The 72,089-nt window shown below is 47.0% G+C and overlaps 2 protein-coding genes across 7 annotated transcripts; one reads left to right on the forward strand and one right to left on the reverse strand.

Annotated features, from left to right (window-relative positions):
* Positions 1 to 7,012: 7,012 nt before the first annotated feature.
* LOC109752943 (probable F-box protein At2g36090) lies at positions 7,013 to 8,429 on the reverse strand. Its single transcript, XM_020311870.4, has one exon. The coding sequence runs from the start codon at positions 8,315 to 8,317 to the stop codon at positions 7,400 to 7,402; it is 918 nt and encodes a 305-aa protein (XP_020167459.1). The 5' UTR covers positions 8,318 to 8,429; the 3' UTR covers positions 7,013 to 7,399.
* Positions 8,430 to 16,290: 7,861 nt separating this feature from the next.
* LOC109752914 (probable beta-1,3-galactosyltransferase 8) lies at positions 16,291 to 28,279 on the forward strand. Of its 6 annotated transcripts, XM_073510917.1 has the most exons (25): positions 16,291 to 16,720; positions 17,013 to 17,112; positions 17,451 to 17,611; positions 17,755 to 17,952; positions 18,031 to 18,123; positions 18,284 to 18,406; positions 20,381 to 20,616; positions 20,857 to 21,028; positions 21,614 to 21,709; positions 21,797 to 22,000; positions 22,406 to 22,568; positions 22,922 to 23,009; positions 23,067 to 23,162; positions 23,774 to 23,885; positions 24,250 to 24,378; positions 24,450 to 24,488; positions 24,848 to 24,926; positions 25,222 to 25,328; positions 26,112 to 26,380; positions 26,455 to 26,645; positions 26,758 to 27,021; positions 27,116 to 27,203; positions 27,302 to 27,427; positions 27,522 to 27,631; positions 27,717 to 27,915. In XM_073510917.1, exons 1-25 carry the CDS (start codon positions 16,505 to 16,507, stop codon positions 27,863 to 27,865), a joined length of 3,609 nt encoding a protein of 1,202 aa, XP_073367018.1. In that variant the 5' UTR covers positions 16,291 to 16,504; the 3' UTR covers positions 27,866 to 27,915. The 6 variants fall into 6 exon arrangements, with proteins under 6 accessions (XP_073367018.1, XP_020167415.1, XP_020167416.1 ...); XM_020311826.4 differs by lacking the exons at positions 23,774 to 23,885; positions 26,112 to 26,380; positions 26,455 to 26,645; ... (3 more) ...; positions 27,522 to 27,631; positions 27,717 to 27,915 and having other exon boundaries at positions 23,093 to 23,162; positions 24,848 to 24,982; positions 25,094 to 25,383; XM_020311827.4 differs by lacking the exons at positions 23,774 to 23,885; positions 26,112 to 26,380; positions 26,455 to 26,645; ... (3 more) ...; positions 27,522 to 27,631; positions 27,717 to 27,915 and having other exon boundaries at positions 23,093 to 23,162; positions 24,848 to 24,982; positions 25,155 to 25,383.
* The last annotated feature ends 43,810 nt before the right edge of the window (positions 28,280 to 72,089 follow it).

Raw genomic sequence — 72,089 nt, forward strand, 5'->3', positions numbered from 1 at the left:
ATTTTGTTCAATTGCACCTTGTTCATTTGAGTCCATCTTGATACCCTAATCATCATTGCAAGAGTGCTAGTTGATGTTATTCTCTGGTTCTTAACAGAACTTGGTGATTTGTCATTTTTGTATCATTTATTCTGTGCATCTTTTGAGCATGAGCTCTACATGTGTTTTGAAGTATGCCATGCCATCTTTCCAGTGGTGTAGTCCATGTATTTTTGTGATCTCTGTGGTGACTAGCACAAGCATGCAAACTAGGCCCCGTAATATTTCTGATTTCAGAGACGGTGATTTCTCCAAGTCCTTGTCTGCTGTAATTTTGTTGCCATGTAAACTTGATTCTACAGAGAGATCCATGCATATTTTGGTGATGTTCAGTAAGGATGTTTTGTAGATATAGTTGTAATTGATCCATTCCTGTAATTTTTTGCAATTTTAGAGCGCCATAGCATGACTCAATCTTGCTCTACTTTTGCTATAAAATATTTCTGGCAGGTTCTAAACATGATATGCAATTTTGCCAAGCTTATTGTAGTTGATCCATACATTATATGCTATTGTTCTTGCCATGGTTAGCTTCATAAATATGCCATCTTGCTGTAGGTATGCTTGTTTTGTCATGCATTGCTTTGTGGTGAGTGCATCAAGCTCACCAACATGCCTACATATTAATATTTCTGCCATGCTCTGTTTTCTGCTAAGTCTGAAACCTGATAACGAAACTTGCTATGGTTACATGCTTGCCATCATATCTTCTGGTCCTTTTTGACTTATGGTCAGTAAGGGACTTTTGTCATATGCTTTGAGTAGATTCATGCCATGCCTTTCTTTGCTATGTTAAGTCCCTGTAGCATGTGGATATCGTGCTCTGAACATTGCAACCTGATGTTATTTCTGCCATGTCCAGTAATTTCTCTAAGTCTGTGAACTGTTATTATTTGCAATCTTGCCATGTCCTTTTGAGCATGTTCTAGTGATTTCTGGAGATAGCTCAGTGTTCATGATTTGTTGTGCCTTACCTGTACATCATGCCCATGCCTTTTGTTTTCATGTTGAGTTGCTGTAGCATATTGTTTTGATGCTTGCCATATGCCTAGTTGCTGTTTTCGTCAGATTGTTGCTATGTATTGTTTGGAGTGTATGTGTTGCACCGTTGCTCCGTTTTGAGCGTGCTCTATATGAAACTTGCTTAGTTTTGCATGTAGCCTCATATTATCATATTGCATCCTTGTTTTGAGGTGTTTGCTTAATGTTTGTATGCATTTTGCATCAATGCCATGTTTAACTTGTTTTGCTCATATCTTCTAGGCCGTAGCTCCGAATCTAATGAACTTTATATGTAACTTGACTAGAATGTCGTGTAGATCTTCATGGTGCTCTTTAACTTGCTGTTTAACAACTTCAACTTAATGCTTGCTCAGTTCTGGAATAATTTCGAAATTTGCATATGAGGACTTACCGGATTTGTTATATGTTGATTCCGGCCTCATTTAAACTTGCCTTGATGTGTTGTTCTTGTATGCATCATCTCTTGCCACGAGTAGCTTCATATAGACTCGTCATGCATCATTCTTGGTTGAGCGTCTTGCCTTGTTCATGCGTGGTGTGTTTACCTTGTTGTGTGCTTCTTCTCGATAGTTCCCGTGTCGTTGCGATCGTGAGGATTCGTTCGTCTTCGTGGCTTCATCTTCTTCATGGATTCGTTCTTCTTCCTAGCGGGATTTCAGGCAAGATGACCGTCACCTTGGATCTCATTACTATCATTGCTATGCTAGTTGCTTCGTTCTATCGCTATGTTGCGCTACCTATTCTCTTGCTCTTCAAGCCTCCCAAATTGCCATGAACCTCTAACCTTTGTCACCATTCCTAGCAAACCGTTGTTTGGCTATGTTACCGCTTTGCTCAGCCCCTCTTATAGCGTTGCTAGTTGCAGGTGAAGATGAAGATTGCTCCATGTTGGATTATGTTTATGTTGGGATATCACAATATCTCTTTTATATTATTAATGCATCTATATATTTGGTAAAGGGTGGAAGGCTCGGCCTTATGCCTGGTGTTTTGTTCCACTCTTGCCGCCCTAGTTTCCGTCATACCGGTGTTATGTTCCCGGATTTTGCGTTCCTTACACGGTCGGGTGATTTATGGGACCCCCTTGACAGTTCGCCTTGAATAAAACTCTTCCAGCAAGGCCCAACCTTGGTTTTACCATTTGCTCAGCCTATTTCTTTTCCCTAGGGAGTCGCTCTCTCGAGGGTCATCTTATTTTACCCCCCCGGGCCAGTGCTTCTCTAAGTGTTGGTCCGAACCGAGCAGCCTGCGGGGCCACCTCAGGGAAACTCGAGGTCTGGTTTTACTCGTAGCTTGACTTATCCGGTGTTGCCCTGAGAACGAGATATGTGCAGCTCCCATCAGGATGTCGGCGCATCGGGCGGCTTTGCTGGTTTTGTTTTACCATTGTCGAAATGTCTTGTAACCGGGATTCCGAGACTGATCGGGTCTTCCCGGGAGAAGGAATATCCTTCGTTGACCGTGAGAGCTTATCATGGGCTAAGTTGGGACACCCCTGCAGGGTATAAACTTTCGAGAGCCGTGCCCGTGGTTATGTGGCAGATGGGAATTTGTTAATATCCGGTTGTAGAGAACTTGACACTTGACCTTAATTAAAATACATCAACCGCGTGTGTAGCCGTGATGGTCTCTTCTCGGCGGAGTCCGGGAAGTGAACACGGTTTATGGGTTATGTTTGACGTAAGTAGGAGTTCAGGATCACTTCTTGATCATTGCTAGTTTCACGACCGTTCCTTTGCTTCTCTTCTCGCTCTCATTTGCGTAAGTTAGCCACCATACTTGCTTAGTCGCTGCTGCAACCTCACCACTTTACCCTCCTTTCCTTTCCCTTTAAGCTTTGCTAGTCTTGATACCCATGGTAATGGGATTGCTGAGTCCTCGTGGCTCACAGTTTACTACACCACCAGTTGCAGGTACAGGTTGTGCGATGATCATGACGCGAGAGCGATGTTTACTTGTTTGGAGTTCTTCTTCTGCTTCTTCTTCGTTCAGGGGATAGGTTCCAGGCCGGCAACCTGGGCTAGCAGGGTGGATGTCGTTTGAGTTTTAGTTTATGTTTCATCCGTAGTCGGATGTTGATCTTATGTATGTGGTAATGATGTATTCTTGCGGCATTTGTATGCCTTGTATGTATCCCCAAATATTATGTAATGTTGATGTAATGATATCCACCTTGCAAAAGCGTTTCAATATGCGGTTCTATCCTTGGTGGGGCCTTCGAGTCTCTTTAGGATAGTATCGCATATTGGGCGTGACACTGGGCCCATCACCCATTGCACACCTGCACGTTGCGTACGCGGCCGGAAGCAGACCTAGCCCCCTTAATACAAGTGTGAGCTTACGGTCCAATGCGGCGCGCGCCACTCAGTCGCTGACGTCACGAAGGCTTCGGCTGATACCACGACGTCGAGTGCCCATAACTGTTCCCGCGTAGTTGGTTAGTGCGTATAGGCCAGTGGCCAGACTCAGATCAAATACCAAGATCTCGTTAAGCGTGTTAATTGAAGTATCCGCGAACGCCGACCAGGGCCAGGCCCACCTCTCTCCTAGGTGGTCTCAACCTGCCCTGTCGCTCCGCCATAAAGTAACAGTCGGGGGCCGTCGGGAACCCAGGCCCACCTCTACCGGGATGGAGCCACCTGCCCCTTCAGCCCCCATCTCCGAACAGTATCATAAGTAATGTAACAGTATAAAGTATATAGCATATGCCCGAGATCACCTCCCGAAGTGATCACGGCCCAGTAGTATAGCATGGCAAACGGGCAAGAGTGTAGGGCCACTGATGGAACACTAGCATCCTATACTAAGTAGTAGGATAGCAGGTAAGGGTAACAACTGTAGCAACAATGACAGGCTATGCAGCAGAATAGGATTAACTGAAAGCAGTAACATGCTACACTACTCTAATGCAAGCAGTATAGAGAAGAATAGGCGATATCTGGTGATCATGGGGGGGGGCTTGCTTGGAAGCTCAGCCGAGAAGGAGGGGTCGTCAACACCGTAGTCGTACTGGGTAGCAGCGGCGTTGGTCTTGGGGTCTACCGGAGAAGAAGAGGGGGAAGAACAGTAAATACGGAGCAAACAAAGCATCACACAAAATATAACAAGGCAATACGCGGTGCCAGGGGTAATCTAACGCGGGGATAGGTGATACCAACGAAGGGGGAAAACATCTGGGAAAGTATCCCCGGTGTTTTGCGTTTTCGGACAGATGAACTGAGGGAGAAAGTTGCGTGTTCGCTATGCTAGGGATGTGTGGCAGACGAACGGGCTGCGTATCCGGATCCGCCTCGTCGTTCTGAGCAACTTTCATGTACAAAGTTTTTCCATCAGAGCTACGGTTTATTTTATATTGATTTTAAAAAGGATTTAATCAATTTTCGGAATTATCAGAATTTAATTAGAAAAGGCAATTATGATGTCAGCGTGACATCAGCATGATGTCAGCAGGACCAAAGGTTGACTTGGTCAACCCTGTAGGTGGGTCCCGTTCGTCATGGTCACAGGTTAATTAATTGAACCTGGTTAATTAATTTAACCAAAATAGTAGGTTAATTAAACAGCATTAATTAAGTTAATTAATTAATTAACTAATTATTTTAATTATTATTTTTTAGACGTTTTGGGCCGTGGGGCCCTATGGTCAGTGGCACAGGGCCAGTGGGCGTGCGATTACGGGCGAACGGGCAGTGGGGTTCGGGCGCTGGGCGTCGGATGCCGGAGCGCTCGATGCGCGCGGTCGGGGCGCTTGAGGCGATGGCGCGGTGGCACAAGGGCAAGCCAGAGCGGGGAGGGATGCGGGAGGCCGGGGCGAGGCCAGGGGTCGAGCGGAGCAGGGGGAAAAGGGGCGGTCGGCGCGCTGAGCGCGGCGCTGCAGCGGCAGCGGGCGAGGTCGCAGGGAGCGAGGCGTGCGGGCTGCGGGGCTGGCGGCGGCCGAGCGCGACCATGGCGGCTAGGACGCAGAGGAGGCATCGGCCACGAGCAGAGAAGGGCAGGGGGCGCGGACGCGACCAAGGCGCGGGCGGCACGAGCGGGGCTCAGGGGGGCGTGGCCAGAGCGCGACGCGGACGGCGACGGGCGCGAGCGTGCGTGGAAGGCAGCAAAGAGGGGGGTGCGCTCACTTTCGTTGCAGGGGAACAGGGGGCGGCGAGGGTCGTTGTAGCCGTTGGGGAGGAAGGACGGGGACGGCTGGCGCAAGGGAGGAGGCGGCGATGTAGAGGACGGCGGGGAGGCAGTCCAGCGATGGGGGGGAGTGGGCCTCCGCGCGGCGACGTCGGCCTCGGGGCGCCGCGGGTGTCGGGGGCGAGGCGGGGAGACGACGGCGATGAGGCCCGGCGTGTCGAGGCCGTGAGCCGCAGCGGCGGCGGGGCAGCGCCGGGAACGGGCGCCGGCATCGTGGGGGAGCGCGGGGCGCGGTCGTCGGGGTGGATCCCCGATCCAGATCGGGGGGGAGTAGGAGGAGTGAGGGGGGTCGTGGGAGGGGGCGAGTGGGGGCGGTGAGGGGTTAGGGTTTCGGTCGGTCGGAACGGGGGGTTAGTAGGCTAGGGCGCGGGGTGGGCCGGCCCATTCGGGCGGCTGAGGCCAGCTGGGCCACTTGGCCTAGCTGGGGGGGGGGGGGGCTTTCTATTTTTTTTCTATTTTGTATTTTCCTTCTCTTTGATTTATTTTTCTTTTCTGTTTTGGTTAATTGTTTGGGCACCAAATGAGTTTTGTAAAATATGAAAGCTGGCCCATAAATCATAGCACAATATATCCTACCACCAAAAACTAGTTTGGGGTAAATATCATTTCATATTTATTTTGTATTAATAAAAAGGTTATTAAATAATGTTTAAGTCACTTATCAAATTTCAATAATGTTGCTTACAATTTTATCATAGCCTCTGACTTATCTACTATTTATTGAACATTTTAGTTTTAATATTTGAAAACTTTTATTGTTTGCTTGATTTTGAATTTGAATTTGATTCGGTTTCGAACTAACGCGAGATTAGCAACAATAACCGAGGTGACGTGGCATCGTTAACGTAGGATTACTGTAGCTTAATTATCCGGGCGTCACAAAACCTCTGTTGCCACGAATGAGACCAAACATGTAATGTGGAGGGAGATTGCGTCTGACTGCAATAAGATTATGTCTGCCGGCATTGGTGCTTTGCATGACACCATCGTCCGAAAAAACAAAGTTCGGTGTTGTCTTTTTAAATTGTTCCGTGATATAGGAGAGATTGTAATTTTGAGGAACATAGTTTCGCTAAATACACTCCGGGTCTTTCTATTGGACGTCATTTTTGGCTCCTTGAGCCTCCTGATATCAATTATATTCCGATGAACATTGTGATTGATTAATAAAGTGAAGTGTGTTTAGCTAAAAAATGAATGAGACCTCTTTCAGATCATAATTTAAAGTGTTGACTAGAAGTTCGCCGTTCTTGGAATATTTGAAGCAATCTAGTAGAATCATTTTGGATGACCAACTTGAGGGATCATTGTTATTCAGGAAAAAAAACATGAAAATATTCCAACAAAATAGAAACGTGAATAGTTCAATTATGATTGACTATCAATTTGGACACCTATAGTTTGGGGTCTTCTGACCATCATTCTCACAATAGTAGTATTCTTATAACTAAAAAAGGGTGTGGATTCTGGACATAAGCGACTGAGGTTGAGGTCCTATGAAATTCACTACAAGCAAGAGTAAAATGTAAAATTAGTGTTTTTTAGTGATAGACATGATGAAGTCATCATATGCACCTAATCATCGACAAAAACATCATCTATTGAAGAATATATTTCGTCTTTATGAGAAGCGCAGGTATCAAACTTGAAGTTTGATCTCTGATGGACATTGGATACAACCACCGTTTTTTTTCGTGTACAACCACTCTTCTAGTCATTCAACTACATGTCGGCTCTCAAAAGTGAATTAAGTGCTAGTAGACAATTCTTCGTTTTTTTATCCCACACTTCCTTCGTCCCATAATATGAATATGAGAGGTTATTACAGCCGATAAGCAGTGGAAAAACGATTGTACATGTTTCACGAGGTATAAATATCCAGCCCCTGATTGAATAGAAGAATAAACAAAAAAATGCATGGTAAGAATAAACAATCTATCAACTTGTGTATCTCTATCGATACAGTGGTATATACTGGAAAACCCGCTCTCCGGCCCACGGGTTTGTACGAAGAGCAAAAACGTTTGTCCGTCCATGCAAAAAAAAAAGTTCGTCCATATACCCTAAAAAAAATCATCGGCGAAAAAGAATAAAGAATGTGTGTTGATGTTTTTTTTCTCTGCACTGAGGGATGAGATCGCCCGTACGGTAGATTCTACCGTAGCACAACGGAGGCGAGGAAGCTGAGCACGGCGACGGCGCCGACGGCGGAGCAGCACAAGTCGACGAGCACCTCCCGCCTTGCCTTGGACTCCTTCCTCCCCCTCTTGCTCCTTACGAACTCCTCGTACCTCCTCTTGGCCTCTTCTCTTTCCTTCTCCCCTCCTTTCCTCGGTCCTTCCATTGCGGCTGCAAGAAGCCGCAGGCTGCCTTCGCCGCTCACCGCCGCGTTTTCGGCGTCCTCGACGGTGAGGCTGACCTCCCTAAGGTACCCGGCCTCCTCCGAGCAGGTGACTGTGCCCTCGAACTTGCTCCCGCCGAGCACCACCGCGAACCGCACCAACGTCTCGCCGGTGTACCAGTGTCTATCCACGGCCACCGCCCGCCGGCTCGACACGTTCACCGCCCGGCCGCTTCGGGGGTCCACGACGATCCAGCTGAGCTCCAAATCCGACGGAGAGAACGAGGCCGCCGGCACCGGGTCCTTGCACTCGACGGCGTCCACGCGGAACGGCGAGGTCAGGAACCACGAGGACGACGTGGAGGTCTCCACGACCCGGGAGAAGAGGGGCGCTCCCTTGTGGTACACGTCCACGGCGGAGATGAGCTCGACGGGGAGACATTGATCGGCCGCGGTGACGGAAGCAGCATCCGTGGAACTGGACGGGAAGGGGAAGGCGTCGGCGAAGAGGCGCTGCGGAGAGACGGCCGCGGAGCCGAGGATGTCGCGCCGCTGGGTCTGCAGCAGCGACGGCCACCGTGCGACGCAGAGCGCGCGCCACGTCTCCGGCTCCGCGGCGAGGGCGCGGAGGCCTGCCGTGGCGCAGCTCGCGGCGGCCAGGGACGGGCCGTCGAGGCGGCGCAGCGCGCAGGCCAGCACGTCGGCGGGCAGGTCCTCCACGGTGGTCTGCATTTTCCTGGCCTCTCGGTCGACAGCCGGAGTAGCTAGCGTAACCACAACTCCACAAGCGGCCGGAGGTCGAACAATCTCCTCCCCAGACTCCAGACGCCGAGCGGGAATGCGATGGCTAGCAATGCGACCAAGAGTTGTTTGTTTTATAGGCCTGCCGCGTGCACAACGCGCTGATGCCTTGTCGTGTCCTCCCTGTTTGGCCATGGCGAAAGTGACGCCGTGACAGCCCGACGGGCCGGGCCGGGCGCGTTCGGCCAACGGGAGAGACGACGTGCCTTGCGCGCGGGCGGCCGGTGTCGCGGGGCCGCGGACGTGCGCGCGGCGTGCCCGGAAGTTGGGGTTCCGAACAGAGAGTTTTGTCGGTGCCAGCTTCCACAGGTTAGCCCGTAGCGGCAGGCGCCGGCGACGGACGCACGCACGCACGCACGCGATCGGTGTGTTTGCATGCGCGCGCGTGCCGTCCGAGCACCGGTTCCACGATCCCGCGCCGAGCATTGCTGCGGATTCTGGCCTTTCCAAATCCAAATGGAAAGAGCCGGTTGAAGCAGTTGTGTTCCTGCTGTGATTCCGACTAAAATATTGCATGCTGTAGGAACGTCTGCCAGATTGACGTGGGCACGAGACACCTGCAAGCTCCATCCGTGTCAACGTCGGATGAGCTATACAGCACAGCTAGAGCAGCAGGCTGTGCGATCAGATTGGCCTTGCGGCAAAGTATATCCTCGTTAGGTTAAGTTTTGTGGTGTGGATGAGATGGATGGCGCCTATCTCCTCCGCACTTTGTGTGTGTGGTCTGTGAAGCGTTGGCCGGCTAGTTCTTGTCGCATGTGCTATGCTCTTCTTACGTTAGCATACGTACCTCGTTTCCCCGTGACAATTCTTCTATTTTAAGCCCGAAAGCACGTCGGTTTTGTCCTATGTTCCACATTTCTTCATCCGTCATTCTCCGTTATGCTCTTAGCTGTTGTCTCCCGTACCATTCAGCGAAAACTCCAGCATCTACAGGCGGCCCTCTCAAACGCCCGGACAGACCGGCTGGTCAACCGGTCAAAGAAAAAAAGACCCAACCGAACCTCTCAAACCACGGACAAATGCCCGGGCTGACCGGTAGGCCCCGTGGCTGTTCCACAAAAATCTCGATCCGGACTCTTCGCTCCGAACCCTAGCTCACTCTCTCTAGCTCCGTCCTCTCATCCCCTCTGCGATTCCGATCCCATCCACCCTAATTCCAGCTCCAGAGCGACTCCGGCTTCGACCTCGACTACGAGGAGGAGATGACCCTCCGCATTGCGTTGGAGCGGTCCAAGGTGGACACCGGCGGCAGCTCCGGATTTGGAGCGTCGCCGCGGCTCCCGTGCCGGCGCATCGCGGGCGTCGGAGCTAGACCCTCCCGGCCCGTAGTCCACACCGCCCCCACGCCGTCTCCTTCCCCCGTCGGCCCCTCCTCCACACGGGCAGCGGTGGGTGCTAGTGCCGGCGCCGTCGCCCCCCCCTCCCCCGCGCGCTTTGAAATCGGAGGCGTGCGCCGAGCGTCGTGATAGGCAGCGGGCACGGGAGAGGGACGCGGCGCAGCAGTTCGCGCGCCGCCACCGCGGGATGCAGGCGGATCAGGCCGACGAGAAGGAGTGGCTCCTCATATGGGTGTATCGTCGGGCGCTCACGACGACGAAGACGAACGCTCGCCACCTCCGATGGAAGGACGCCAAGGCGCCCCGGCTTGCTATTGAGCAGTTGGAGCGGGAGGCGAAGGAGGCAGCAGCGGAGGCGGTCGGGGTCGCCAAGTTGAAGCGAGAGCAGGACAGGGCGGTCCGTCGGATGAAGGGGCTCATCATCTTCTCCGACTCCGACGACGATGGCTACACCTCCTCCTCGGACGATCAAGACCCTTCACCAGCCGTGGGCGCCTGCAGCTGCGCCGACAACCAGAAGGGCAAAGGCCCAGCAAGGAATTGGTGATCCTGCCCCCTCCTCATATGTTTATATCGTTTTTAGTTGTAGAAGTTTAAGAACTTGTCTGCTGACAAACTAAGATGATCTTTTGGATGTTGCAAAGTTTGTTAATGTCCATTTACAGCCGATCTTGTGTCCGTCGTCCAAATCCGACGCCTCATCGCTAGCCAGAAGTGAAGCTTGCACTTGGCCGGAGCCCAAGACAACCAAAGGGCTCGACCGCACGGGAACCTCTCGAGGCAAGCAAAGAACGCCTGGTAAGCCGAGGTCGCAGAATATACCTCAGTCGGCGTCCACTTTCAGATTATGCGATCTGACAAAGAACACCTGGTAAGCTAATGGTCTTTGAATTCAAGTGAGGTTCAAGTGTTATGTTTGACAAACTTTGATCCAAATTCGGCCAAATGCAAACAGTGAATTGAGCTCTTTAAATGGAATTCAAAATGACCTTCAGCGATCATTCCCCCACGACCTACAACTTCACCCGCGACAAGCATGCCGTATAGGTCAAGGTTGTGGGAGCGTTCCATTAAATGTCACATTTGGGCAGCCTATATTGGAGCGGAGTTGAATGTTTGGAATGAGTTAATTCAACATATTTTGAGAAAGATGCATTTTCGTGGAACATGCGTTCGAACATCATGATGCTTTTGTGTGGTTGTTCTTATTTAACCCTTTTTTTGCGAATACTTCTTTAACCGTTCAACATCATTGGCGAATGCGATCATTGCATTGGCCAAGATGGTGACTAGTCCCGCATCAAAAGGCTGATGGGATCCTCACGAGGGGACCGGTGGCAAGGCACGCCGGCAGGCTGCATGGCATCCCCAGAAAGAGTTTTTCTACATGTGCCTTCTGCCTTACACAGATTAGGTCACATTCTTTGGAAGGGTGGTGTTATTTTTCATTTTATTTACCCTTCTATGCATCCGGTGGATGCTAATCTCGGCGGGCATGTTTGGTCCTACTCAGTGTTAATGGAAACAAGACAATCCAAGATGCGCGCAACTTTTCATCCCGCATTACCTTCGGTTCCGACCAACTTCGACCACCAGACCACCCCGGTCTGTCACTGGACACCACCGCGGACTCGTTCCCGCTTTCCACGCACCTCACCGCCGCCTGTAGCACGCACATCGTCATCTTGCATGACACCCTTCATTGTTGCGTCAAGGGAGTTCACCGTCGACTTGCCTCCAACTCCGTTCACTGTCTCCTTTTTCTCGCCGGTGAGGCCAGAGGTATTTATGTTTTTGGCTCAATTACATTCCTACTTTCGAAATATGTATGTGGCACACCGAATCGTTTTTGCAAAACTGCCAACCGCAATGGATACCTTCGATTTCGCATCTAGCGGTCACTGTCTCATCGTGCGCGTGTGAGCGAAGCGGAGATTGTGGACGCAGGTACTGGACAGAGAGAAGAGTTGAGAGAGATTGAGACGTGGGAGGAAGAAGCGGAGGAGAGGGAGAGGCGACCGGGCGGGGCGCTGACTTGGCGGCGGACCGTCATCGGAGCTGGCAGCTCCATGGAAGCGCGCCAGAAGAGCTCCTCGGCCATCATGGAGTGGCCCTCGGGCGACCCCGGCTGCTCTAGCTCGTGGCTGATCTGCTACTCCACCATGGCCAGGGTGGTGATCGTCGACGGCGGCGTGGGGCTGTTCGTTGAGATGAGCAATGGTGCCGCCGACGTGGTGTAGCAGTAGTAGTAGAGGGAGATGATGGCGCTGGCGGCGAAGCCGAGGAGGACGACAGTGAGTAAGACAAGGAGCAGGGTGAAGGCCTTGAGCAGGCACCACGACAATAAGCAGCAGTCCTTGCGTGGCGTCAGGGGCACCACCACTCCTGCCGCCGCTTCCTCGTCCAGGACACTGCCTCGCCGAGATTTGAGCTACTTGATCGATTAGATTTCCGCGCCCCTTCCTGCAAGTTGATACGATCGAGCAGCGACAGCCACCACTGCCTTCAATTCAGTTCCTCCTCACTCCTCCCACACGTACTACTGGTCTCCTGATCCATCAATTGACGATCAACTTGCTTAACGCGCGTATGTAACAGACAATTAATTCGGATCGACGATCGATCTCTCTCTGTAGCAAGGCAGAGGCGGGACATGTCGGCTTTTCTTCATATAAGAATGTAAACTTTTTCTTTCTTTATCCGCTCTCCCCTCATTGTGATTTGTGACTGAACCTTCTTTTTGCAAAACGTTGGTGCATCTTGTGTCCTTTGGAATATCTGAACTTTACTCAATTCTTTGGTTTTCAGGGTATGTACTGTGTGAGCGTGAAAGTCATACTCGGAGTGGCACTATGGGAGGGACTCTACTGGAAAGCCAATCATTATACTGAAGAAGTCTTGATCTTCTTGGTTTCAATGTTATCGAAGCCATGGTGTGTGCATTTTGATAACAAGAATATAGTGTTATATCCTTTTTAATTCTATTAGTCATACTGTACATTTTCAGTATAGAGTTCTTCAGATAGTTCTTATTTGAGTTTGTGGAGCTGGTAACTGACAAACCTAGTGTGATGTTATAGAAAATCATGATACATAACAGAATTTATATACTAATCAGGATAGGATAAACCTGCAGTAACACACCATAGGACTGAGGCTTTGTTAGGATAATTTTGACGGGGTGATAATAAGCTGTTGAAAAACACAAACCTCCGTAAACTTTTGTAAAAATAACATTGTTAATATACACATCACAAACCAGATAACTTAATACAAACACCGCGATAGCTTTGAGTCAGAGGAAAAAATGTTGCAAACACGCCTCCGATAACTTCTATATAAATAACACGATAATATATGCACCACAGACCTAATAACTTAGGTGCAAACATCATGATATTTTTGGACCCAAGGAAAATTTTGTTAAAAATATGCCCACGGTAAATTCTTTGTAAGTAGCATGGTAGTATGTTCATCACAAACCAGATAATTTAGGTGAAAACACCATGGTAACTTTGACCCTCGGGAATAAAATTGTTGACACGATTCCAATTTCTGTGTAAACAGGATGGTAACATACACATCACAGACCTGATAATTTAAGTACAAATATCATGATAACTTTGAGCATGTGAAAGAAAATTGTTGAAAATATACCCCTGATAATTTATGTGTAAATAGCATGGCAATACATGCACCGCATACCTGATAACGTAAATCAAAACACCATGGTAATTGTGATCCTCAATAAAATCTCTGTAAATAGCATGATAATATATGTACCACAAATTTGATAACTTACGTCCAAAATATCACGATAACTTTTTGACCCGTGGGAAATAAGTTGTTGAAACATACCCACCCCAGTAACTTTTTGACCTCGACCCGGAAAAAATTATTCAAACATCCTCTGATAATTTTTGTATAAATAACATGGTAATATAAGCACCACCTAACCGATAACTTACATGCAAACACCATGATAACTTTTGCTCAGGGGAAAAAGTTATTGAAAACATACTCTGGCTAACTTATGTGTATATCATTGGTAATATACACCCTGCAGATCTGATAACTTACATACAAACACCGCGGTAATTTGACGAAAGAGAAAAAAAGTTGTTGAAAAACATACCCCCATAATTTGTGTAAAAATAGCATGGTAATATACGAACCGCATACCTGATAATTTACATACAAATACTGTGGTGACTTTTTAACCCGAAGAAAAAAGTTGTTGAAAAACATACTCAGATAACTTATGTGAATATAGGACGGTAATATATGCACCGCATACCCGATAACTTACATACAAACACTGCGGCGACTTTGACAAACTCGAATTTTTTGGGTGAAAAACATACTTCTAGTAACTCATGTGAAAATTGCATAGTAATATACGAACCCCATACCCTATAACTATACATACATACACCCCATCGGTAACTTACGTGAAAATAGCACGGCAATACACAAACCACATACCTAATAATTTACACACAAGCACCGCGGTAACTTTTACCAAGTCAAAAAAAATGTTGAAAAACAGACACCTTCGTTAACTTATGTGAAATAGTACGATAATACACAAACCACATACCCGACAATATACGTACAAACACCATAGTAACATTGTTCAAGGCACGGGAGAGGGGGGGAAGGGGGATTATTGAGAAACATCTTCCAATAACTTATGTGAAAATAACACGCTTATATAGAAACCGCATACCTGATAACTTAGGTACAACCACCGCGGTATTTTTACCCAATGATAAATGTTGTTGGAAAACATAACCTGGTCACTTACGTCAAAATAACACGGTAATATACTAAAGACACCCCCATAATTCACGTGCAAACACCGCGATAAATTTTGACCAGGGAGAAAAAAGTTGTTGAAAAATATAACACTGGTAACTTATGTGAAAATACCATGGTAACTTGCACACCACATGCCCAAAAAAGTCATCGGAATATACCAATATGAGATCTAGTTTTGAAGATCTCGCCACAGGAATATTTATGTGAAAACTATTTTTGCATTGAACCGGCGGTTTGAGCTACAAAACATTTTGAATTTTCATAATAGGGAGAATTTAGGATGACATCAGCCCTTTTATCCTCTAATACATACATGCATGTGCATGTGGAGAAGGGTGGGAGAACCAGTTTTATGCCCCGGTAACTTATATGGAAATAACACGGTAACTTTCACATCACAGGATTGATAACTTATGTAGCCTAGGCATGATAACTTTTGGCCTAAAAAAATGTCGGCGAAACAGAACAACATAGCGAAAATTGCATATGGTACTATTATCCCAGCGGTTGGTCCTTCTCGAGATGCTCACTCATGCAGGTATAGGCCCATGTATTCGGTTTGCCCAGACTTTTTTAAACAGTACGTGTGTGGGTTGTCTGTAGTCATTGATGAGGCCCAGGGGGCAAGGTCCAGTACGGTCCTATCGTTATTGTGTTTACTAGGGCCGTCCACCACGGAGATGGGCCATTTAGCCGGGACAGCTAGCATGTGGCCCACTTTGTCAGTTCATGGGCGAACAGCTGGTTCTAGAATAAGACATATGTCGTCTGGTAAATCTAGATCCCCATTCTCGCCTCAACATGTTTGCTTCTTCTTGCCCCGAGCCTGACACGGAGTTGCTCCCGCTGATTCCATGCCCTAGATGTCTCCGGGAAGTAGTCAGCGACATCACCGCCGGCGGCAAAAGGCCTGGCAATCGATACTACCGCTGCATCCTCTGGACCGTGAGTGACTTAATCCTAATCTCAGATCTGAATCAACAACTTTTTTTAGCCAAGGTCTTGAGTTCTTGATCTGGTCTTCCTCTTTTCATTTTTTTCAGTCTAGGCAGTGCGGTTTCTTTGAGTGGCAAGAAAATTATCGTGCCCTGCTACGGTCTGGGAGATCCCGCTCACTGGTGCCGCCCTGCCACCGAGGTTTTGATTGTCGTGAGGTGAAAGGAAAAATCTGTACCATGGTACACGAAAGTAGTGCGCACCTGTACCGCTAGCACAACTCCGTCCATTGTTGGTAACCGGGCCGTCCCGCCCCCCTAGTATTCCTACAGTACATACGCCACACAAGCGGGCCTCCCACATTTCCGCCAATTTCTGCGGGCGACGACGAAGTTCATTTATGACGCCTGCATGTGGGATGTGTGCCAACGAACGGTTGTGATAATACTACTATATAGTAGTATGACCCATATCGCCGCTCTCGCAAAATAGGATCTAGTTCCGAAGATCTCATCGCGACGAATCTTTTATGTGAAAACGGGTTTTTCATCTAACCTACAAAACATTTTGAATTTTTAAAATAGAGAGAATCTAGGTTGATGTCAGCTTTTTCGTCCTCTAGTGCATGAATACAAGTAGAAAAAAGTATGCATGTGAAAGGAGAAAAAGCATACTAATGGATGCATGTATTTAAAAGAAAAAGTGAGGTGTGTGATAGTTTTGCTTATATGGCACACGTGTGCCAAATATCGCGGTCCTCCTACTTTTTCTTGCTAAAATTCTCCGCGAGCTTCAACAAAGCTCATTGATTTTTGACAAAAAAAAAAACAACGCACAATGCATCGATTCGACCCCAAACGACCATTCGGTATTCGCTCTTTCCCCATTAAGCACCAGGACCATCGGCGGCGCGATTTCAAACCAAATCCCTCCTCCCGAAACCTTTTCAGCAATCGCCACTCGCGAATCCCTCACCGCCAGAACCCTAGGAAGCTTCTAGAACCCCTGCGAGGCCAGCGAGATGCTACTCCGGACTCCACCGCAGCGGAAGCGGCGGGCCGACCCCGACCCCAACCTCGACCTCGACCTCGCCGCCGCCGTCGCCGTCGCCACCGGACGGACCCCCGTCTCCGACCGCCGCCTCGTGCCCTACGACCGCCCCACGGCCCTCGTGTCCGCCTCCGGCACCGAGGAGCCCTCCGACGACATGGTCTGCACATACCACTGCCGTCAGATGGTGAGATCGCGTCGCCCCTGTCTCCAACTGTTTACGGTCTAGCCCTGTGTAAGCATATGAGTTATGCAATTTGTGTTACTTGACCTGCTGTCACTCAGTGCCATGTATTACCAAGTTTGTTATAGTTAAAGTTATATTTGGTCACGCACGCTACATTGATAAGCTCTCAGTTGATTATATTTTAAGGATCTGCAGCGAAGTACACGCTGTGAAATGGAGATCCCTAGTGTGATTAGTTATATGCCATTTAGTATACATACTGATGTTTTTTCCATGTGTACGTTTCTGATAGGTGAAATCGGAGTTCGTGGTGGCACTGGACACCGCGGAGAAGGCGGTTCAGGAGTATCGAGTAAAGCTTGACACATTGGAGAAACAGTTATCTAAGAGTGGTATGCTTTTGCTTACATGATTTTATTCTGAGCTTTTTATGAATACAGTTCATTAAGCTGTTAGGTAATTATATCTGTCGTGAAAGCAGGGAATAAGTGTTTGAAATATGCATGTACGTGGAGGCCAGATAATATACTATACTCCAAGTCACAGTATATCATAGTAATAAGTAAACATTTGTTGGGAATAGGAACTCCATTCTAGGAAGAACATGTAGGTTCTGCTTAATGCTTGGAGCTATCTGAGGCTAGAATTTGGATGTTAGCATTATCCTGTTGCAAGCCATTTGATGCATTTACTTACAAACTGATATACTTACTTGTTCTTAATACTTCAGAGGATGAAAGGACTACATATCATGATAAACTGAACTATGTTGAACAAGAACTAGCAGCAACAAAAGGGCGGGAGACTGCATTGCAAGAACGGTTATTGAAGGAGCTGGGCGAGTATCAGGAGCGATACCGGCAGCAAGTCAAGAAGATAGGGGAACTTGAGGTATACAGTTTTTCCCCTTTGGCACATGAATTCCATCTCATCGCCGTTGTGACAAGCTAGTCACACAGTCACATTTTTGTGTGCCTTATCATATCCATGTTTATTAATTGACATAACTAATCACAGGCTTGCTGGTGCTGCAGATTAAACTCAATAAAGAGATTGATTCTCGAATTAGCGCTGAATCATCTTCAGCATCTGCAAAGGAGTCGGTCAAGGAGTTGGAACGGGCTATGCAGCGGTCATCAGAAAATTCAGAAAGGGAGAAGAAAGCCCTTCAGAAGGAACTTTCATATATGAAAGATGACTCAAAACTATCCATCTCTAAACTTAATGCTGAGGTTTGTATTGTTAAATTCTTGTGAACATTGATTCTTCACTGCATGTTGGCTTACCTATCTGAACATGCCTCGGCGTAGCTTGAAAGAATGAGCCTCAGGGCGCAAAACTCTGAGAAGGAAGCAAAGATGTTAAATGAGCAGTTGGAGGACTTGAAAAAGCAATTAAATGAGGTAAAGTAATGTGATTCACATGATCATCGCTGATCAATATGTCCCACTCCTTTTTTCCTGCCGTGAGAGCCCTCATCAGATGCTCAAACGTGTGCTCATTGGTTTTGGTTTTACATCTTGGTACAGCAGATACAATGATTAACATTATGTTCTTTGTCAGTGTCTTCGCGAAAAGAACGAAACCGAGCTCAGACTACTGGATTCTGCTCCTTTGTCTGTTCAGCGTAATCCAACAGATGATCAGAAGTTAATAAAACTTTTGCAAGAGGAGCTCCGGAACTATGTGAGCATTTAGCCTTGATGATGATAGCTGATGTTATGTGAATATTTGATGGCATGCTTGTTTCATTTACTCCTTGATAAGGAAGCCAATTTTATGACTGTCAGAATTATGTAAACATCAGTGTTGCACATTGCTTTAAGCTTACAAGATGCTTAGCATTAAGCACTGATCTAGGAGAGCGTTTTGCTGCCCTATGTGTTCCTCTCTGAACTGCCATAGAAATAAAAAAGTTGAAGCTATTCAGGAAGCTCTAATCTTAAAACAAGTGTGTTTGAATGAATGAATGGCTTCTTTTATGGGTGGCTGTACACCCTAAAGCATTTTAGTAGTGCATTTGTACCCTTCAATTTTAGACATATCTGAGTTTTTTTTCTGTTATTATACAGCTTTTCAATGAACACCATATGCAAGTCCTTCTTTTGCTCCCTATATCTCTCCATAAGTTGTCGTACCAAGCTTTTCAACCTCATTTTTCGGGCAAACAAGATGCCAGAAGAATGGAGACGGAGTATATTAGTACCAATCTTCAAGAACAAGGGGGATGTTCAGAGTTGTACTAATTACCGTGGAATTAAGCTGATGAGCCATACAATGAAGCTATGGGAGAGAGTCATTGAGCACCGCTTAAGAAGAATGACAAGCGTGACCAAAAATCAGTTTGGTTTCATGCCTGGGAGGTCGACCATGGAAGCCATTTTCTTGGTACGACAACTTATGGAGAGATATAGGGAGCAAAAGAAGGACTTGCATATGGTGTTCATTGACTTGGAGAAGGCCTATGATAAGATACCGCGGAATGTCATGTGGTGGGCCTTGGAGAAACACAAAGTCCCAACAAAGTACATTACCCTCATCAAGGACATGTACGATAATGTTGTGACAAGTGTTCGAACAAGTGATGTCGACACTGATGACTTCCCGATTAAGATAGGACTGCATCAGGGGTCAGCTTTGAGCCCTTATCTTTTTGCATTGGTGATGGATGAGGTCACAAGGGATATACAAGGAGATATCCCATGGTGTATGCTCTTTGCGGATGATGTGGTGCTAGTTGACGATAGTCGGACGGGGGTAAATAGGAAGTTAGAGTTATGGAGACAAACCTTGGAATCGAAAGGGTTTAGGCTTAGTAGAACTAAAACCGAGTACATGATGTGCGGTTTCAGTACTACTAGGTGTGAGGAGGAGGAGGTTAGCCTTGATGGCCAGGTGGTACCTCGGAAGGACACCTTTCGGTATTTGGGGTCAATGTTGCAGGAGGATGGGGGTATTGATGAAGATGTGAACCATCGAATCAAAGCCGGATGGATGAAGTGGCGCCAAGCTTCTGGCATTCTCTGTGACAAGAGAGTGCCACAAAAGCTAAAAGGCAAGTTCTACAGGACGGCGGTTCGACCCGCAATGTTGTATGGCGCGGAGTGTTGGCCGACTAAAAGGCGACATGTTCAACAGTTAGGTGTGGCGGAGATGCGTATGTTGAGATGGATGTGTGGCCACACGAGGAAGGATCGAGTCCGGAATGATGATATACGAGATAGAGTTGGGGTAGCACCAATTGAGGAGAAGCTTGTCCAACATCGTCTGAGATGGTTTGGGCATATTCAGCGCATGCCTCCAGAAGCTCCAGTGCATAGCGGACGGCTAAAGCGTGCGGAGAATGTCAAGAGAGGGCGGGGTAGACCGAATTTGACATGAGAGGAGTCCGTTAAGAGAGACCTGAAGGATTGGAGTATCACCAAAGAGCTAGCTATGGACAGGGGTGTGTGGAAGCTTGCTATCCATGTGCCAGAGCCATGAGTTGGTTGCGAGATCTTATGGGTTTCACCTCTAGCCTACCCCAACTTGTTTGGGACTAAAGGCTTTGTTGTTGTTGTTGTTGTTTTTTTTTGTATTATACAGCTTTTCAATAATAACCTGCCATGTAAAATTCTAGAATAATAAAGTGCTGTATCTATATGATTTCTGTATATCCAGGAAAAAGAAGTGCACGAAGCTAGAAGATTAAAATCTTCCCACACAAATGTTGAGCTGCTAAGTGAAAAGCTGTTGGAGGAGCAGAGTCGAAGGAAACGAGCCGAAACAGAACTATCTAAGCTGCAAGAAATCGAAGCTAAAGCACAGAAGTTGGAGCTGGAATTAGCGTCATGTACATCATTACTTGGCAACATACCTGATGTGTCTTCTTACAGCAACATTGCAGATTTGCAAAGGTATGAGTCCATCATCACTTTACCAAAGAAAAGTTCTGCTATAACTCATCGTTATTAAACATTATTCAGAGTACTATCCTTTCCTATGATCATAAACAAAACTGCGCAACTAGTAGATTTGATAAATTCAGGATGACTTTTGCTTGAAAGTTGTGAGAAAGAATGATATTGTTGGCAAGGACGTATAACTTTTTACTCCTTCCCCATTAAGATTTATATTGTTATTTGAACTCTTGACAGGCAAGCATTGACAGACTTGAATAAATTGGGTGAAGTAACATCACGGTTGAAAGAATTGGAGGTTACGTTGGAATTTGCTGAGATCAGCAAGCAACGTGCAGAAGGTGAAGCTACCCTTGCCAAAGAGAGAGCTGAAAGTGCTAGCAGGGAGGTCAAGCGCCTTGAACTTCTGGTATTGTCTGCTGTCCCCTGCTACAACTGCGGCCTAGGTTTCCATTTTTTCCGTGTTTGCAATGTATACGATAAATACACTTGTAGTCCCATACTCCCATTGAACTTATGCTGTGTAAGCCATCTTATTAAGAGATACTCCCTCCTTTCCGCTTTATAGGTCCTGCACATATCTCTAGGTTGTCAATTTTACTATTGTAATGTGAGTTGTATATCACTAAAGTTATACCATTTGAAAATATAACATTTGAACTTTATGATGGTATATATTTTATAATAGATAAATCATATTATATTGGTTAAATTATCGATCTAGGGATACACATAGGCATTACAAACTGGAAAGAGGTAGTACTTGCAGTTATGAATCTTCTATAATTTGGCATTACAAACTGGAAAGAGGTAGTACTTGCAGTTATGAATCTTCTATAATTTGGCATTACAAACTGGAAAGAGGTAGTACTTGCAGTTATGAATCTTCTATAATTTTACATTCTGTATTACATTGAGCGATCTTCCATTTATATCTCAATAATTCACATTGGCATGCTTTACTTTCCCTTTATGACTTATTTCATTTGAACAGCTTACTGCAGTGAGTGAAGAAAGAGATAGATTACGAAAAGATCATAATATGTTATCTAACCAAAAAACTAGGGATGGAGATGACATGTCATCCAAGGTTAGCAGGTTCTGTATTCTTAACATTGGTGGTATGTGCCATTACAACTTTCTTAATTTATAATGCCTCTTCTGGGAAACAATGCAGAAAATGGAGTCAGATCTATCTCAAATGGAAAAGGTAGTAAGAGAACTAGAGACCACTCTACACGAGCAGAGAGAACTAATTAGTCAACAACATGCGGAGCTCAATCTAATGAATGAGAAATTGAGCATTGAAGCAAGAAAAGCAAAATCATTGGAGCGAGAGGGAGATCAACTGCGCTCTCAGGTGGCATTACTCGAGTCTAAGGTATGGACTAAGGATCAATGTTTACAGAATACGATCAATGTTTAATAGCCAGTGGCCAATCTAGCTTCTCTCGTTAGCAGGCCTGAGCTACTCTGGCTGCGGGAGCTTGATCATATGCTGCCTGCAAATAAAACACGAGTGTAGAATTGTTATCTAATTTTGAATTTCAGTGAGGCAGCGGTGAATGTTATGCTGAATGACTGTTGTGTTTATATGTGTTATAGTTTGTTATAGTACGGTGCTGTGCCGCCGAAGTTTTAACTAGGCATGTCATCTTCCTTCAACAACAGAGCTAGTTGTGGGTGCAACTATGAATTATGCTATGAAGTGTACTAATTTAACCTATAGTTATTTGCTTTGTGTATTATGCGTCAACGCCATGAAAATTCTTGTCATATTTGACAGCTGGGTCATGGGGATTACTCTGCCTCAAGCACAAAAGTACTTCGTATGGTGAATACTCTTGCAATGGATAGTGAAGCAAAGCAGACAATAGAAGCACTGCAAGCTGAGTTAAAGAAAACAAAAGAGAGGCTGCAGGCAATCGAAGAACTAAAAGGGCAAGCTGGTAAGTGATCTTATGAATTCTTTTTACTACTACGATCTCCACATGTTGTTTGAGTGTTTGATTTTATCGTTTGCTTACCAAATTTTCAATTCAAAATTTCATGTGAGAATAATATCCACTGAGTAGCATGCAATAGTTAGTTTCGGTTTTTTCCTTAGTAAATTTGTCATTGTACAATTTCTGATAGCTTGCTCTTTGGTGTAGTTGCATTTCTATCAAAAATAGACATCTGCATTTTCTGCCGAATAACTTGTTTGTCAATATATCATGTGCTCCGTATGTTCAAGCTCTGAGAGACCTTGTCTGGTTTTGCTTTGAATGCATTTATGCTGGAATATTTATTTTACTTGCAGATGCTGGAACTGTAGTAGATGCAAATGTTGCAGAAAAGCTAGCACAGCTTAAAAATCAAGTTGCCACACTAGAGAAACGTGAAGAAAGGTAGTCTAGTTTATTAATTTATATCTGTATAAGCTTCTGTATACTGATTTGTTGGAGAGGACCTTACACCTGCCTGGAAACAGATACAAGGCAGTGTTTCTGGAGAGGATCTCAGTCTTCCGAAAGGCTTGCTGCTCGCTTTTTGGTTATCAGGTGTGATGCGTTCAACTCTATTAATTTTTCTGTTAGCTGTCTGAATCTCAAGAAGCAATGCGTACTTGTGCAGTAGCCTTAGAGCTTTATTTTAGCAGCTGAGGCATCTTACTGTTCAAGCTACTTTTAGTAGCAGTATATTCGCATGTACTGTTTGGCTGTTCCCAAATCAAGTCAACTGTTCTCCAGTTCTGAGCTTCTCTTGATAGACTAGCAGCTTTTTGACAAAAGAAGCTACATATCTGGCTTTTGAGAGTTAAGCTTAAAAGAGTCATGCATTGATCTAAGGAAAAAAAGTCCAGCTGGCATCCCCCAATTATCTGGGGAGTAACTTCCACCCCTAATTTCAAAGTGGTTTAAAAATTGTATGCCAAATTTGTCGACATGGCTGTAGGTCCCATATGCCAGTTAGGCAGCTTCCTGATCCTGCAATCTCTTGCATCATGGGTACAGGATGAGCATTCAGTACTGAGTTATCTCCTCATCTGTCCATACATCTGATTCATGTCAATACCAATTGGTAAAATGGAAAATCCATTGCAACCTAAAATCCAAAAAACTTCACATGAATCGGGAGCAATTTCTAGAGCCGTTTGGAAGTGTCAGTTCAGGCCATGTGCAAGGGGGCTGAGGCAGTGGAGTCCAGAGGAGCTCCAGCAAGCCGGGCTTGGTTTGGCCTGGGCGTCTGTCAGAGCTGTTACACTGAGAGGGGATCTTGGTGAGGTAGCAGCCCAGGGTTGACTGGCCGAAGGCTGGTGATAGAAACACCGCCTTGATAGCAAGGAGGTGGAAAAGAACTTTGTATTGGGAAAGACGTGCTTTGATGAACGAAGAGGAGTTGGATACAGGAGTGGATGTTTGGTGGGTTTAGAAATGGAAGGGGAAGGTGTCGGATTGATGGGTTCAGTTATTTTTGCACATTTTGAATTATCAAGCCATGTAATCTCATATGCCAACTACGCTATTATGCCACAATTCTCATTATTTTCCGGCTTCAACATTTCGTCCAATTTTATCTTGTTACTTGGTTCTAAGTTCTAACTATTCTCAGCTGTTAAACATCATTTTCCTTATTTTGTGTTTTAAGATAGTGATGAATGATGAGCAGCAGCCAAATGGGATTCATGTAACACGATTTACTCTGCAATCAGTATATGCCCAAACCGATGATGAAAAACTCGAGTTTCTCTATGAATCAGGAAGCACCAATATAGTGGTAGGTTTATTACATTGTTGAAATGTTCTTTTGTATAGTTTAACGGAACATTTATTTGATCTCAAATACAGGTCAATGGCTACACTTCTCAACATGAGATTGCTCAGCAGGTATTCAACTTATCCATTACATTGAAGCGTTTCCTTTTCTGGAATGTTCTACAAATAACCTTAGTGCTGTTACAGTTTATAAGAGTGTGTAAGAGGCTTAACAGATTTAGTCCAGTTGGTGTATTTAGATCTCGAGCGTTCTTAAATTGCGCACCAAAGTATGGTGTGTGGTACAAATTACTGTGTAATAAACTAATCTAGGTATTAGATAGAAAGTATCCAGTCATACAGTTACGGGTACGGTGAAGTTAAAACTCCTGCAAGTATAATTAAGTTAAGGGAAGTCTCGAATTGTTCTTAGTTTGGTATTGAACCAGAGTTTGATTTACTGATTTTGATGATCTAACCATCCTTTTCAGGTTGATATTTTCATAAGAAAGATGAATTCCATCCCAGCCTTCACTGCTAACCTGACAATGGAATCCTTCAACAAGAGAAGTATATGTTGAGGGCCAAAATGAGTGAGAAATCATATTCCTCTATTATGTTTGTAGGTATGCTTCCATCTAAAAAATGTTTGTAGGTATGATGCTTTATCCGTAGATGGAAAAGAATACCCCCTTGCAGAAACTCAAAGCTTACGTATTATCTTTGCATTCTCCCAGCATACCTGTGAAATTGCAATGCATTGGCGGTTAACAGAAGTGTGCTCACGCAACCTATCAGGTCATCTTTTTGGGGGAGGGATTACTTGCAGTCGTATGTGGAAGGATTCATCAAATTCAAATTCCAGCATATGAAGAAGTTGAGTGGAAGGCTGGTGCTGACGGTATGGTACTATCAGATGAATGCCATTTTAGTTTGAACAATGTAAATACGAGCGCATACAATGTAATCCCTGTGAGTTTTGTGAACTAGCAACTTGATAATGTCACATCTTTTGTGTGGGGAAAAAGCATCAAATCGTACCGTGCAGTTTTTTTTTTCCTATGACAACGCACCGCAGTCAGTTACTTCAGTGAATCACTATCCATTGAGCTAGTTTTATCCGTGGCATGCTACGATCATCCACGGGTGCTTATGCGTGTTGGAGCAGCCTCTGTAACTCTTTTTTTTTGACAGCCTTTGTAACTCTTTGCTCTATTGAAAGCATGGTTATTATCCTTTCAATAAAAAAATCATGGCTATCCTCACGTGAAACATACTACGCCTCAGCCATGCCTATCACCATAAGCCGGCAGCCGTAACGTAAACCCGTGCTTCCTGGCCAAGAACTCCACAGTCAAGGCACAGTTTGAAATGCAACATAGGCGTGGCGTTCTTAGCGCCAACTGGGTGAAGGGGCGAGCCAGCCGGCCTCGTTCTCACACTGTCGGCATGAGGCGCGTCACGCAAACTGAACCCCGTCGCGGTGCATCCGCAGGTGCCCGGGGCCAGGGATGGGCAGATAACCGGCGTTTTTCATAACGCGGCTCGACTGCGCATGCATAAATCACCTCTTCAACGGGTGCCCAAGCCACTCGTTTCCATCCTGGTTCTGGAGTTTCGAGTGCTTCTGGCGCAATGATGGTGCGTGCCCGGCCGTGCGATCGATTCTATCCTAGTTGCTGAATTAACTCATGCTAGTTCCGTGTGGCGAAACTGATCATTTGCGGGTGTGAAATTTTGATGATGATGATGCAGGCGCAGCCGCAGCTGGAGAAGAAGGCGCCCGCGCGGGCGAGGCCGCCGCTGACGGGGAAGGTCGTGGCCGCGCTCTGCGTGGCCAGCTTCGCCGTCGGCCTGCTGCTCAGCGGCTGGATGCCGCTCCTGTCGGCGCCGATCAGCTCCCGGGTGAACAAGACCTCTGCTCCCGGCTGCGACGACAACCGCGTAAGCAAGGGGTTAGCCGGGGAGAGGCATGACCCCAAGGGCATCATAAGCGAGGTGTCCAGGACGCACCACGCTATCCAGTAAGCATATTTCTTTCTCACAAACCACCATGCATGTACTATGAGTGCCCTCTGACGAAAACACACTTCTCCAGGTCGCTGGACAAGGCGGTGTCTTCTCTCGAGATGGAGCTAGCCGTGGAGCGAGCTCGGAGCGGCGACGCCGGCGCCGGCGCGGCGGGCTCGTCCAAGGCCCTTCAGAAGGCCTTCGTCGTGATCGGCATCAACACGGCCTTCAGCAGCAAGAAGCGCCGCGACTCCCTCCGCGAGACCTGGGTGCCCTCAGGTAACATACATCATGCATGTCATGCACGCACTTGGCGTCGGCACCGGTGCAATGCAGCAACGAGTCATATACCATGTTTAATTGATTTGTTGGTGGTCGCGCGCGGGCGCAGGGGAGAAGCTGAGGAGGCTGGAGAAGGAGAAGGGGATCGTGGTCCGGTTCGTCATCGGCCGGAGCGGGACGGCGGAGGGCGGCGGGGCGGCGGACCGCGCCCTGGACGCGGAGGAGGCGGAGAACAAGGACTTCCTGCGGCTGGACCACGTGGAGGGCTACCACGAGCTGTCCTCCAAGACCAGGATCTACTTCGCCACCGCCGTCGCCACCTGGGACGCCGACTTCTACGTCAAGGTCGACGACGACGTCCACCTCAACCTCGGTACGTCCTACGCTACGCACACGTGCATGCAGCTTTGTGTTCCTGTTGAACATTTCTGCAAATTTTTGACCGTTTCTGCTCTTTAATTTGGCAGGGATGCTGGCAACTAGGCTGGCCAAGTACAGGGCGCGGCCCAGGGTGTACGTCGGCTGCATGAAGTCCGGGCCTGTCCTGTCACAAAGGTATAATAATTCGAGCGAAATCACGTGCCAAAAACTCGGAACCCGATGAAAATTGCTGCTGAATTTCCTTCCATCCATCTCGTTCTTGTTGGTCGCAGAGGAGTGAAGTACCACGAGCCGGAGTACTGGAAGTTCGGGGACGTCGGGAACAAATACTTCCGGCACGCCACCGGCCAGATCTACGCCGTCTCCAAGGACCTCGCCGCCTACATCTCCGTCAACCAGTAAGCCATCTTTTTTCTTTTCTTTTCTTTGGAAGCCAATCTCAATCTGTGAGACATTCTGACGATGTTTGCATCTGCGATCGGCTATTTTCAGGCCGATCCTGCACAGGTTCGCGAACGAGGACGTCTCCGTGGGCGCGTGGCTGATCGGGCTGGAGGTGGAGCACGTCGATGACCGGAGCATGTGCTGCGCCACGCCTCCAGGTCCGTACGCCGAGCCACGAACGTATGGATCTCTCTTCGCCCATGCGAGTTCGTCTGACCGGAACAACAGCCGTGCGTTTTGCAGACTGCGAGTGGAAGAAGAGGGCCGGGAACGTGTGCGTGGCGTCCTTCGACTGGTCCTGCAGCGGGGTCTGCAGGTCCGTGGACAGGATGAAGCTCATCCACGACGCCTGCGGCGAAGACCAGGCGGCGGTCTGGGGCGTCGCCACCTGATCTGTGGAGTAGTGGTGGGAGTAGCGCATCGGCCGGCCGGGCGTGCTGTTTAATGTTGGGGCTGGCTAGGAATCAGTCGACTGAGACTCGGCTGACGTCAGCGTATATTTTTTATGGCGCAGCACTTGTTTTCAGTCAGGTTTTGTTACTTTTTCTAGAGGAACTAAGCCAGATTTTGCTCTACGCATCGCTGCTTGTTTCTCCACTCGCGATCGTTGCATGGGCCTGCAGATCGGCCCATTTTTCTTTTTTCGCATTGCACGTCACGTGCTCGTGCTATGTTCCTTCTCTTCTTTTTCTTTAGATCAGTGTTCCTTCTCTTCTTTTTTTAAGATCTATGTTCCCTCTCTTCTCTGTGTACTTCTCGCATATTTTTTCTCATCATTTTTAAAATGGGTTTGAGTTGTATAAAAATATATTTTATGACAAAGAAGTAAAATATCAAAAATGGAAAAAAGAACACAAAATATAATTCCTACTCTCCATATCATCTTGCTCGCTCTTTGTTTTTCGTATCATTCTTCAAAAAATAATTTGTATTGTAAAAAAGATCTTTCATGTTAAAAAATTTAAAAACAAAATTAAAAATCTCAGTTGCATGTAGGGTCTGTCTAGGTCTCCATTGACTGAGACTTCGTGAAGACTCAGTCAACTGATGACATCAGCATACGTATATGACATCAGCACAGGTACAAACCAGACCTGCTTCGTTTATGTGACTGTTTGTGTGTTTTTGCTGTTATGGGTTGGCTTTGTACTTCTACTGGGCCTTTATCTCATCTTTTTCTTTTCCCTGCGATCTGTTGCTTTTTGCCGGATTTTTTCCTCTTCTTGTACTTGGGCTGTACGACTGCAAATATAATATGTGTTTTGCTATCCAGCTACAACCTTAGCGTTTCTCAAAAAAGCTACAACCTCAACGAGTGAGGTAACTTTTTTTGTTCAAATCATAGCTTTTTTTCTGGAAAAATTCTTGTATATGCAATACAGTGCATGCTTGTAGTGTTTTTTTAGATGGGCATATAACTTATTGTCATTTTTCGTTCATAAAAAAATACAAAGGATTTGAACACAAAGAAACGATATTGAAGAAACAATAATAATTTTGTGCTTCCTATTGCTTGCTGACGAGCTATGAAGTTGCTGCCATCGGTTGTTAAAGTACGTAAGGACAAAGGACAACACACACAGGTATATATAGTGTATACATCATTTTTGTTACATGAACAATTTCAAAAAATTACATGAACATTTTTTAAGAACCGTGAACAGTTTTAAATTTTATGGACAATTTACAATAAATATGAATTATGTTTTCAAACACATAAATACTTTTTTAAAATACATGAACATTTACTAAGAATTGCATGAATAATTCTAGAAAATGTTTCATCGCGTATTGAAAAAATGTTCACCGCATATCGGAAAAGTGCTCAATAATTATTTTTAGAAAAACTTGAACATGTATTTTTTAAAATATTCATATACACACAAGGAAATATATTTCTACTAATGGGAAAGGAAAATCATATTAAAGGGGGAAAAGAGCAAATTAACCAGATAAACAAGCGGAAAAAATAAAAATAATAAAATAGAGAAAGGAAAATTAAAAATGAAAAACAAAGGATAAAAGCAGAAAAAGGGGAAAAGGAAAAGGGGAATGAGAAGAAAAACTGAAGTTAAAAAATTAGGAAACAAATTCACAGTTGCTGTCTTGTTGTATCGCTCGCATTTGCGGGATGATTGTGACACATGCAGTTGAAGGTTTAGCGGTATACATGCAAGTGGCCAATATCCCTTGGCGCAAGTTGCAGTCGAGCACAACACTTGCAGTTGCGTGCCTAGTGATAGACATGCAACTGCCGCCCTACCCCCGATAAACACCACAGAGTTGCAGTCGGGGTGATACTTGCAGTTGCATGCCTAGTGGTAGACATGCATCTGCCACCAACCATTGACAAAAATACCACAAACCGCATAGTTGTAGTCGTGTTGCACACATGCACTTGTACTCAGGGACGACACTAGCAGTTGCGTGCCAAGTGGCAGACATACAACTGTCCCTCCCCATTGGCAAACACCATAGAGTTGCAGTCGTGGGCGACACTTGTAGTTGCATGTCTAATGACAGACATGCAACGGTCCCTTCCCCGACAAAACACCACAAGTTTGTAGTAGCGTCGAAGACATGCAGTAGCACTCCGAGGAAAACTTCCGATTGCGTACATTTTAAGACGACATGCAACTGCCCCCTCCCCACCAACAAACGACACAGAGTTGTAGTCGGGGGACGAACTTGCGATTGCATGCCTAGTGACAAACATGAAACTGCCCTCTTCCAGCAAAACACCACAGAGTTACAGTCGCATTGAAGACATGCAGTTGCACTCGAGAATGACACTTACAGTTGCATGCCTAGTGATAAACATGCAATGCCCCTCCCCCGACAAAACACCATAAAGTTGCAGTTGCATTGAAGACGGGCATTTGCACTTGGGGGCGACACTTGGAGTTGCGTGTCTAATAGTAGACATGCAATTGCCCCTCCCACCGACAAACACCACAGAGTCGAGGGCGACATTTGCAGTTGCATGCCTACTGTCAAACATGCAACTACCCACCCCCCTCCTGTCATGCTCCGACAAAAAAAGGTCAATTGCAGTTGTTTGGGTAGAGTACATGCAGTTGCATTCTGGGGCAACACTTGCAGTTGCATGCCTAGTGTCCGACATGCAACTACCTTACTGCGCCCACACACACTCTCCCGCCGCCCTCCAGCAAAACAAGGGCCGATTGCAGTTGAGGGTGACACTTGCATTTGCATGCCTAGCGTCAGACATGCAATTGCGCCCCCCGCCACCTCTCCCGCCGCCCACTGACAAAACAAAGGCCAGTTGCATTTGGATGTGTCGGCATGCAGTTTCACTCGAGGGTGACACTTGCAATTGCATGCCTAGTGTCAGACGTGCAACTTCCCCCTCTCCCACCATACTCCGACGAAACAAAAGTCTGTTGTAGTCGGATGGGTAGACATGCAATTGCAGTCGGGGGCGACACTTGCAGTTGTGTGCCTACAGTCAGACATGCAACTACGCCCCCCTCCCGATGTCCTCCGACATAACAAAAAGACTAGTTGCAATCGGGTGGGTAGGCATGCAGTTGCAGTCAAGGATGACACTTGCAGTTGCATGCCTAGTCTGCAACTACCCCCTCTCCTGCCGCCCATCGACAGAACAAAAGTCAATTGCATTCGCTTGTAGACACGCAGTTGTAGTCAAGGGCGACATTTGCAATTGCATGCCTTGTGAAAAACATGCAACTACCCCTCCCCTCTTCCACTGTTCTCCGATAGAACAAAGGTCAGTTGTAGTCGAGGGCGACACTTGCAGTTGCATGCCTAGTGTTATGTATGCAACTTTACGGTGCGCTCGTGAAAAAAAACATAGCACATAAACACAATAAAAAATTATTTTTGGGTAATACACAAAGAAACAAAGTAAAAAATATAGACAAGATACAAATAAGCAAATAAAACAAAAGTCCATGTAGAAAAGGCAACGACAACTCAGAATAAAAAAAAATTAACACAACAACATGTGAGAATAAAAATTGTTCATGTGTATCAAAATGTAGTTCTTAAAAAATTGAATGTTCCATATTTCCTAAACAAGAAAGATAATAAATAAAAAATGGAAATACAAGTAAAGAAATAAAAGGAAAATCTACTAAAAATAAATGAAAAAAGAAAGTTAAAAGCTAGACAAGTACACGTGTATATTGTATACATACACATAGAGTCAGCTGCCCCATTAACTTTCTTTTTCTGTACATACACGGTGCACACAACCCAGCAAAAAAGAAGAAGAAAACATACAAAGATTTACATGGACGGCTATGACAATATAAAAACAGAAAAGCACAAGAGAACGAGCTGCAAGCCACAATCCACAACCCACGTAGCGGAAGGCATACTATGCTGCTGCCAGCCTCTCAGATAGGAAAAGCCTAGTGTGTTTTGAAAAAGAAAACACATCAGCGACTGAATACAGTTCGATGAAACTTGGCGGCTAGTCTCGTCGACTGAGACTTTGTAAAGTCTCAGTCGACTGATTTTTAGCGTTCCCCTTGCATGTAAGAGATGCAACCGGCCACCGCCGAGGGGAGTTGCGTGTCAAGGGTTAACATGAAACTGAATAAAAAGGGCATACAACACCCCCACCTCATTTACCCCCCACCACACACACAAAGTTGCAGTTGTGCTGAAGACATGCAGTTGGAGTTCGTGTCGACATATGCAGTTGTCTGTCTAGTGGAGGACATGCAACTCTCCCCCTTCACTGACGAACCACTACTAAGGTGAAAATCATGTTGGAAAATGTGCGGTTGTAGTCAGTAGTTGTGTGCCTAGTGGCAAATATGCAACTACCCCCTCCCTCAGACAAAAACACCACATAGTTACAGTGGGAGGCAACACTTGTAGTTGCACGCCTAGTGGCAGACATGCAACTGCCCCTCCCGACAAAATACCACACAGAGTTGCAGTCAGGTGAGGCACTTGAAGTTGCGTGCCTAGTGGCAAAAAACTGTCCACTCACCCCGAGAAAAAACATCACATATGGTTGCAGTCGGAGGCAAGACTTGCAGTTGCATGCCTACTGGCAGACATGCAACTACCGCTTCCTGAAAAAACACCACAGAGTTGCAGTCACGTTGAAGACATGAAGTTACAGACGGGGGGCAATACTTGCACTTGCATGCCTAGGGATGAACATGCAACTACCACTCCTAGAAAACAACTTAGAGTTGCAGTCAGGGGCGACACTTGCAGTTGTGCGCCTAGTGGCAGACATGCAACTGCCCTCTCCCCCCAACAAATAACATCACATAGTTGCAGACGTGGGCAACACTTGTAGTTGCATGCCTAGTAACAGACATGCAACTGCCCCTTCCCAACAAAACAACATAGAGTTGCAGTCACATTAAAGACATGCAATTGCAGTCAGGAGCAATACTTGCAATTGCATGCCTAGCGATTGACATGCAACTTCGATTCCTAGAAAATACCTCAGAGTTGCAGTCAGGGGTGACACTTGCAGTTGCGTGCCTAGTGACACATATGCGATCACCTCACTTTCCCGACAAAAACACCACAGAGTTGCAGTCGGTGGCAACACTTAAAATTGCATGCCTGGTGGTAGACATGCAACAATCCCTCCTGACAAAACACCACAGAATTGTAGTTGCATTATAGAGAAGCAATTGTAGTTGGGGGTGACACTTTAGTTGCATGCGTCCCTAGTGTCAGACATGGAACTTTCCTTCCTCCACAAAAAACACGACATATTTTCTTTTGGGGGCAACACTTGCAGTTACATGCCTAGAGGCAGATATGAAACTATTCCTCCCCCCCCCCCCCGATAAAAACACCACAGAGTTGCATTTGTGTTGACTACATGTAGTCGCAGTCAGGACTGACACTTGCAGTTGTGTGGCTAGTGGCGCACACATGCTACTGCCCCATCCACAGACAAAACACCACTGAGTTGCAATCGCGTTGAAGACATGTTGTTGCAACTGGAGCGACACTTGTAGTTTCATGCCTAGTGGTAGATATGCGATTGCCCCCTTCCCCGACAAACACCACTGAATTTTTGTAGCGTTGAAGACATAAAGTTGTAGCCCGAGGTGACACTTTGCAGTTGCGCAGCTAGCAGCATATATGCAACTACCCCTACCTCTAGTAAAAAACCAGTGAGTTGTAGTCACGTTGAAGACATGAACTTGCAGTTGGGGTGACATGTGAAGTTGCATGCTTAGCAACAAACCTGCAACTTTCGCATCCCTCAATAGAACACCATAGACTTGCGGGCATGCTTAAGACATGCATTTGCAGTCGCAGGGGTGGAGGACACTTGCAGTTGCATATATAGAGCTAGACATGCAACTACAGAAAAGAGACATTTTCTCCTCGGGACAGAAAAAATGCATTTATTCCCTGTGGAATGAATCATATTTGTGTGTTTTTTTTCAAGCGATGGGACAATAACAAAAAAATGCAACCATTAGTGTTGCCAGGTTTGTGGACACGAGCTATTACACGTACATTTATCAGAGCATCCACCCCTAAAAAAACCTAGAAAAGACGATATTATCGCACACATACATCCGAAACATGTAATTTGCATAGACGTGAAAAAGCCTACGGCAAAAAAAAAAACAAAACCAAAAAAGGAATGATTCGGAAACCCCACAGACCGACACCGCATGCACGCGAAAACGAGAACAAAGCAAACGTGCCACACGGAAAACCATAATGCCCACTGGGAGAAAGCACAAGACTTATTACATTTCATTTGACGTGTGAAGGACTTAGATACGCGTTAGACAATAGTCATCCAGAAATAGCATAATGCATGATTTTAAGCCGTGCTCCAAAAAAGTATCAATAAAATAAGAAAAATAAAAATAAACTAAAAGAAGAAAATAGAAGTGACATAAGAAAAAAATAGAAACATATTTTTTAAACAAAAACAGCAGAACAAAAAATCTATATAACGGTTTGCCAGTTGACAAAGATTTAGCAAAGCCAAAACAAAATGAATGGGTTGATAATAAAATAAAAAACAAAATGACTAAATTTAAACAAAAACAAATGGAAATAAAAAATAACTAAAGCTAATAAATACTAGGTATGTGAAGTTTATACCACTACTCAAACCTACACGTTGCAAAAGTCATTGATAATACAAAAAAAGGCCAAAAGGGGTCACACGACCCTCTCGATTAAAAAGGAGAAACAGAAAAAAGCAATGGCATCACTGCTCACGGGACAAAAATAATCACATAGAAGCCCAAGTACATGAATGAAACGACGGCCCAGGAAGAAACGAAAAGCCCAGAAGGAAAGATACGAACAAACAATGGATGGTGTAGTTAGGGCCGAGATAGCGAACAAATCCCACGTAACTCGGTCGACTGAGATTCAGTAATTCTCAGTCGACTGAGAATTAGCACAACCGTTTAATGTTAGCTAGAGCTTGAACTGGAATCCAATTACTTGGTCAAATGCCTTATTTTTTCGAAGAGAAGGATGACTCGGACTCTACATCAAACGATCCAAATAATTATGTTAAAAAAACGATGCAAATAACCATTCTAAGTATTATTTAACAAACCCGATAAAATAAATTCAAAGATTCACCCAAAGTTACCTTTCCCGACGACCACAGTTACTACACTTACCCACTTTATGAAGTGTCCTCCCCTTGCATCAAAACACACCATCTAATCCGTTGGCATCACCAAGCCGCCTGGTGGCAAGCAGAGAGTACCAACCGGTCTAGCAGACCCTCTGCGTGAAGCGACACTCTAGCATCAGCCGCCCTCATCTTCCATCGTCCCATCTTCAGGAGCGATCAAAGCATTCACCTTACCAGGCCATTCTGTCGTCGACGCCACCACAACGTCAGACATCGCCACCACCTGCGCGCGTCCATCAACACGCGTTCGTCGCCGAGGCTCCCGCGCCATGCCGTCGAGACCCGTCGTCGCTGTTGCAATAGATGCAACACCGCTCCTCCTCTTGTCCCCTCCAGTCAGCACCTGCTCCAAGACGATGCCCCCAAGAGGGAGAACTGCCCCGAAGGCCCCGTCATCATACGATCAGGGAGACCTAGATCTATGGTTTCCCTTGGAGCAGGTGGAACCAGGTGATGATGAATGTAAATGACGATGCCTTCAACAAGGAAACACGCCCAAGACTCAGTCGTCGCCTACCATGGCTGAGGTCGACACGGATTTCATCGACATTCACGCCACCCCAAACCAGCAGCTGCCTGGATCCGCGGTGTGAGCCATGTCGTGACGATGCCTGTAGCCGTCGGATTGCTGGTGGGGAACCAACATCCCTCACCGACCCCTCAACGCGCCGCCCGGTCGTCCACGTGAAGAACCGACGACAAATCTGGGTGGGATCCAGATCCACGGCCACGGCCACCACCGCGCCCACCATTGCCAGAGAGCCCGCGGGTCCCCGCTGCCCATGGGGCGAGCTCCGATGCCGCCCTGGTTGTTGCATGCGCGCTCCCTGATGGCCCCGCCCCAGCCGCTCCATGAGTTTCACCGCCACTTCTACCGCCCCGGCTCCTTTGGCGTCAGGCTCACTGCTACTACGACCTACGTCGGCGGAAGGGAGAGCAGCGGTGTTGATTTGCCGCCGGCAGTACTAGATTCAATGCTATGGAGAGAACTGCTGATGACACTACTAGTAGTGGCATCATCTTGCGTGACCATATGAGATCTATTATTTTCAACGCATGTGACCATCTTTATCACTGGTTTAATGCCCTAGAATCAGAATTAGCTGTTGTATGGGAGGGCTTGTCACTCGCTTTGCGATGGAGCAACCTACCTACACTCGTAGAGTCAAACTGGCTGGAGGCTGTAAATCTTGTGAAGAAGGGAGAAATGGATAGGTCAAGGCATATCTTTTTTTATTTCATGATATCAAATTACAATAGAGCAACGAAATTCTTGTATTACTCACATTCGGCCTAGCCCGAACAATGTAAGAGCATTGATGACCACAAGTATAGAGGATCAATCGTAGTCCTTTCGATAAGTAAGAGTGTCGAACCCAACAAGGAGCAGAAGAAAATGACAAGCGGTTTTCAGCAAGGTATTTTTTGCCAGCACTGAAATTGTCGGTAATAGATAGTTTGATAGCAAGGTAATTTGTAAAGAGAAAATAATGGTTACGGTAACAAAGGTGCAGCAAGGTAGCACAATCCTTTTTGTAGCAAAGGACAGGCGGGAACAGTCTCTTATAGTAAGCAAAGTGTTCTTGAGGACACACATGAAGTTCATCTAGTCACTTTCATCATGTTTGTTGGATTCGCGTTCGCTACTTTGATAATTTGATATGTGGGTGGACCGGTGCTTGGGTGTTATTCTTACTTGAACAAGCCCCCCACTTATGATTACCCCCCTCGCAAGCATCCACAACTACAAAAGAAGAATTAAGATAAATCTAACCATAGCATGAAACATATGGATCCAAATCAGCCCCTTATGGAATAGCGTGTAAAGTAGGGTTTAAGCTTCTGTCACTCTAGCAACCCATCATCTAATAACTACTCCACAATGCTTTCCCTTAGGCTCAAAGATGGTGAAGTGTCATGTAGTCGACGTTCACATAACACCACTAAGGGAAACAACAACATAAATATCATCAAAATATCGAACGAATACCAAATTCACATGATTACTTATGACAAGACTTCTCCCATGTCCTCAAGAACAAACGTAACTACTCACAAAACATATTCATGCTCAAGATCAGAGGGGTACTGAATAGCATTAAGGATCTGAACATATGATCTTTCATCGAATAAACCAACAAGCATCAACTACGAGATGTAATCAACACTACTAGCAACCCACAGGTACTAATCTGAGGTTTTGAGACAAAGATTGAATATGTAACTACATCTAGTGTCCCTTAGTGATTTTGGTGTATTGAAGACTTATAGGTTAAGGGACTGATGCGTTTGTGAGTGTACACAGGTCTATAAGTCTATGAGGAGTTTGATATTTACAGGGAAAGTCGACCCCTAAAAATGAATGTCTTCGGCTGAAGACTTTGGATTTCTGAAGACTTTCTGAAGACTTTGAAAGTGAAGAAATTGGTGTGACCATGAAGACTTGGTATTCATATGGGGAACATGAAGCGTGAAGACTTTTGTTTTCGTAGTTTCATTTTCTCTTTCTTGAGTCATAGGAAACACCGTACTTTTAAGGGGGTCGAGGAAATACTAAGGAAAAGTTTCCAAGTGATGCTCATCTCAAAATCCTACACCTACCAATCCCTTCGAGTGAAGCCATTGGAAATCTCATACAGTTCAGTCAATTTCTTCAGTGACAGAGACGAAGTTCTTCTGGTCTCTGAGGAATTTGTTCTGACTGAGGAGTTAGGAATTCGCCAGTGCGGATTGCCTACACGTGAGGAACATGATAGCCCTGAGGAGTTTGAGCCTCAAACTTCCGACCGTTGCTGTGCTACGCGCCAGCTGTCCCAAAATATCTACCCACCCAACACTCATATAATTGAAGGGCATTTATGTCTTATCATGCCGGGCTGCTCCCTAGGCTATAAATAGCCACACCTACAACCACTAGCTGGTTGGCTGCTCCGAGAGAAACTGACACTTGTCATTTGAGAGCATCCCATCCTCCGAGGACTTTGAGCGAAAATCATCAAGTGAGGAAAACCCAAACCCAAACACCTACAAACCCAAAGTGATTGAGCATCACTGAAGAGATTGATCATGCGTAGATCCGACGCCTATTACCTTTGAAGACTGTGCATCTTCTAGACGGTTAGGCATCATGGTCCGAGCATCCAAGAGGAAATTGTGGATCGCCGAGTGACCGAGTTTGTGAAGGTTTGGAAGTCACCTGAAGACTTACCACGAGTGATTGGGCGAGGTCTGTGTGACCTTAGCTCAAGGAGAATACGGTGAGGACTGTTTGTTCTCAGGTTTAAATACCTAGCCGCTCCAACCAGATGTACAACTGTCACAGCAGTTGGAACTGGTCTACCAAATCACTGTCTTCACCAAGCCTAGTGGTTCTATTTCCTCATCTCTTCCATTTCCTCATTACTGTGTTGTGTGCTTGTTCATATCTGTTTGAAGACTTTGACTGAAGACTTTCTTAATTTCCTCAGTTTAATTTTTCAGTCTGTTTGTCTTCATCTTGTTTTATCATGTGTTTACGCTTTCTGTACTCTGTGCTTGTTTTCATTTCATCATGATGACCATGCTTATGTTCTGTTAGGTTTGCATCTGAGTACTTATTCCGCTGCAAGTAGTTCTTCGCTTAGGAATTTCCTCACCCTGAAATTCCTCAGTGAAAAATTCATAAAAAATCGCCTATTCACCCCCCTCTAGTCGATATAACGCACTTTCAATTGGTATTAGAGCAAGGTACTCCCTTGTTATGTGTGATTTTTGTTTAACCGCCTGGAGTTTTAGTTATGTGGACCGTAGGTATGATCAAGGTCTCTGCTGGGTGTCCTGCCTTCGATGGGACGAACTACCCCTACTGGAAGAATAAGATGCGAATGCATCTTGAGGCAATTGATAACGATCTTTGGTATGTTGTGGAAAATGGTGTTCCCTCTGTCACACCTTCTGTGAGTGCTGCTGATGTGAAGAGATTCAAGCAACTAGATTCTCAAGCGAAGAACATCATATGTGGCCATCTGAGTAAAGGGCAGTATGGCAGAGTGAGTGCTTTGGAAACTGCCAAGCTTATCTGGGATAGGCTGTCCAAAGTAAATGAAGGAGTCTCAACACGGCGTGACTCTCGAGTTGACGTTCTTCGCAATCTCTTCAACCGCTTCAAAAGACTCAACAATGAAAATGTTCAGCAAACCTTCGATCGCCTCACTGACATCTCAAATGAGGTTCAAGCACTTGGTGCCACTGACACACCGACCATGAGGTGGTGAAGAAATTGCTGAGGTCGCTTGATTCCTCATTTGATACTCTGGCCGATGATACAAGAACGTGGAGACTACAAGTCACTTGATCCCGCTGATATCCTCGAAAGGTTAAACACTCATGAGTTCCAGCTTGCTGAGAAGAGGGATCTCTATGGTCCGAGCTATGGCAGATCACACGCCCTGAAGGCCAAGGCAGTGTCTGAATCTGAAGGTGAAGATTCTGGTAGCAGCCTTGGTGATCCTGAAGAACTGAGCCAGGAGCTAGCAATGCTTGTGAAGAAATTCCAGAAGTTCTCAAGGCGTGGTCGCTTTGGAAAATCCTCAAGAAGTGATGATTCCTCATCCCGTGACTACAAGAAGAGACTGTGCCACAAGTGCAAGAAACCTGGTCACTACATTCAAAACTGTCCTCAGTGGGAAAAGGAATCAAACAAGAAGAAATACAAGGATTACAGTTCTGATGACTCAAAGAAGAAGAAGAAATCTTCAAAGTCTTCATCATCAAAATCCTTGAAGTCCTCTTCTCACAAGAAGAGCAGCTCTAAGAAGGCTCGGGCATTCATTGGCAAGGAAATGGACTCTGAAGCTGAATCTGAGGAACATGAGGAAGAGGAGGCATCTGAGGAGTCAGAATCTGGTGTGGCGAGCCTATCCCTCGCTACTGCGTTCGTCGGCAAGTCCATCTTCAACTCTGAAGAAAATGGCTTCACCAACAAGGCTGTCGAAGGCGATGATGACTATGCTCCCACCTATTGCTTCATGGCAAAGGGTGCCAAGGTACTCAAATATCCCTCCTCTGAATCAAGTGAGGATGAATCTGATGAAAACCTCAAGCCTAGCTACTCTAAACTTGCTAAGATTGCTGTGAAACAACAAAAGGCTTTTGAAAAGGTTCAAAACATGCTAGACAAAAGTGATGATATGTTGGGTGAAGAAATGGATCGCACTAAAACTTTGACTGAAAACCTTCAGAGACTTCAGTCCAAGTTTGACAATCTTCAAAGTCATCATAACACTCTCTTATCTAATCATGAGAAGCTTTCTTATGAATTTCTTCAAAGAAAGTTAGATCTTGAGAAGCTAAGAGAGAGTTATGAAGATCTTCAGAAGGAGCGTGATTCATTACTTGCTCAACAAATCAGCGCTGCCCAGGAAGAATTCATTCCTCCATGTTTGGAGTGCATTGAACGTGAATCTGCTAATTCTTCACCTGAATGTTCAAATGCTTCTACTGCTACAAATTCTGCACCTATATCTGCTATCACTAATTCCTCATCTGAGGATATTGCTAGTATCACTGACGATGCAGGGCTGAAGGAATTGTATATGACAGGCATGTACAAAAGCCTCAAAGGGCATCAGGCTCTTTGTGATGTGCTTAAAAAGCAGATCCTCAACAGGAACCCTAGGAAAGAGGGTATTTCCTTTGAGGGGAAACTCAACGCTGATGGAACATACCGGAAGCCTGAGCAGTACCCCAAAACCTCATGGGTTGCTGCAAAGGGACCTCCAGTAGATCCATCTACTTTATCTGGCTTTACATGTGAATCTCCTCATTCTACTGATGAGTCATTTGACTCAAACTATAAGTTATTCAAAAATCAGAATGGTGAAGTATTTACTAGATATGTTGGCACTGAAAGTGCTAGTTATCGACTAGAGGGGGGTGAATAGGCGATTTTTATGAACGTCTTCAAAACATGAGAGTTTCGAAGACAAACAATAGAAATGAACCTATTGATATGACGCAGAAGGTAGACTACACTAAGCAAGCCATAGTCAAGTATGCAATGAAGTGAAAGCACGAAGACTAATAGCAGCTAGGTAGTAAAGATCAGGATGGAAGATAGTATGAAGCCAAAGAATGATAGTAGTCACACAGTGAAGTCAAACAAGTAGTGCAAGCAGGCAATGACTTCACGAAGACAAACTGTAAGTAAAGAGAGGGAGAGGATAGAACCAGTCACTTGGTGAGGACACATGATTTGTTGGACCAGTTCCAGTTGCTGTGACAACTGTACGTCTGGTTAGGGAGGCTGAGATTCAACTCAGAAGACCACGTCTTCACCTTATTCCCCTTGAGCTAAGGACACCCAGTCCTCGCCCAATCACTCTGGTAAGTCTTCAAGGTAGACTTCCACCGATTTATGGTGTAGGGGGTGGGCTATTTATAGCCACTAGGCAACCCGACCTGATTTGTCCGAAATGACCCTGGGTCACTCAGGAACTGACACGTGTTCCAACGGTCAGATTTCAAACACACGCGGCAGCTTGACCTGGGCTACAAGTAAAGCTGACCCATCCAACTCTGGATAAGATTTGCTCTCATTGTCTTCGCTCGAAGACATAGGATTTGGTTGAGTATCACTTCAGTCACTCTGACTTTGTTCACTGGGACCCCACTTAACAGTACGGTGGTTCCTACGACTCAACAAAGAAGAAAAGGAAACAATGAAACAACTAAGTATTCGCGCTCCATAGTCTTCACACAATGTCTTTTCAGGTCATAGTCTTCAATGTGAATATCTTCACATACCACCATTGTCTTCAATGTCTTCATACATTTTTAGGGGTCATCTCCGGTAGGTAAACCGAATCAATGAGGGACTACTACCTGTGTTATCCTGCAATTCTCACAAACACATTAGTCCCTCAACCAGGTTTGTCGTCAATAATCCAAAACCAACTAGGTGTGGCACTAGATGCACTTACAGGCACTAACTGCAGGAACGATTCTCCTATGAAGAAAATCTGGGTTCCCAAAATGTGCCTTGAAACTCTTCAGGTGAATGTCATCATGACACCACCTGTGAAGAATAGGAACCCCGGATCAAATTCTTCATATGGATCCAAGTCCTCATATGGACCGAATTCCTCACGCGGATCAAATTCCTCAAAAGGATCAAAGTCCTCATATGAACATCATCGTGCTAACGCTTCTGTTTCATAGGGAAGAACTAAGGGCTATGAATATGAGCATTATTCCTCTAACCATTATGTTCATAAGTCCTCGAAGAATTTCTCTGCTTATTCATATGCTTACCCTAACTCCTCTTATGTGAAACGAAATGGACTGGCTTCTATGCCACCGTTCTCTTATGGAGCTCGTAGAATGATGACTCTTTGCCACCCCTTCAGATGTGGGTGGTGAAGAAAAAGAACTAATCTCTTATGCAGGGTCAGGTCTCCAGACGTGCTTAAACGTCTGAAGAATTTGCTAGAGACCTGAATATGCTTGAAAGGACGCAAGCTAATCATGAAGAAATGAATTTTCATTTCCCACGTCCTCATTCTGTTTCGTCTGTTCCATTGCTTGATGAAATTGATGTCATATTCTTCACTTATGAAGTATATGAGTTCGTAAGCTACACTAATTCATCTGTAGGATGATCAACCCAAAGCCACTGAATGGGTCCTCGATAGTGGATGTACATATCACATGACTGGTGACAAGAATCTATTGATGGACGCTCCCTTATCTCCATCGCATCTGAAGCATATCACCTACGCTGACAAAGGAAAAAAGCAAGGTATTGGGTCTCGGTAAGGTTGCGATCTCAAAGGATCGACACATGGACAAAGTCATGCTTGTCGAGTCCCTAGGATTCAACCTCATGTCAGTCTCAATGCTTTGTGATATTGATATGGTTGTTGTCTTTGGCAACTATCGTTGTGTTGAGATCATGGAAGCTGACCATTCCAAAGTCTTCGAAGGCTTTAGGAGAGGAGATCTGTATATTGTTGATTTCTCTACAGGACCACAACCAGCTATATGTCTACTTTCAAAAGCTTCTGAAGGCTGGCTATGGCATCGATGACTTGGTCATGCTGGCATGAGGAACTTGCACACGCTCGCAAAGAGGAAGCATGTCATTGGCATTGAGAATGTCAAATTCCTCAAGGATCACCTGTGCGGAGCTTGTGAAGCTGGAAAGATGACCAAGGCCGAGCATCCAGCGAAGACTATCATGACTACCACTCGACCATTTGAATTACTTCACATGGATCTCTTTGGTCCTAATCATTATTCTGCATTCACTAATGAAGCATCTCTATATGGATTTGTCATTGTTGATGATTACTCTCGTTACACATGGGTGCATATTGCCACTTACAAACGTGAAGTGCAGGAAGTCTTCAAACGATTTTCCTCGAGGGCTTCAACCAACTTTGGTGTGAAGATACAGCACATCAGAAGTGACAATGGAACTGAGTTCAAGAATACTGGTCTTGTTGACTATCTTTATGAACTTGGTATTACTCATGAGTTATCTGCTCCTTATACTCCTCAGCAGAATGGCGTCATGGAGCGCAAGAACAGGACTCTTGTTGAGATGGCTCGCGCTATGCTTGATGAATACAAGACGCCTCGTCATTTCTGGATTGAGGCAATTGATACTGCATGCCATATCATCAACAGGGTATATCTTCACAAATTCTTCAAGAAGACTGCATATGAACTCCTCACTGACAAGAAACCCAATGTGAGTTATTTCAAAGTCTTCGGTGATAAATGTTGGATTAGAGATCCTCATCACAATTCTAAATTTGCATCGAAAGCACATGAAGGTTTTATGCTTGGTTACGGAAAGGACTCGCACACCTACAGAGTCTTCAACAACGTCCACCACAAAGTTGTTGAAAATGTTGATGTGCGGTTCGATGAAACTAATGGCTCGCAAAGAGAGCACCTACCTCCTGTGCTAGATGAAAAATCACCTGAGGAAACCATCAAGTTCAAGGCTACTGAGGATGTCATTCCTACCGAAGAATCTGCTGAAGAAGTCATTCCAGAACGTGAAGAACATCATGCTGATGCACCTGAGGAAAATGGTGCTGAAGAAAATGTTGAACCAATTCCTCGACGACAACCCGCTCATCCTTGCGTTGCAAATGAAGTGCAGATTGGGAAAATCATCAGCGACATCAACGCACCAGGTCTCTCACACGCTCAAAAGCTTCACATTTATCTAACTTTTGTGGGCACTTTGCTTTTGTCTCTATCACAGAGCCCACTAAGGTAGATGAAGCATTTCTGGTGCCTGAGTGGATTCAAGCTATGCAAGAGGAACTACATCAATTCGAGCTCAACAACGTGTGGGAACTGGTCAAACGTCTAGATCCTCGCAAGCACAATATCATTGGCACAAAGTGGATCTACCGCAAAAGGCAAGATGAAAATGACCTTGTTGTGAGGAATAAAGCATGGCTTGTAGCTCAAGGCTACACACAGGTTGAAGGAATTGATTTCGATGAAACTTTTGCATATGTTGCTAGACTTAAGGCTATTCGCATATTACTTGCTTATGCTAACCATCATAATATCATCTTATATCAAATGGATGTGAAAAGTGCATTCCTCAATGGTAAGCTTGAGGAAGAAGTATATGTTGCTCAACCCCCAGGTTTTGAAGATCCAAAGCATCCTGACAAAGTCTTCAGACTCAATATGGCCCTCTATGGCCTCAAGCAGGCCCCTCGGGCGTGCTATGATACTTTGAAGGAATTCCTCATGAAGAAAGGTCTTCAAATTCGTCAACAACGCAATGGCATATTCATATCTTAGGAGAAATACCTCAAGGATGTATTGAGGAAATTCGGCATGCAAGATTGCAAAGGCGTCAAAATCCCTATGCCCACAAATGGCCATCTATGCACTGATGAAAATGGTATTGACTTCGATCAAAAGGTATACTGCTCCATGATTCGCTCTTTATTGTATTTATGTGCATCTAGGCCAGATATTATGCTTAGTGTTTGCATGTGTGCCCGATTTCAAGCTACACCGAAGGAATCATACCATAAGGCTGTGAAGCATATTCTTTGATATCTAGCTCACACACCAACACTTGGATTATGGTATCCCAAGGGCTCGGCTTTTGATCTCATTGGATATTCACACTCTGACTATGCTGGTGATCGTGTGGACCGCAAGTCAACATCAGGCACATGCTGTTGGGTAACGTAGCAATAATTCAAAATTTTCCTACGTGTCACCAAGATCAATCTAGGAGATGCTAGCAATGAGAGAGAGGGAGTGCATCTTCATACCCTTGAAGATCGCTAAGCGGAAGCATTACCAGAACGCGGTTGATGGAGTCGTACTCGCGGCGATTCATATCGCGGAAGATCCGATCTAGGGCCGAACGGACGGCGCCTCCGCGTTCAACACACGTACAGCCCGGGGACGTCTCCTCCTTCTTGATCTAGCAAGGGGAGAGGAGAAGTTGAGGGAGAACTCCAGCAGCACGACGGCGTGGTGGCGATGGAGCTCGTGGTTCTCCAGCAGAGCTTCGCTAAGCACTACGGAGGAGGAGGAGTTGGAGGAGGAGAGGGCTGCGCCAGGCAAGGGGTGCGGCTACCCTCTCTCTTCCTCACTGTATATAGGGGGAAGGGGGGTGGAGGAGGCGCCCTATGGTTCCCTAGGGGAGGGGCGGCGGCCATAGGGGAAACCCTAGATGGGTTTGGGCGCCCCCACCCCTGGGAAACTTGCCCCCCAAGCCGGGAGGGGTGGCTGCCCTAGGGGAGGCTCCCCCACCTCAACACGTTACGTGAGAGGGGTTGGGAGGGGCGCACAGCCCCTTAGTGGGCTGGTGTGCCCCCTCCCCTTGGCCCATAAGGCCCCCAACGCTTGCCGGGGCCTCCGAAACACCTTTCGGTCACGCTGGTCGTCACCCGGTACTCCCAGAACAATTCTGGACTCCAATACCCTTCGTCCAATATATCGATCTTCACCTCCGGACCACTCCGAAGTTCCTCGTCACGTCCCGGATCTCATCCGGGACTCCGAACAACCTTCGGTGACCACATACGTACTACTTCCCATAACAACTCTAGCGTCACCGAACCTTAAGTGTGTAGACCCTACGGGTTCGGGAACCATGCAGACATGACCGAGACACCTCTCCGGCCAATAACCAATAGTGGGATCTGGATACCCATATTGGCTCCCACATGTTCCACGATGATCTCATCGGATGAACCACGATGTCGGGGATTCAATCAATCCCGTATACAATCCCCTTTGTCTATCGGTATGTTACTTGCCCGAGATTCGATCGTCGGTATCCCTATACCTCGTTCAATCTCGTTACCGGCAAGTCTCTTTACTCGTTCCGTAACGCATGATCCCGTGGCTAACTCATTAGTCACATTGAGATAATTATGATGATGCATTACCGAGTGGGCCCAGAGATACCTCTCCGTCATACGGAGTGACAAATCCCAGTCTCGATTCGTGCCAACCCAACAGACACTTTCGGAGATACCTGTAGTGCACCTTTATAGCCACCCAGTTACGTTGTGACGTTTGGTACACCCAAAGCATTCCTACGGTATCCGGGAATTGCACAATCTCATGGTCTAAGGAAACGATACTTGACATTAGAAAAGCTCTTAGCAAACGAACTACACGATCTTGTGCTATGCTTAGGATTGGGTCTTGTCCATCACATCATTCTCCTAATGATGTGATCCCGTTATCAATGACATCCAATGTCCATGGTCAGGAAACCATAACCATCTATTGATCAACGAGCTAGTCAACTAGAGGCTTACTAGGGACATGTTGTGGTCTATGTATTCACACATGTATTAAGGTTTCCAGTTAATACAATTATTGCATGAACAATAGACAATTATCATGAACAAGGAAATACAATAATAACCATTTTATTATTGCCTCTAGGGCATATTTCCAACAGTCTCCCACTTGCACTAGAGTCAATAATCTAGTTGTAAGGGCATATTTATCCCTAAGATGTTTTGGTGATTGATGACAATGCTTTTGCGGACTAATCGTGTGCGTTGAGTGTTTTTCAGAGATTCATTCTTTTGGCACGAGACGATTTCCTCCCCTCGGAGCTTAAAGCGAAAACGGTGTAGTCCTTTCGGATTAGTTTGGTGGACTAGTTTCATAGGGATCACCGTACTATCAAGAGGGGGTCCGTTTTGGAAAGGCTAGGGCGGAATCATCTCGTACACTTCCTTTGCCCCTCCCTCCGAGCCTTTCTGTTTCGATGATGGGCTTGGTTCTCCTTTCTTTGTGCCCTCTCTGGTCCTAGCGGTAGTACCGCGGGCCAGAGCGGTAGTACCGCTTGGGTGCTACAAGCGGTAGTACCGCTCTGGAGCGGTAGTACCGCCCAGAGCAGTAGTACCGCTAGTAGCCCCATGTGTGTACTGTCTCTGGTCCCAGCGGTAGTACCGCGGGATGGAGCGGTAGTACCGCTTGGGTGCCACAAGCGGTAGTACCGCTCTGGGAGCGGTAGTACCGCTCTAGAGCAGTAGTACCGCTAGTGGCCCCAAGCCGTAGTACCGCGGTGGTCTCGTGCTAGTACCGCCTCGATTCGAGGGCTTCTTTTCGTGTCGGGTTTTACGGTACTGGCCGCGGCTGTGGGGGGCCGTAGTACCGCTCCTGTGCAGTAGTACCGCCCTCCCTCCGCGGTAGTACCGCTGTGGGCCAAGCGGTAGTACCGTGCTTTGGGGCGGTAGTACCGCTTATAGTGGCAAGCGGTAGTACCGCTGGCACAGCGGTACTACCGCTCTCTTCGGGGCAGAAGGGGGGGGTAACAGTTGGTTTGTTCCCCCCACTATATAAAGGGGTCTTCTTCCCCAAAGTTGATTCACCTCTTCCCCCAAAAGCTCCATTGTTGCTCCAAGCACCATTTTCGCCCGATCTCTCTCCCTAGCCAATCAAACTTGTTGATTTGCTCGGGATTGGTTGAGAAGGCCACGATCTACACTTCCACCAAGAGAAATTTGATTCCCCCCACTTATCCCTAGCGGATCTTGTTACTCTTGGGTTTTTGAGCACCCTAGACGGTTGAGGTCACCGCGGAGCCATAGTCCATTGTGGTGAAGCTTTGTGGTGTCGTTGGGAGCCTCCAATTAAGTTGTGGAGATTGCCCCAACCTTGTTTGTAAAGGTCCGGTCGCCGCCTTCAAGGGCACCAATAGTGGAATCACGGCATCTCGCATTGTGTGAGGGCGTGAGGAGAATACGGTGGCCCTTGTGGCTTCTTGGGGAGCATTGTGCCTCCACACCGCTCCAACGGAGACGTACTTCCCCTCAAAAGGAAGGAACTTCGGTAACACATCCTCGTCTCCACCGGCTCCACTCTTGGTTATCTCGTTCCTTTACTTTCGCTAGTTTACTTGTGTTATATCTCTTACTTGCTCGTGTGCTTGTTGTCGTTGCATCATATAGGTTGCTCACTTAGTTGCATATCTAGACAACCTATTTTGATGAAAAGTTTAATTTGGTAAAGAAAAGCTAAAAATGGTTAGTTGCCTATTCACCCCCCCTCTAGTCAACTATATCGATCCTTTCACTAGTTCACATCACTATGTGATTGTAATGAATCCAACACCCATGGGGTTTGTTCATATCTCGCTTGTGAGAGAGGTTTTTAGTCAACGGGTCTGAACCTTCCAGATCCGTGTGTGCTTTACAAATCTCTATGTCATCTTGTAGATGCAGCTACCACGCGCTACTTGGAGCTATTCCAAATAATTGCTCTACTATACGAATCCGGTTCACTACTCAGAGTCATCCGGATTAGTGTCAAAGTTTGCATCGATGTAACCCTTTACGACGAACTCTTTTACCACCTCCATAATCGAGAAAATTCCCTAGTCCACTAGTTACTAAGGATAAGTTCGACCGCTGTCATGTGATCCATTCCTGGATCATTATTGTACCCCTTGACTAACTCATGGCAAGGCACACTTCAGGTGCGGTACACAGCATAGCATACTGTAGAGCCTACGTCTAAAGCATAGGGGACGACCTTCGTCCTTTCTCTCTCTTCTGTCGTGGTCAGGTCTTGAGTCTTACTCAACACTCACACCTTGTAACACAGCCAAGAACTCCTTCTTTGCTGATCTATTTTGAACTCCTTCAAAATCTTGTCACGGTATGTATTCATTTGAAAGTACTATTAAGCGTTTTTGATCTATCCTTATAGATCTTGATGCTCAATGTTCAAGTAGCTTAATCTAGGTTTTCCATTGAAAAACACTTTTCAAATAACCCTGTATGCTTTCCAGAAATTCTACATCATTTCTGATCAACAATATGTTAACAACATATACTCATCAAAAAATCTATAGTGCTCCCACTCACTTCTTTGGAAATACAAGTTTCTCATAAACTTTGTATAAACCCAAAATCTTTGATCATCTCATCAAAGCGTACATTCCAACTCCGAGATGCTTACTCCAGTCCTTGGAAGGATTGCTGGAGCTTTGCATACTTGTTAGCATATTTCAGGATTGACAAAACCTTCTGGTTGTATCACATACAACCTTTCCTCAAGAAAATCGTCGAGGAAACAATGTTTTGACATCCTATCTGCAAGATTTCATAAATAATGCAGTAACTGCTAATATAATTCCAACAGACTCTTAGCATCGCTAAGAGTGAGAAAGTCTCATCATAGTCAACTCCTTGAACTTGTCGGAAAACATCTTAACGACAAGTCGAGCTTTCTTAATGGTGACACTTACCATCATTGTCCGTCTTCCTTTTAAAATCCATCTGCACCCAACAGCCTTACGATCATCAAGTAGTTCTTCCAAAGTCTATACTTTGTTTTTATACATGGATCCTCTCTCGGATTTTATGGCCTCGAGCCATTCATCGGAATCTGGGCCCACCATCGCTTCTCCATAGCTCGTAGGTTCATTGTTGTCTAGCAACATGACTTCCAAGACAGTATTACGTACCACTCTGAAGTAGTACGCATCCTTGTCGTCCTACGAGGTTTGGTAGTGACTTGATCCGAAGTTTCATGATCACTGTCATAAGCTTCCACTTCAATTGGTGTAGGTGCCACAGGAACAACTTCGTGTGCCCTGCTACACACTAGTTGAAGTGACGGTTCAATAACCTGATCAAGTCTCCACCATCCTCCCACTCAATTCTTTCGAGAGAAACTTTTCCTCGAGAAAGGACTCGTTTCTAGAAACAATCACTTTTGCTTCCAGATCTGAAATAGGAGGTATACCCAACTGTTTTGGGTATTCTATGAAGATGCATTTATCCGCTTTGGGTTCGAGCTTATCAGCCTGAAACTTTTCCACATAAGCGTCGCGGCCCCAAACTTTTAAGAAACGACAGCTTAGGTTTCTCTAAACCATAGTTCATACGGTGTCGTCTCAACGGAATTGCGTGGTGACCTATTTAAAGTGAATGCGGTTGTCTCTAATGCCTAGCCCATAAACTGTAACATCCCAACATTCTAAATTTTGGAATGTTATATTAAATAAATAGTTTTGATTGTTTGTTTGATTTTTGTGAATGATTGAGTGAAGTTGAGTGCAATTTGAATCTTTTTGAAAGTTGAATGAGAGGGAATAAAAGGACTTCCCCAAAAGTGTTTCCATTTGAAATGTTTTGAAACCTCATTTGAAAGTAATGCAAACTTGATGCCACTAAAGGACTTTCAAGAGAGGAGATGAAATGACTTCTCCAAAGTTTAGTGAAAGAGAGTGGGGAGTTAAACCACTTTTGGAATTCCATTTGGAATCCTTCCCATTTGAATAGTTTCAAATTCCTCTGACCCATTTCAAAAATAAAGAGAGGAGCAACATGACACTCCAAACCAGGGGCAAATTTGAAATATATTTGAATGAGGAAAACGGAAAAGATTTGGAAGTGGTTTGAATTTCAATTTCAAAACCATTTAGGAGTTATTTGGCTTCAAATCAAATTATTTTTCTCCCAAAAATAAATAAATGGAAATAAGGGTAAAATGATTCCCTTCAATGGAAAATTAGGAGAAATGTTTTTTTTGAAATCATAAATGTATTTTATTGGGTTTTATTGCAACAGCAGCACTGTTTGACTTTTATTAATTTGTCTATATTTTATTTTTTTCTTAGAAATAGTTCATATTTTAGGAATTCTTTTTCTAAACATTTTCATATATAATATGTCTATGTAAAAGTCTTATTGTTTTTCTTTTATTTATTTTGTTCTTGTGTGTGTTACTTAAAAAAAAACGGCCAAAGCCAGCAGTGCCCAGCCCGAGGCCCATCTGTCTCTCCCTCCGCCGCGGCCCACAGCGGTCCAGCCCGCGCACGCGCCCGAAACCCCTCCCCATCGGGCGCCCGCACCTCCCCCTCGTTCCCGCACTCGCTGACAACGGGGCCCGCGTCGTCTTCTTCCTCCGCAAGCCCCGCCCGAGCCAGATCGCACCGGCCGCGCCGCCGAATCCCGTGATCCTCGGGATCCTCTCCCCGACTCACCCCCTCCTCCAAGAATCGCCCCCCTATATATACTCTCCCCCTCGACCCGTTCCACTCCTTTCCTTGCACCAAGGTCCACCGCTGCCTCCCCGATTCCTCGCCGGATCCGAGCGCCGCCGCCGCACCATTGTTGCCTTACCTCACCACCCTGACCACCTAGCTGCCACTTGGGATCACCACCGTAACCTCCTCGCTCGTCCGCACCTCCCCGTGCACTCGCGTGAGCCCGAAACCCACCGGAGCGCCGCCACCGCCGACGCCCGAACGCCACCGCCACCTCGACCTCGCTGCCGACCTCCTTCGTCAACCTACGACGCCACCTCGACCACCGCTGGACTCGCCGTCGAACGCCTCATCCGCCCGTGCCCTCGCCGGAGCTCTCCGACGACCGGAGCGCCGCCGCCGACGATGTCCGAGCCGCATCGCCGGCGACCACCACCGCTGTAAGCTCCGACGACTCTCCCTGCCGTTAGACTTTCATTATACGTCTTAGATTAGATGCAAACGAATAGGTAGGTTTTATGTATTAGATCGGTTTTAATGCGGTTTTATTTACGGTTTAGATTGGTTCAGATCGAACCGGGCCTCCTCCGGTTTTCTGCTTTAGCCGCACAGTCATGGTTTTGTTAAGTTACGGCCGAGCGTTGTTTAGTTCAGATCGCCCACTGCTTAGGCCCAATAGCAGCCCGACGCGTAGTACCTGCCAGTTTGTTTTTTTAGTTTATTTTCGTTTCTGTTTTAGAAACAGAAATAGTTTCAATTTTAGATTGCTTATAACTTTTATGTTTTAGATCCAAATTGAGTGATTCTTTTTGCATTGTGTCACAAATTTGTTGAAGTTTCTGTTTGTGCCATTAGGCTTCAAATTTGAGTAGTTTAAAATTGAATCTGATGAAATTTGTTCAAATTAGTAATTTGGCCATAACTTGAGCTTTATAAAATATTTTTGATTGATTCTTTTTGCTCCTGGTCACTAGGACCTTTATCTATCCAGTAGTGTTGAGTATTTTATTTTTAGTTTATTTTAAAATTAGGTTTTTATCAAAACAGTATGGTTTTAGTTATAGTTTTGTTTTAAGTCTTTTCTTTATTGCTTTTATTAGTTTTAAATTATTTATTTTTATCACTCTTGAAAAATTTAGTTTAGTTTCTATTAGTCAACAAAAGAAAATTTTGTTTTTGTTTTAAACATTTATTTTACTTAGTTTTGTAGGAAAACTTGTTTAGGTCATAGTTAGTGTTTCATAAAAGCTTTTTATTTGTTTCTTTTTGCAAATAAAATTTTATGAAAAATACCTTCTGTTAACTTAGTTGTTTTACTTTGTATTTTCTGTTAATTTATTAGTGTAGTGTTTTAATTGTTGTTAAGTTTTTACTTAGGACAAAACTGTTTTGTGTTATGTCTTAGAGTTTTCTTTAGTAGTTTTGTTGTGTAGTTTTCCTTTGTTTTTATTTGGTGTCCCTTGTTGATTTGCATTTTATTTGTTGGTTTTATTATGAGTGTTAGAATTGCTTGCTAGTATGTTTGCTTATATGAATGCTATGTTTGACTATATAGATTTTCAACGGAGTGACGAATAGTTCTACCAAGTCATTATTCTGAGAGCGTTATTATCTTCATCAAATATTACCAGGCAAGTTCACTTTGACCATGTTTTTCATACCTATGTTTTATTGCATTTAGTGTCATCTTTGCAACAATCCCTCCAGTAGTGATATTGAATTCTTGTAGTTGAGTAGTATGCATGAGGTAGGAACCCATCACCCTATTACCAAGCCCGGGACGTTATTTATTTTAATGCTACGCTATAGTAGACGGGGTTTGGTATGAGTGCACGAGAGTGGTCTGAAGAAGGAGGACTCTACGTCAATGACGACAACTCCATGATGGCATATGCGAGGACTGCATCTTCAAGGCCTCAAGACTTCAAGACTCGAGACAAGAATTCAATACACACTACTGGGTGAAGGACGGTTGACGGGCACCCTGGAGAAACCAGTGGATGGCCGGGATGCATGGAGAAGCGCCATGACATCTTGCGGAAAGCTTCACCCAGACTCAAAGAGACGGAAGAATACTTCATGCCCGGAAGCTTACCTGTGCAACCGCAAGTCACTATGGGCTCTGGCTTGGTTGACCTTAGTTGTGACTCTGGCTGGGACGGTGCTAGCAGATGTAGAACGACATGTAACCCCCGGATAATTAGGCTACTGTAAAACTCACCTGATGATGCCATGCCATCTCTATTACTGTTGCTAATCAAGTGTTAGTTCAAAACATCTCAAATTCAAAGAAATGATTTAGTGACAAACACCCAAAGTTTTCAAAAGTCAAAACAAAAATGTTCGGTGGGTGCCAAATATTGCATAGGTAATTATGGTGAAGTAAATACATTTTTAGAAAATGTATAAATACTTAAATTGAGTTAAAACAGAAAAGAAAATAAATAAAAGGAAAAAAGAAAATAAAACAAAAGGAAACGAATTCCCCCCTCTTGGACCAGATGGCCCAGCTAATAGCCAGCCGGCCCGGCCCGCCTCCCCCTGCCGCCTCCTTTCCCTGTTCCCCCGACCCGGGTCGGAACAGGGGCGCGCTCCCGCCCGACCACCTCGCCGGCACCGACGCCGGGGAGGATAAGGCCGCCGCGCCCCCGCCTCCTCGATCCCGCCTCCCACTCGCCCCCACTCTCGCCTAGGTTCCTGCGCCTCTCCCACTCCCCTCCAGATCCACCTCTGCCGCGCCTCACCGAGCGCCGCCGTCGCCATGGTTGCGCCATAGCCGCGGCCACCCCGCGCCTCGCCAGCACGTCCACGAGACGCGTCGTCGTCCTCTACCTCGTCTACGCCTCGCCATCGAGCTTGAGGAGCACCGCACGGTCGGGATCGAGCTCGTCCCCATCTTCTCTGTCGCCGGTGACCGCCGTCGTCTCCGGCCACCTCTGCGCTCCTAAGCTGTCGCGGGCTTTTCGTAGCCGCTCGGTGAGCTCCATCCCTTCCTCTCCCCGTCCTAGCTCCGTTTACGCGCCGCAGCAAGCTGTGCGCGACACGACGCCATTGCCGCGCCCGGGCTCCGCTGTCGAGCTCATAGCCATCACGGTAGGGCTCGTCCCGGTCCGCCGAGCTCACCAACGTGTTCGTGGCTTCGAGTAGTCGCCGTAGGAGTAATGCGCCGCCCAGTTTTAGCCTCCGTTTCATCGCGCGCGAGTTCGCCGTGCTTCGGGTCTCCGCCGTCCCTGTCGCCGGCGGCGGCTCCGGCCATCGCAGCTCGCGTGGCCACCCGCGTTGGATGCGGCGTTGCTCACTCCTTCGAACGCGCCAACGCACGGGCCAAATGGCCCCCTGTACGTGGATTACGGCGAGGTCCCGAGCGCCTCCGCCGTATTTTCGGTCGCCGGTGTTCAGCCGCCGGCCACCACCGACGTGGCACACCTGGGGCCACCCCTGGGTCACTGCCAGCGGGCCCCGCGGGCCCCGTTGACTGGGTTGACCCAGTCAATGTGCTGACTGGGCAGCCCAGTGCCACTGACTGGTGGGCCTCGCCCCTAACACTAATTAAATTACTTAATTTAATTAAATTTAAATTGATTACTCACTAACAGTGGGCCCATGTTATCTAATTAGTTAGATTAATTGAAATTAAACTCTGTTAAGGCCACTGTCTATGACAGGTGGGACCCATTGGTCAGTTTGACTAGTCAAACGGGTCAGCTGACTGCTGACATCATGCTGACGCATTAATAGATTTCTGTTAATAAAAATAATTCCAGAAAATGATTTAATCTTCGAAAATTCATAGAAAATAAACTGTAACTCGGATGAAAATACTTTCTACATGAAAGTTGCTCAGAACGACGAGACGAATCCGGATACGCAGCCCGTTCGTTCACCACACGTCCCTAGCATAGTGAACCTTCAACATTTCACCTCCGGTCCATCTGTCCGAAAACGCGAAACATCGGGAATACTTTCCCGGATGTTCCCCCCCTTCGCCGGTATCACCTACTACCGCGTTAGGGCACACCTAGCATCACGCTTTGTCATGTCATGCATCGTCATGCATCTGTTTGCATTGTATTCATTGTTTCTTCCCCCTCTTCTCTCCGGTAGACTACGAGACCGACGCCGCTGCTGGTGCCCCGACCGACTACGCTGTTGACGACCCCTCCTTCTCGGCTGAGCTTCCAGGCAAGCCCCCCCTTGATCACCAGATATCGCATATTCTTCTCTATACTGCTTGCATTAGAGTAGTGTAGCATGTTACTGCTTTCCGTTTATCCTATCCTGATGCATAGCCTGTCCTTGCTTCTACTGTTGTTACCTTTACCTACAATCCTACATGCTTAGTATAGGATGCTAGTTTTCCATCAGTGGCCCTACATTCTTGTCCGTCTGCTGTGCAATACTATCGGGCCGTGATCACTTGGGCGGTGATCACGGGTATATACTATATACATGACACATGTGGTGACTAAAGTCGGGTTGGCTCGTAGGAGTACCCGCAAGTGGATCTTTGTGGCGGAGCGACAGGGCAGGTTGAGACCACCTAGGAGAGAGGTGGGCCTGGCCCTGGTCGGCGTTCGCGGATACTTAACACGCTTAACGAGATCTTGGTATTTGATCTGAGTCTGGCCATTTGGTCTATACGCACTAACCAGCTACGCGGGAACAGTTATGGGCACTCGACGTCGTGGTATGAGCCGAAGCTCTTCTTGACGTCAGCGATGGAGCGGCGCGCGCCGGATTGGACTGGAACGCCTGCTAGGCTACGTCTGCTTCCGGCCGCCCTCGCAACATGCAGGTGTGCAATGGGCGATGGGCCCAGACCCCTGCGTGCATAGGATTTAGACCGGCGTGCTGACCTCTCGGTTGAGCCTAGGTGGGGCTGCGACGTGTTGATCTTACGAGGCCGGGCATGACCCAGAAAAGTGTGTCCGGCCAAATGGGATCGAGCATGTTGGGTTATGTGGTGCACCCCTGTAGGGAAGTTTATCTATTCGAATAGCCGTGTCCCTCGGTAAAAGGACGACCCGGAGTTGTACCTTGACCTTATGACAACTAGAACCGGATACTTAATAAAACACACCCTTCCAAGTGCCAGATACAACCCGGTGATCGCTCTCTAACAGGGCGACGAGGAGGGAATCGCCGGGTAGGATTATGCTATGCGATGCTACTTGGAGGACTTCAATCTACTCTCTTCTACATGTTGCAAGATGGAGATGGCCAGAAGCGTAGTCTTCGACAGGACTAGCTATCCCCCTCTTATTCTGGCATTCTGCAGTTCAGTCCACTGATATGGCCCTTTAGACATATACCCATGCATACGTAGTGTAGCTCCTTGCTTGCGAGTACTTTGGATGAGTACTCACGGTTGCTTCTCTCCCTCTTTTCCCCCTTTCCTTTCTACCTGGTTGTCGCAACCAGATGCTGGAGTCCAGGAGCCAGACGCCACCATCGACAATGACTCCTACGACACTGGAGGTGCCTACTACTATGTGCAGCCCGCTGACGACGACCAGGAGTAGTTAGGAGGATCCCAGGCAGGAGGCCTGCGCCTCGTTCGATCTGTATCCCAGTTTGTGCTAGCCTTCTTAAGGCAAACTTGTTTAACTTATGTCTGTACTCTGATATTGTTGCTTTCGCTGACTCGTTTGCGATCGAGCACTTGTATTCGAGCCCTCGAGGCCCCTGGCTTGTATTATGATGCTTGTATGACTTATTTATGTTTTAGAGTTGTGTTGTGATATCTTCCCGTGAGTCCCTGATCTTGATCGTACACATTTGCGTGCATGATTAGTGTACGGTCAAATCGAGGGAGTCACAAGTTGGTATCAGAGCCGACTGCCTGTAGGAATCCCCCTTCCACACTCCTTGGCCGAAGTCGAGTCTAGACATTGCAAAACTTTTACTAACATGGCTGTGTGTCTTACGGGCCCACGTCGCCATTGGGTGGTACTAGGATCTTTTACTCCTCGACCTTTACTCTGGGACTTTGAACTCTTATCTACTCGGGTTAAACGAATTTACTAACTCTAACACTAGGATCCCGTGACCACATTCACCCCAAAGTTCGATAAGCCATAGTTATTTCTTAGAATAGTATTTTGAACAATTCCCACACTGTCATTTAACTCCTTTGAAACATCTTTGCTTTCAGATGGAACCCACGAGGCAGGTCGTGCGCCACACGACGGCCATTGGTGCCTCGGGATCACCTGCTGTGCTAGCTGAGATGATGACCTATCTGGGTTATCGCTGGCACCCTGAGTATACCGTCTACAAGGAGTACCAGGACTTTAACCAGGAGCAGTACCGTGCCATCGTCCACCTCTACTCTCGGGAGTATGACTCCACTATTGTGCTGCACAACGCTCATGGTGTTGGAGTGACCATCGATATGGCTGTTCACGATGCTGCTTATGCTGCTCTGACACGTCTTCGTGGAGAGTATCGGGAGTTGGACACCTCCCCTTTCAGGCACATTGCTATCGCATCTGATGTTGGTGCGGAGGGATACTATACTGCTGCCTACTCCACTTTCACCCGAGAGCCCTTCTACCATCAGAACCTGGTTCTGCATGCTGATAGGCTGGATCGAGCTAACCGAGCTCTTCGCCACGAGTTGTACACCACCCGTCAGCACCTTTACTGTGCTCTGACGCTGTTGCACCCCTTTGTCCGATCTAGAGAGCTGCCCCGTTCTGCGATCTACCCAGCCAGGACTGTGATGCCCCAGGGTGTCGGCTGGCCAAATGTGGGAGGCTACTCTCCCGCACTTGGTCCTCTTCTGCCACCTGAGCGTCAGGTTCTGCATCAGAGTATTCGTGGACCCCAGTTTGCTAACGTGGAGTTCCCGATGCGACACTACCAGCTTTCAGGCTACACCTACCTCCACAATACCTCTTGGGACTGATGTAGGTTTGCTTGTTAGTGTTAGATGCATTCGCCGCGAGCCTGTGTGCCGCCTATGGTGTTTTAGTCTTTGTACTGAACTCTGTGTATTGAACTCTATGGATGACCCCTTTTGTATGTTATGTCGACTACTATGTAGTAGCTATCGTGCTCCTTTCATTATGCATGTTTCATCATGAATGATTCTTGTCTTTGGAAATTTCTCAATGCTGAACTACCCCTGTTATATATTAGCAGGATGGTTAGACCAGGTGGTCGTGGTAGTGGTGGAAATGCCCCACCACCACCTGAGTACATGGCTGGTATGATCCAACAGTTCGAACTGAACCGCCAATTCATGGAAAATATGATGGCTCAGTTTCCTCGCCCCAATATGGACCAGCAGCCAACCCGAGTAACTCTGCAGGATTTCATGCGCCTCAACCCAACTGTGTACCGCAACTCAACTCAGCCTCTGGATGCTGATGACGGCTCCGTGACATCACCTATGAGATGGAGTCTGCCGATGTAGCCCCTGCCAGCTATGTCACCTTTGCTTCCTTCTTCCTAAAGGGACCCGCAGCTCAATGGTGGGACAGCCACAGGCGTACTCTGCCAGCTAGAACAATCATCACCTGGCCAGACTTCCAAGCTGCTTTCCGTGCCCGCTTCATTCCTCAGGGAGTCATGGACCAGAAGAAGCGTGAGTTCCGCAACCTCACCCAAGGCAACAAAACTGTTGAAGCTTATCAGCGGGAGTTTCTGGACTTGTCACGCTATGCTGAAGAGGACATTGCAACTGATGCACGCAGACAGGAGAAGTTCCGTGATGGCCTTCAAGCTGACATCAAGCTTGCACTTCTGGTGCATGACTTTGCTGATTTCGCCACCTTGGTGAACAAGGCCATCAATGTCGAAACTGGTCTGCAGGAATACCAGAGCTCTCACAGGCGCAACCGTGACACGGGCTCATCTTCGGGCCCGCCCTCACAGAAGCGTAAGATATGGATCCCGAACAACATGTACCGTCCAAATGCATCTGCCCCAAGGCAGGCCTATGCTGCACCTCGTCTGCCTCCACCACCATCTAGGCAGTCAAGACTTCCAGCTCCACCACCCCAAGCTCCTATTCCCACACCCAATAATGGTTTGTGCTTCAGGTGTGGTCAACCAGGACACTGTGCTAGAGAATGCAACCAGAACCAGAATCAACTGGCCCTTCCAGCAACTGGCCATGGAAGCAACCAGCCCCGCAGCAACAAGGCCAAGTCTTATGGTCGTGTTCATGCCAACCACGTTGATCTCAACGAAGCTCAAGACCAGCCTGCTACTGTGATGGGTACACTCCTCGTAAATTCAGTACCAGCTTCCGTTTTATTTGATACAGGAGCATCCCATTCATTCATATCAGCAGAATTTGCATTCCTGCATGGCATTAAATACGAAGAGATGAACACTCCGCTAGTGGTACACACCCCTGCGGGCCAATGTCAAACCTCTATGGTTAGTCATGACGTTCCTGTTGAAATTGAAGGGCTGGAATTTCTTGTCTCTCCCATCGTACTGAAGTCCTGTAGCATTGATCTCATTCTGGGAATGAATTGGTTAAAAGCGCATACTGCTTCAATCGTTTGCGCCACTAAGACTGTCCATCTGCTACACCCTTCAGATGAAATAGTTACTTACCAAGCTCTTCTGGTGCAAAATGCCGAGGCAAGGCTCTATGCATTGAATGCATTGAACGCTGCACCACTCGAGGGCATTGAAAACATTCCCGTCGTGCGTGAATTCCTCGACATCTTTCCTGAAGAACTTCCAGGGATTCCCCCTGCTAGAGCTGTCGAATTCATCATCGACTTGAAACCAGGCACCACTCCTATAGCCAAGCGACCCTACAAGATGCCGCCGCATGAACTCCTTGAGCTTAAGGAGGAAATCGACAATTCTCTTCGCAAAGGATTCATTCGCCCAAGTTGCTCTCCTTGGGGAGCACCTTCTCTCTTTGTCAAGAAGAAGGATGGGACAAACCGATTAGTTCAAGACTACCGTCCTATAAACCAAGCTACCATTCAGAATAAATACCCTCTCCCTCGGATCAATGGTCTATATGATCAACTGGCGGGTTCATCAGTGTTCTCTAAGCTCAACTTGAGGTTGGGTTACCACCAGATCCGTGTTCGCGAAGAGGATATCCCAAAGACCGCCTTCGTGACTCGATATGGTTCATACGAGTACACCGTCATGTCTTTCGGTTTAACCAATGCTCCAGCCACCTTCTCTCGTCTGATGAACTATATATTCATGGATTACCGCGACAAGTTTGTCGTGGTTTATCTGGATGATATCTTGGTATTTTCCAAGAACGAAGAAGAACATGCTGAACACCTTCGACTTGTGCTGGAAAAGCTACGAGAGCATCAACTATATGCCAAGTTCTCCAAATGTGAATTTTGGCTTCCCGAAGTAACCTATCTGGGGCATGTCATCTCTAAGGATGGTATTGCCGTCAACCCCGAGCGAGTTCAGGCTATTCTCGATTGGACTCCTCCGAAGAACGTTAAGCAAGTCAGAAGTTTTCTCGGTCTCGCCAGCTATTGCCGTCGATTCGTCGAGAACTTCTCCAAGATCGCCAGGCCTCTGACTAACCTGTTGCATAAGGGCGTCAAGTTCCAATGGACAGACAAATGTCAGGAAAGTTTCCAAGCACTCAAAGACAAGTTGACTTATGCCCCAGTGCTAGCTCCACCTGATACTAAGAAGGACTTCGTCATTTACTGCGACGCTTCCCGTCAAGGATTAGGCTATGTCCTAATGCAAGACCGCAAAGTGATTGCTTATGCCTCTCGGCAATTGCGCCCTCACGAAGAGAACTACCCAGTTCACGACCTCGAACTTGCTGCTTTCATTCATGCGCTGAAGCAGTGGCGACATTACCTTCTCGGTAATCATTGCAAGATCTTCACTGACCACCAAAGTCTGAAGTATCTGTTTACTCAGCCAGACCTGAACCTCCGTCAGCAGAGATGGATGGAGCTTGTTGCAGACTTTGACTTGGGTATTTCCTATACGCCAGGCAAGGCTAATGTAATGGCTGATGCCTTGAGCCGCAAGTCTTACTGCAACCACCTCCAGGTTCACAAAGTTCAGCCCTCCCTTGTTGAAGAATTCAGGAAGCTGAACCTCCATATTGTTCCTCCGGGTGCACTCGCTCCCCCTCCTAAGGAGTTTCGCAAGATGAACCTCCGTGTTGTTCCTCAGGGTTCCCTCAATACCCTGGCCGTCGAACCAGATCTCTTGGACTCCATCAAGAGAATACAGGGATATGACTCTGAAGCCCACAAGATTAAGCGCTACTTTGCAGAAGGAAAGCCCTCATTATTCACTATTGCTGAAGATGGAACTTTGTACTTCAAGGGCCGCCTAGTGGTGCCATGTGCAGAGAAAAACCTGGATATGACACAGGAAGTTATGAAAGAAGCTCATGATACGCCTCTATGTATCCATCCTGGTAGTACAAAGATGTACCAAGACATCCGTCAGAGATTCTGGTGGCCTAATATGAAGCAAGACATTGCTCGTTATGTTGCTGAGTGTGACGTTTGCCATCGTATCAAAGCAGAACATCAAAGGCCTGCTGGAACTCTGCAACCTATCTCTATTCCTGAATGGAAATGGGACCATGTTGAGATGGACTTCGTCACTGGATTTCCCAAATCACAGAAAGGTAATGATGCTATTCTTGTCGTCATTGACCGGCTTTCCAAAGTTGCACATTTCCTGGCGGTCAAAGAAACGATCACTGCTAGTCAGTTGGCAACGCTCTATATGTCCATGATTGTTTCACTCCACGGTATTCCATTGGTTATCAGCTCAGACCGTGGCAGCTTATTCACTTCAAGATTCTGGGCAAGTTTCCAAGAAGCTATGGGAACTCATCTGTCATTCAGTACTGCGTTTCATCCTCAGTCACAAGGGAAAGTTGAACGCGTCAACCAAGTTCTCGAAGACATGCTTCGAGCTTGTGTTATTTCCTTCGGCACGAAATGGGAGGAATCTCTCCCGTATGCTGAGTTCTCTTATAATAATAGCTATCAAGCTAGTCTGAAGATGGCCCCCTTCGAAGTGTTATATGGACGAAAGTGCCGAACCCCTCTGAACTGGTCAGAAACTGGGGAACGTCCACTCTTCGGTCCGGATATTATCCAACATGCCGAAGAACAAGTCCGCATTATTCGTGAGAATCTCAAGACTGCTCAGTCACGTCAGAAGAGTCAGTATGACCGTCATCATAAAGACATGGTCTATCAACCTGGCGAAAAGGCCTATCTTCGAGTTACACCAATGAAGGGTGCTCACCGCTTCGGGATCAAGGGCAAGCTAGCTCCTCGCTATATTGGCCCATTCACTATTCTCGAAAGGCGTGGAAAAGTGGCATATCGACTGGAGCTTCCGCCGAACCTTTCTTAGGTTCACGATGTGTTCCACGTGTCACAGCTCCGTCGTTGCTTCAAGGACCCAATCCGAGCAGTGGATCATGAAGTGCTCGAATTGCAGCAGGACCTCTCCTATAAAGAGCATCCGGTCCGCATTCTCGACCAAGCTGAACGCCGCACACGTCAGAAGGCGATCAAGTTCCTCAAAGTCCAGTGGTCGAATCACTCTGAAGACGAAGCCACATGGGAACGCGAGGATCGTCTTCGCGATGAATACCCCGCACTGTTTCCTTCTACCTCCTAAATCTCGGGACGAGATTTCTTGTAGTGGAGGAGATTTGTAACGCCCGGATAATTAGGCTACAGTAAAACTCTCCTGATGATGCCATGTCATCTCTGTTACTATTGCTAATCAAGTGTTAGTTCAAAACATCTCAAATTCAAAGAAATGAATTAGTGACAAACACCCAAAGTTTTCAAAAGTCAAAACAAAAATGTTCGGTGGGTGCCAAATATTGCATAGGTAATTATGGTGAAGTAAATACACTTTTAGAAAATGTATAAATACTTAAACTGAGTTAAAACAGAAAAGAAAATAAATAAAAGGGAAAAAAAGAAAATAAAACAAAAGGAAACGAATTCCCCCCCTCTTGGACCAGACGGCCCAGCTAATAGCCAGCCGGCCCGGCCCGCCTCCCCCTGCCGCCTCCTTTCCCTGTTTCCCCGACCCGGGTCGGAACAGGGGCGCGCTCCCGCCCGACCACCTCGCCGGCACCGACGCCGGGGAGGATAAGGCCGCCGCGCCCCCGCCTCCTCGATCCCGCCTCCCACTCGCCCCCACTCTCGCCTAGGTTCCTGCGCCTCTCCCACTCCCCTCCAGATCCACCTCTGTCGCGCCTCACCGAGCGCCGCCGTCGCCATGGTTGCGCCATAGCCGCGGCCACCGGACACCCCGCGCCTCGCCAACACGTCCACGAGACGCGTCGTCGTCCTCTACCTCGTCTACGCCTCGCCATCGAGCTCGAGGAGCACCGCACGGTCGGGATCGAGCTCGTCCCCATCTTCTCTGTCGCCGGTGACCGCCGTCGTCTCCGGCCACCTCTGCGCTCCTAAGCTGTCGCAGGCTTTTCGTAGCCGCTCGGTGAGCTCCACCCCTTCCTCTCCCCGTCCTAGCTCTGTTTACGCGCCGCAGCAAGCTGTGCGTGACACGACGCCATTGCCGCGCCCGGGCTCCGCTGTCGAGCTCATAGCCATCATGGTAGGGCTCGTCCCGGTCCGCCGAGCTCACCAACGTGTTCGTGGCTTCGAGTAGTCGTCGTAGGAGTAACGTGCCGCCCAGTTTTGGCCTCCGTTTCATCGCGCGCAAGTTTGCCATGCTTCGGGTCTCCGCCGTCCCTGTCGCCGGCGGCGGCTCCGGCCATCGCAGCTCGCGTGGCCACCCGCGTTGGATGCGGCGTTGCTCACTCCTTCGAACGCGCCAACGCACGGGCCAAATGGCCCCCTGTACGTGGATTACGGCGAGGTCCCGAGCGCCTCCGCCGTATTTTCGGTCGCCGGTGTTCAGCCGCCGGCCACCACCGACGTGGCACACCTGGGGCCACCCCTGGGTCACTGCGAGCGGGCCCCGCGGGCTCCGTTGACTGGGTTGACCCAGTCAATGTGCTGACTGGGCAGCCCAGTGCCACTGACTGGTGGGTCTCGCCCCTAACACTAATTAAATTACTTAATTTAATTAAATTTAAATTGATTACTCACTCACAGTGGGCCCATTTTTCTAATTAGTTAGATTAATTGAAATTAAACTCTGTTAAGGCCACTGTCTATGACAGGTGGGACCCATTGGTCAGTTTGACTAGTCAAACAGGTCAGCTGACTGCTGACGTCATGCTGATGCATTGCTGACACATTAATAGATTTCTGTTAATAAAAATAATTCCAGAAAATGATTTAATCTTTGAAAATTCATAGAAAATAAACTGTAACTCGGATGAAAATACTTTCTACATGAAAGTTGCTCAGAACAACGAGACGAATCCGGATACGCGTCCCGTTCGGTCACCACACGTCCCTAGCATAGTGAGCCTGCAACATTTCACCTCCGGTCCATCTGTCCGAAAACGCGAAACATCGGGAATACTTTCCCGGATGTTCCCCCCTTCGCCGGTATCACCTACTACCGCGTTAGGGCACACCTAGCATCACGCTTTGTCATGTCATGCATCGTCATGCATCTGTTTGCATTGTATTCATTGTTTCTTCCCCCTCTTCTCTCCGATAGACTACGAGACCGACGCCGCTGCTGGTGCCCCGACCGACTACGTTGTTGACGACCCCTCCTTCTCGGCTGAGCTTCCAGGCAAGCCCCCCCCCCCTTGATCACCAGATATCGCATATTCTTCTCTATACTGCTTGCATTAGAGTAGTGTAGCATGTTACTCCTTTCCGTTTATCCTATCCTGATGCATAGCCTGTCCTTGCTTCTACTGTTGTTACCTTTACCTACAATCCTACATGCTTAGTATAGGATGCTAGTTTTCCATCAGTGGCCCTACATTCTTGTCCGTCTGCTGTGCTATACTATCGGGTCGTGGTCACTTGGGCGGTGATCACGGGTATATACTTATATACTTATATACTATATACATGACACATGTGGTGACTAAAGTCGGGTCGGCTCGTAGGAGTACCCGCAAGTGGATCTTTGTGGTGGAGCGACAGGGCAGGTTGATACCACCTAGGAGAGAGGTGGGCCTGGCCCTGGTCGGCGTTCGTGGATACTTAACACGCTTAACGAGATCTTGGTATTTGATCTGAGTCTGGCCATTTGGTCTATACGCACTAACCAGCTACACGGGAACAGTTATGGGCACTCGACGTCGTGGTATCAGCCGAAGCTCTTCTTGACGTCAGCGACGGAGCGGCGCGCGCCGGATTGGAGTGGAACGCCTGCTAGGCTAGGTCTGCTTCCGGCCGCCTCGCAACGTGCAGGTGTGCAATGGGCGATGGGCTCAGACCCCTGCGCGCATAGGATTTAGACCGGCGTGCTGACCTCTCGGTTGAGTCTAGGTGGGGCTGCGACGTGTTGATCTTACGAGGCCGGGCATGACCCAGAAAAGTGTGTCCGGCCAAATGGGATCGAGCGTGTTGGGTTATGTGGTGCACCCCTGCAGGGAAGTTTATCTATTCGAATAGCCGTGTCCCTCGGTAAAAGGACGACCCGGAGTTGTACCTTGACCTTATGACAACTAGAACCGGATACTTAATAAAATACACCCTTCCAAGTGCCAGATACAACCCGGTGATCGCTCTCTAACAGGGCGACGAGGAGGGGATCGCCGGGTAGGATTATGCTATGCGATGCTACTTGGAGGACTTCAATCTACTCTCTTCTACATGCTGCAAGATGGAGATGGCCAGAAGCGTAGTCTTCGACAGGACTAGCTATCCCCCTCTTATTCTGGCATTCTGCAGTTCAGTCCACTGATATGGCCCTTTACACATATACCCATGCATACGTAGTGTAGCTCCTTGCTTGCGAGTACTTTGGATGAGTACTCACGGTTGCTTCTCTCCCTCTTTTCCCCCTTTCCTTTCTACCTGGTTGTCGCAACCAGATGCTGGAGTCCAGGAGCCAGACGCCACCGTCGACGACGACTCCTACGACACTGGAGGTGCCTACTACTATGTGTAGCCCGCTGACGACGACCAGGAGTAGTTAGGAGGATCCCAGGCAGGAGGCATGCGCCTCGTTCGATCTGTATCCCAGTTTGTGCTAGCCTTCTTAAGGCAAACTTGTTTAACTTATGTCTGTACTCAGATATTGTTGCTTCCGCTGACTCGTCTGTGATCGAGCACTTGTATTCGAGCCCTCGAGGCCCCTGGCTTGTATTATGATGCTTGTATGACTTATTTATGTTTTAGAGTTGTGTTGTGATATCTTCCCGTGAGTCCCTGATCTTGATCGTACACATTTGCGTGCATGATTAGTGTACGGTCAAATCGGGGGAGTCACAAGTTGGTATTAGAGCCGACTGCCTGTAGGAATCCCCCTTCCACACTCCTTGGCCGAAGTCGAGTCTAGACATTGCAAAACTTTTACTAACATGGCTGTGTGTCTTACGGGCCCACGTCGCCATTGGGTGGTACTAGGATCTTTTACTCCTCGACCTTTACTCTGGGACTTTGAACTCTCTTCTACTCGGGTTAAACGAATTTACTAACTCTAACACTAGGATCCCGTGACCACATTCACCCCAAAGTTCGATAAGCCATAGTTATTTCTTAGAATAGTATTTTGAACAATTCCCACACTGTCATTTAACTCCTTTGAAACATCTTTGCTTTCAGATGGAACCCACGAGGCAGGTCGTGCGCCACACGACGACCATTGGTGCCTCGAGATCACCTGTTGTTGCATGTTTTACGTGGCTGCTATGGGTTTCTAGCAAGAACGTTTCTTACCTACGCAAAAGCCACAACGGTGATATGCCAATTGCTATTTACCCTTCATAAGGACCCTCTTCATCGAATCCGATCTGACTAAAGTGGGAGAGACAGACACCCGCTAGCCACCTTATGCATCAAGTGCATGTCAGTCGGTGGAACCTGTCTCACGTAAGAGTACGTGTAAGGTCGGTCCGGGCCGCTTCATCCCACAATTCTGCCGAATCAAGATAAGACTAGTAACGGTAAGCAAATTGAACAAATCATCGCCCACAACTACTTTGTGTTCTACTCGTGCATAGAATCTACGCATAGACCTAGCTCTGATACCACTGTTGGGTAACGTAGCAATAATTCAAAAATTTCCTACGTGTCACCAAGATCAATCTAGGAGATGCTAGCAACGAGAGAGAGGGAGTGCATCTTCATACCCTTGAAGATCGCTAAGCGGAAGCGTTACAAGAATGCGGTTGATGGAGTCGTACTCGCGGCGATTCATATCGCTGAAGATCCGATCTAGCGCCGAACGGACGGCGCCTCCGCGTTCAACACACGTACAACCCGAGGACGGCTCGTCCTTCTTGATCCAGCAAGGGGAGACGAGAAGTTGAGGGAGAACTCCAGCAGCACGATGACGTGGTGGCGATGGAGCTCGTGGTTCTCCGACAGAGCTTTGCGAAGCACTACGGAGGAGGAGGAGGAGTTGGAGGAGGAGAGGGCTGCGCCAGGGAATGGGTGCGGCTGCCCTCTCTCTTCCTCATTATATATAGGGGGAACGGGGTGGAGGAGGCGCCCTAGGGTTCCTAGGAGAGGGGCGGCGGCCACAGGGGAAACCCTAGATGGGTTTGGGCGCCCCCACCCCTGGGAAACTTGTCCCCCAAGCCGGGAGGGGTGGCTGCCCTAGGGGAGGCGCCCCCACCTCTCCACGTTACGTGAGAGGGGTTGGGAGGGGCGCACAGCCCCTTAGAGGGCTGGTGTGCCCCCTCCCCTTGGCCCATAAGGCCCCCAACGCTTGCCGGGGCCTCCGAAACACCTTTCGGTCACGCTGGTCGTCACCCGGTACTCCCAGAACAATTCCGGACTTCAATACCCTTCGTCCAATATATCGATCTTCACCTCCGGACCACTCCGGAGTTCCTCGTCATGTCCGGGATCTCATCCGGGACTCCGAACAACCTTCGGTGACCACATACTATTTCCCATAACAACTCTAGCGTCACCGAACCTTAAGTGTGTAGACCCTACGGGTTCGGGAACCATGCAGACATGACCGAGACACCTCTCCGGCCAATAACCAATAGCGGGATCTGGATACCCATATTGGCTCCCACATGTTCCACGATGATCTCATCGGATGAACCACGATGTCGGGGATTCAATCAATCCCGTATACAATTCCCTTTGTCTATCGGTATGTTACTTGCCCGAGATTCGATCGTCGGTATCCCTATACCTCGTTCAATCTCGTTACCGGCAAGTCTCTTTACTCGTTCAGTAACGCATGATCCCGTGGCTAACTCATTAGTCACATTGAGCTCATTATGATGATGCATTACCGAGTGGGCCCAGAGATACCTCTCCGTCATACGGAGTGACAAATCCCAGTCTCGATTCGTGCCAACCCAACAGACACTTTCGGAGATACCTGTAGTGCACCTTTATAGCACCCAGTTACGTTGTGACGTTTGGTACACCTAAAGCATTCCTACGGTATCCGGGAGTTGCACAATCTCATGGTCTAAGGAAACGATACTTGACATTAGAAAAGCTCTTAGCAAACGAACTACACGATCTTGTGCTATGCGTAGGATTGAGTCTTGTCCATCACATCATTCTCCTAATGATGTGATCCCATTATCAATGACATCCAATGTCCATGGTTAGGAAACCATAACCATCTATTGATCAACGAGCTAGTCAACTAGAGGCTTACTAGGGACATGTTGTGGTCTATGTATTCACACATGTATTACAGTTTCCAGTTAGTACAATTATAGCATGAATAATAGACAATTATCATGAACAAGGAAATACAATAATAACCATTTTATTATTGCCTCTAGGGCATATTTCCAACACATGCCATTTCCTCGGACGATCCTTAGTCTGTTGGTCCTCAAAGAAACAGAACTGCGTATCACTGTCCACTGGTGAAGCTGAGTATATTGCTGCTGGTTTTAGCTGTGCTCAATTGCTATGGATGAAGCAAACCCTCAAGGATTACGGCGTCAACATGAAAAATGTGCCTCTCTACTGTGACAATGAGAGTGCCATCAAGATTGCTCATAACCCAGTTCAGCACTCGAAGACAAAGCACATTCAGATTCGTCATCATTTTCTTCGTGATCATGTGTTGAATGGCGACATCTTTATCGAGCATATGAAGACTGAAGAACAGCTAGCCGATATCTTCACAAAGCCCTTGGATGAGAAAAGATTTTGCAAGTTGCGGTGTGAGCTAAATATCCTAGAATCTTCGAATGTCTTTTGAAAATGACACACATCCTAACAATTATGCAAAATTGATGACTTAGATGTGCAACACACGAAGAAACATTTTTGTTCAATCAATAAAGACTAACACTCCAAGTGTGAAGAAATTAATGAAGAATTTAATTCTCAGAGCCCTACGATAATTGTACGCGGTGTCTGAAATCATCATTCTTATACGGTGGGTCACGCCACCACCGAAAGTTGAAAATCTTTAATTTGAGTTTTTTTTATTTTTGAAATTCCTCAATTGCTCAATTTCTTTAACTTTTCGATGTCTTCACTCTTTCCGTTGTTGTTCTTCATTGGCTATATATAAAGTGACACTATTCTAATCCTGGGATTAGAATAACTATTCTGATCACAATCAGCCTATATAGGACGTGAGGAGGTGTTCCTGAACTCCGGAATCGGTACGAGAAAAAACACAATCCTGAACCTCCCGACTCCCCACGTTTTCAATCGGGCGCAGCCCCCGCATCGCCACCTACCTCGCACCACCCCACGCGCCGCCACCGCCGCGACCCTCGCACCTCCCCACGCGCCACCGCCGGTCCACTCCGCCCCACCAGCTACCTGCCTATCCCCCACCCGAGTCCGGCCTCCTACCGCCGCCGCGCAGGATTCCGCCGCCGCGTTCGTCCTGGGCCCGTGCCGCGATCTCCGGCCAACGAGGTGCGGCGGCCATCCCTCCCCCTGTTTCCACGGCGCTGCACCCGGTTTCCCGTCGCCGGCGCACCCCTCCCCCGACCCCTTCTTCCCTGATCCACCCCGCCTCCACCTCCGGTGACGCACTCTGCCAGCCTCCTTCCCGGCGCGAGCCACCACCCCGACCCTCGCCGGTGTGGTGCCCCTGCGCGCCGCCGTGGCACAGGCCCCCACCAGGGATCCAGCCGCGACATACTGCTCAAAAGCAAAGGACGGCGACGACGAGATTCTCTCCTTCGGCGCCGGCGTCGTCCCTCTCGACTACCTACTGTGGAAGGACATTCGTAGTCCACGGATCCAGCGGATGCTAGCACGTGGGAAAGTGGTGCTGCCGCGGTGAGTTACTCCATCCCCGAGCACAGTACGTCGCCGGTGGCCTCCTCCCTCTCGTTCTGTCCTCCAACGATACATATGTGGATGCATCATCAGAGTGAGGACAACGACACTTATTGCAGCAAAAAACTGCAGTGTTCTTCAGTATATTTCCAAAAAGATTTGAGGCAATTCTTCTGTATCAGTTCAACAAAAAAGTTGACAGCAGTTCCACCTATACAAGCTTGGAAGGAAAACTTCGTATGAGCGCAAGTCACACCACCCCTACTGCAAGTCTCCGGCTTCACAAGGAGTCAGACGAGGTTGGTTGACCTTCTCGCAAGGGCCGCCTCGACCTTCCCGACGAAGGTTGCTTCCGGGGCAAAGGATCACCAGGTGCACACAATCTGTCCTAACCAGCCCATCATCACGCTGCTGGGTGAAGATCCGCCAGCCTGAAGATGCGAGAGGAAGACTTTCCAGCTAATGCTCCCGCTACACTTTCTGCCAATGGTGCTTTTCGTTCTCTCCCGATGAAGGTGATGGCTTTATTTTGTTGGATAAGCAAGAGTACAAATAGATGGAGAGAGATACAGAGCATATGCAGAATTAGATAAACGAATAACAGGGTAACACTGAAAGTGTGTGTGCGATGCAGATAGAGTACTACTTGTACAGGAGGTGGTCAGGTGGGCATGTACTAGTTGAGATGGCTATACACCAGGTTCTAGTACATCTATATGTTGACCGCCGTGAAGGTCTAGTACGGCCATACGCCAAGTTCTACTACGGCCATACGCCTACTATCAGGGTTGTCTGCGTGACTTGCTGCTGCTAACTACTAAACATGTGTGCTTGCGGGCTACCTTTGGACGTGTGTTCGTTCTTTTTTCATGTTACATACTCACGATATTTGCTAGCTTTGGTCGTCGCCTGCTTGTCCATCCCATTGATCTATGGAGAAAGAAAATGCATAAGAGAGGGACATTGTAGTGGTTAAAAAATAAATAAGAGAGAATAAGAGCAAAAAAGCGTGTGGTGGGAAACACTCACCGCTTTACGACAAATGGTCCACCACGGAAATGTTGCGTTTGGAAAACAAAGGGCTATAGTCATTTTGTAATTAGCCTAATGAATGTTTGTACCTTAGTCCTATCCGCTCAAGCGTTGATTCTGCTCGTGAGCGTAATGGT

This window comes from Aegilops tauschii, chromosome 3, assembly GCF_002575655.3.
Source record: "Aegilops tauschii subsp. strangulata cultivar AL8/78 chromosome 3, Aet v6.0, whole genome shotgun sequence".
NCBI lineage: Eukaryota > Viridiplantae > Streptophyta > Magnoliopsida > Poales > Poaceae > Aegilops > Aegilops tauschii.

Bases quoted from the DNA above. Each gene is read 5' to 3' on its own strand.
- LOC109752943 (XM_020311870.4), bottom strand. From the start codon at position 8,317: ATGCAGACCACCGTGGAGGACCTGCCCGCCGACGTGCTGGCCTGCGCG.
- LOC109752914 (XM_073510917.1), top strand. From the start codon at position 16,505: ATGCTACTCCGGACTCCACCGCAGCGGAAGCGGCGGGCCGACCCCGAC. The intron at 17,612-17,754 runs GTATACAGTTTT...CTGGTGCTGCAG, and splicing joins AGAAGATAGGGGAACTTGAG to ATTAAACTCAATAAAGAGAT. The intron at 27,204-27,301 runs GTATAATAATTC...TGTTGGTCGCAG, and splicing joins GGGCCTGTCCTGTCACAAAG to AGGAGTGAAGTACCACGAGC.